The sequence below is a fragment of the Triticum aestivum genome, chromosome 4B (assembly GCF_018294505.1).
Source record: "Triticum aestivum cultivar Chinese Spring chromosome 4B, IWGSC CS RefSeq v2.1, whole genome shotgun sequence".
Taxonomy (NCBI): Eukaryota; Viridiplantae; Streptophyta; class Magnoliopsida; order Poales; family Poaceae; genus Triticum; species Triticum aestivum.
In genome coordinates, this window is record NC_057804.1 from 58394577 (window position 1) to 58466665 (window position 72089).

Genomic DNA, 72089 nt, shown 5'->3' on the forward strand with positions numbered 1-72089 from the left:
TTTCTTTCTGAATCCTTACTTCTCCGTGAGGGTCTTCGTTCATAACGATCATCTCTACTCCTCCTCTCTCTTGGTGGTGATTCTTCTCTTTTGCTCCTTCTTCTTGGAGAATCTTCTCTTCTTTTGTAGGGTGTCGTACACTCATTGGAGTAGTGTCCAGGCTTCCCACAATTGTAGCAATTGCGCTCTCGACTAGAAGATCTCTTGTCATTGTAAGACCTTGACTTGGAGCTTCTTTCTTTGCTTCTACTTTTGTAGAATTTGCTGAAGTTCTTCACCATTAAGCTCAATTCTTCATTGAAGGTTGGTTTCTCACTTGATGATGTGGGGGCTTCACTTGAGGCTTTGTAAGCACCACTTGACTTGTTGTGAAGTTCCTCCTTATCCTTGAGTGACATCTCATGAGCAACAATTCTTCCAATGACTTCTGTTGGCTTGAGATTTTTGTAGTTTGGCATCATTTGGATCAATGTGCACACGGTATCATACTTTCCATCCAATGCTCTTAGGATCTTCTTGATGATGAATTTTTCGGTCATCTCTTCACTCCCTAAGCCGGCAATCTCATTTGTGATAAGTGCAAGCCTAGAGTACATTTCAGCAACACCTTCACCATCCTTCATTTTGAACTTGTCAAGCTGACTTTGGAGCACATCCAACTTGGATTCCTTGACGGACTCGGTACCTTCATGCATATCAATCAAAGTATCACAAATTTCCTTTGCATTCTCAAGACCGCTAATTTTATTGAATTCTTCGGGGCACAATCCGTTGAAGATGATATCACAGGCTTGAGCATTGTATTGCAGCATCTTCAATCCATCCGCATTCGCTTCACGGCTCGGTTCTCTCCCATCAAAGAATTCACCTTGCAAGCCAATACAAATAATTGCCCAAACGGCGGGGTTATGTCAGAGAATATGCATTTTCATCTTATGCCTCCAACTAGCAAAATTAGTACCATCAAAGTAAGGACCTCTACGGTGATAATTTCCCTCGCTAGACGCCATACTCTCCTAGGTTGTGAAACCAAGGCTATGACCACCAAAAGCTATGGAAATCAAAGCAAATGGAGACCAAGGCTCTGATACCACTTGTAGGACCTTGAAGTAAGTCTAGAGGGGGTGATTAGACTACTTGACCAATTAAAAACTTAACATTTTCCCAATTTTAAAGTTTGGCAGATTTTAGCTATCTTAGGATAAGTCAAGAAATCATCACACAATTCAAGCAAGCATGCAAAGAGTATATAGGCAGCAGAAATTAAAGCATGCAACTTGCAAGAAAGTAAAGGGAAGGGTTTGGAGGATTCAAACGCAATTGGAGACACGGATGTTTTTGGCGTGGTTCCGATAGGTGGTGCTATCGTACATCCACGTTGATGGAGACTTCAACCCACGAAGGGTAACGGCTGCGCGAGTCCACGGAGGGCTCCACCCACGAAGGGTCCACGAAGTAGCAACCTTGTCTATCCCACCATGGTCGTCGCCCACGAAGGACTTGCCTCACTAGCGGTAGATCTTCACGAAGTAGGCGATCTCCTTGCCCTTACAAACTCCTTGGTTCAACTCCACAATCTTGTTGGAGGCTCCCAAGTGACACCTAGCCAATCTAGGAGACACCACTCTCCAAGAAGTAACAAATGGTGCGTTGATGATGAACTCCTTGCTCTTGTGCTTCAAATGATAGTCTCCCCAACACTCAACTCTCTCTCATAGGATTTGGATCTAGTGGAAAGATGATTTGAGTGGAAAGCAACTTGGGAAGGCTAGAGATCAAGATTCATATGGTAGGAATGGAATATCTTGGCCTCAACACATGAGTAGGTGGTTCTCTCTCAAAAATGATAAGTTGGAAGTGTAGGTTTAGTCTGATGGCTCTCTCCACGAATGAAGAGGAGGTGGAGGGGTATATATAACCTCCACACAAAATCTAACCGTTACACACAATTTACCAAACTCAGTGGGACCGAATCGTTAAACTCGGTTAGACCGATTTAGTAAACCTAGTGACCGTTACTGATTTTCGATGGGACTGACATGCATCTCGGTGAGGCCGATTCGGTTAGGGTTAGGGCATAACGTAATATCGGTGAGACCGATTACACAAACTCGGTGAGACCGATTTGGTAATAAGCTTTCCAGAGAGTTGGTCAGGTAAACTCGGTGGGACCGATTTGCTCTTTTCGGTGAGACCGAAATGTTACAAAAAGGAAACGGAGAGTTTACGTTATAATCTCGGTGGGACCGATCGCTCACTTCGGTTAGACCGAAACGTTACGAAGGGAAACAGAGAGATTGCAACCCCATCTCGGTGAGACCGAGATCCCTATCGGTAAGACTGATTTGCTTAGGGTTTGTGGCAGTGGCTATGACTTTTGGAATCGGTGGCGCTGGATAGAAAGAATCGGTGTGACCAATTTTGGCTTTAGGTTTATGTCATTTGTGGATGTGGGAAAGTAGTTGAGGGTTTTGGAGCATATCACTAAGCACATGAAGCAAGAGGCTCATTAAGCAACACCTCATCCCTTCTTGATAGTATTGGCTTTTCCTATAGACTCAATGTGATCTTGGATCACTAAAATGTAAAATGAAGAGTCTTGAGCTTTTGAGCTTGAGCCAATCCTTTGTCCTTAGTATTTTGAGGGATCCACTTTCATCATCCATGCCATGCCATTCATTGAGCTTTCCTGAAATAATAGTCTTGGAATAGCATTAGCTCAATGAGCTATAAGTTGTTATGAATTACCAAAACCACCTAGGGATAGTTGCACTTTCAGCCCCCCTTCTTCTTATTCTTCCTTGGCCTCCTCCCTAGATGGGAGAAGGGTTTCCCCTCTGGTCCTTGGCTCCCATGGCATGGGAGGGGCGAGAGCCCCTCCAAGATTGGATCTGTCTCTCTGTCTCTCTCTGTTTCTGCATTCCTGGATTCTGCCCTGGCACCGTTTCTTTTATATCCGGAGATTCGTAACTCCGATTGGATTGAAACCTTCACCTAGATAATTTTCCAAAAATTAGCTTTCTTGCGGCCAAAGTAGAGCATCAACCGCCTTACGAGGGGCCCATGAGGGTGGGGGGCGCGTCCACCTGGAGTGGTGGTGTGGGCCACCCTCGTGGACACCTCGGGCACCGTCTCGCGTTGATTCTTCCTCCCAAAAATCACAAATATTCCAAAATAATTCTCCGTCCATTTTTATCCCGTTTAGACTCCGTTTGATATTGGGTTTCTGCGAAACATAAAACATGCAACAAACAGGAACTGGCACTGGGCACTGGATCAATATGTTAGTCCCAAAAATAGTATAAAAGTTGCCAAAAGTATATGACAGTTGAATAATATTGGCATGGAACAATCAAAAAATTATAGATACGACGGAGACGTATCAGCATCCCCAAGCTTAATTCCTGCTCGTCCTCGAGTAGGTAAATGATAAAAAAGATAATTTTTGATGTGGAATGCTACCTAGCATAATCTTGATAATATATCTAATCATGGCATGAATATTAAGACACGAGTGTTTCAAAGCAATAGTCTATCATTTGACATAAAAACAATAATACTTCAAGCATACCAACCAAGCAATTATGTCTTATCAAATAACATAGCCAAAGAAAGCTTATCATACAGTTTGGCCATGCTTCATTTTTGTCACACAAAGTGCTCCCATCATGCACAGCCCCGATAACGAGCCGAGCAATTGGTTCATACTTTTTAACGCGCTTCAGCTTTTTCAACTCTTATGCAATACATGAGCGCAAGCCATGGACATAGCATTATGGTTGTATATGGTGGTGGTTGTGAAGACAAAAAAGGGAGAATATAGTCTCACATCAACTAGGCGTGTCAACAGGCTATGGAGATGCCCATTAATAGATATCAATGTGAGTGAGTAGGGATTGCCATGCAACGGATGCACTAGAGCTATAAATATATGAAAGCTGAACAAAATAAACTAAGTGGGTGTGCATCCAACTTGTTTGCTCACGAAGACCTAGGGAATTTTGAGGAAGCCCAGCATTGGAATATACAAGCCAAGTTCTATAATGAAAAATTCCTACTAGTATATGAAAGTGACAACATAGGAGACTCTCTATATGAAGAACATGGTGCTACTTTGAAGCACAAGTGTGGAAAAAGGATATTAACATTGCCCCTTCTCTCTTTTTCTATCATTTTTTTATTTTATCTCTCTTTTTTTATTTTTATTTTATTATATTTTTTTGATGGGCTTCTTTGGCCTCTTTTTTATTTGGGCTCCTTTGGCCTCTTTTTTTTTCATAAAGTTCGGAGTCTCATCCCGACTTGTGGGGGATTCATAGCCTCCATCATCCTTTTCTCACTGGGGCAATGCTCTAATAATGATGATCATCACACTTTTATTTACTTACAACTCAATATTACAACAAAGATATGACTCTATATGAATGCCTCTGGCGGTGTGCCGGGATATGCAATGAATCAAGAGTGACATGTATGAAAAATTATGAAGGTGGCCTTGCCACAAATACGATCTCAACAACATGATCATGCTAAGAGCAATATGACAATGATGGAGCGTGTCATAATAAACGGAATGGTGGAAAGTTGCATGGCAATATATCTCGGAATGGCTATGGAAATGCCACAATAGGTTGGTATGGTGGATGTTTTGAGGAAGGTAAATATTGGGTGCATGATACCGGCGAAGGTTGTGCGGCATAATAAAGGCTAGCAAAGTGGAAGGGTTAGTGTGTGTATATCCATGGACTCACATTAGTCATAAAGAACTCACATACTTATTGAAAAAGTCTACTTGCCCTCGAATCAAAGTACTACTACGCATGCCCCTAGAGGGATAGATTGGTAGGAAAAGACCATCGCTCGTCCCCGACTGCCACTCATAAGGAAGACAATCAAAGAAACACCCCCATGCTTCAAATTTGCCACACAATGGTTAACATACGTGCATGCTACGGGACTTGCAAACCTCAACACAAGTATTTCTCAATTTCACAATTACTCAACTAGCACGACTCTAATATCACCACCTTTATATCACAAAACTATTGCAAGGAATCAAACATATCATATTCAGTGATCTACAAGTTTTATGTAGGATTTTATGACTAACCATGTGAATGACCAATTCTTGTCATCTCTCTAAATAGATATAAGTGAAGCAAGAGAGTTTAATTCTTTCTATAAAAGATATGCCCACGCTCTAACAAATATAAGTGAAGCAGAAGAGTATTCTACAAATGGCGGTTTTCTATGTGAAGAGAAACAGGCAATCCAAACTTCAAATGATATAAGTGAAGCACATGAAGCATTCTATAAAGCCATACTCAAAAGATTTAAGTGAAGTGCAATGAGCATTCTATAAATAAACCAAGGACTATCTCATACAAGCATGGTGCATAAAAGAAAAATTAAAATTAAATGCAAAAGACGCTCCAAGACTTGCACATATCGCATGAACGAAATGAATCCGAAAACATACCGATACTTGTTGAAGAAAGAGGGGATGCCTTACGGGGCATCTCCAAGCTTAGACGCTTGAGTCTCATTGAAAATTTACTTAGGGTGCCTTGGGCATCCCCAAGCTTGAGCTCTTGCCTCTCTTCCTTTTCCTCATATCGTGACTTCCTCGATAAACACTTCATCCACACAAAACTTCAACAGAAAACTCGGTAAGATCCGTTAGTATAATAAAGCAAATCACTACTTTAAGTACTGTTGAAAACCAATTCATATTTTGTTTTTGCATTGTGTCTACTGTAATACAAATTTTCCATGGCTTAATCCACTGATATAAATTGATAGATTCATCAAAACAAGCAAACTACGCATTAAAAACAGAATCTATCAAAAACAGAACAGACTGTAGCAATCTGAACATTCCTATACTTCTGGTACCCCAAAAATTCTACCACAATTAGGAAAAATAAACCATTTGTACAGAGAAACAGTTCAAAAATAATGAGAACTGTTTGACATTCCAGTAAAAAATGTAAAATCGCTCACTACAGCCAAAGTTTCTGTCCTGCACCGTACAAACCAACAAGCATTGTAAACATCCTAAAGGCAAACCTTGGCACATTATTTTTATAATACAATGGAATTGTGCAAGGGGATAATTATTTTTGTTGAAAAGTTTTTGTAATCAAGATTCACAAAGTTTCCGTGAGCATGAACAAAGTTCAAGGAGCTCTCCCACTTCAACAATGATTGTCTCTCTCACTTTCACTTTCCATTTTGAAAGGCTTTGGGTTCCCCTATTTATTTTTTTGCTTTTAAACTATATAAAAGCACTCAACAGAAATAAATGACTCTTAAATGACTCTCTAAAACTTCAGGGCTGTCTCCCTGGCAGCGCTTTCTTTAAAGCCATTAAGCTGGGCATATAGTGCTCAAGTAATGGATCCACCCGGATCCCAAGGTATATCAAAGCCAATTTTAATTAACAATGATTTGTAATTTAGTAGTGATCAAAAAGTAACATATATCATGCAACAACAAAGTCTAACTCTCTTCCTATGCATCGGCATGTCATAAAAGAACAATTCCTGCACACCAAGTAAAGGCCAATGCATAGTATAAGCAGTTTCTTGCAATTTTATCATATTTGAAACATAGAGAGGTGGAGATATAGTTCATCTCTCATAATAATTGCAAGTAGGAGCAGCAAACACATGCATATTATATCTATCAAAATTATCATGTGCAATGGTAAAAGGCAACCCAACAATATAATCCTTAATAAGCACAAACTTCTTCGATATAGTGTAATTGGGAGAATTCAAAAAGATAATAGGACTATCATGCGTGGGTGCAATAGCAACAATTTCTTGTTTAACATAAGGAACTATAGCAAGTTCATCTCCATAAGCATATTTCATATTGGCATCTTCGCCACAAGCATAGCAAGCATCATCAAAAAGGGATATTTCAAGAGAATCAACGGGATCATAGCAATCATCCTTCGGTAAGCACGAAGGGAAATTAAACAATGTATGAGTTGAAGTGTTACTCTCATTAGAAGGTGGGAACGGGTAGCTAATCCACTCTTCCTCCTCTTGTTCTTCGCTCTCCTCATCATCTTTTTCATCCAATGAGCTCATAGTTTCATCAATTTCTTCTTCCATAGAGTCCTGCAAAATATTAGTCTCTTCTTGGACAGCGGAGACTTTCTCAATAAATGCATCAATATTGGCATTATATTCATAATTCTCATAGCAATATGTAAGTATAGGAAAGTTTTCAGGTCAAACAGCATCATCAAGATTTTCACATGTTTTAAACAAAGATTATATTTCATAAGCACCCATAAAAGCAACAAATTCTTCTATTTGTTCCACATCATAGTACTCATATATACCATTAGCATAAGAAGCTAAGGTTTTATTATCATTGAATCCGCATGAAAAGGGAATGTGTGGAGCCTTCATCCTAGAGCAACAAGTATAATCATATCTCAAGCATAGTTGCCTAGCATACCAATACAACATATAAATTTGATCCCGTAATAGTTTCCCTTTTTGTGTCAAGCGATAATCCCTAAAGTATTCACGTTGATCCAACGTTACTCCCATTATAAAGTTGAATGGGGTTTTCTCAGGATTATAGAAGTAGTACATAATATCATTCACATAATGAGCATCGAGGGTTTTAGGAGGTTCCCCATCTCCATGAGTAGCAAGTACACCTAATTTTTTGGTATTTCGTGTTCCATATCGATAACTAAAGATAAAGAACAACTTAGAACAACAAATAAAAATTACTTACTGATAAAGCAAACAAGCACACACGACAATATTCACCCCACGCTATGACTCCCCCGCAACGGCGCCAGAAAAAGGTCTTGATAACCCGCAAGTATACGGGATCAATTGTAGCCTCTTTCGATAAGTAAGAGTGTCGAACCCAACGGGGAGCTAAAGGTAGAACAAATATTCTCTCAAGTCCTATCTGCCACTGATACGACTTTACGCATGCTTAGTGTTCACTTTACCTAGAACAAGTATGAAACTAGAAGTACTTTGTAGGTGTTGTTGGATAGATTTGCAAGATAATAAAGAGCACATAAATAAAAAGTATGGGTTGTTTAGATAAAGAAGCAATAAAGTAAATATAGCGAGTGTGGAAAAGTGGTGGTAGGAGTTGTGGAATTGTCCCTAAGCAATTGACTATGTTAGTAGATCGGTAATCACTATTGCAATTCTATTTGAGGGAGAGGCATAAGCTAACATACTTTCTCTTCTTAGATCATATGCACTTATAATTGGAACTCTAGCAAGCATCCGCAACTACTAAAGATCATTAAGGCAAAACCCAACCATAGCATTAAAGCATCAAGTCCCCTTTATCCCATACACAAACGACCTACTTACTCGGGTCTATGCTTCTATCACTCACGCCACCCACCATAAGCAAATCATGAACATATTGCAAACCCTACAGCGGGGATCCCTCACGCTTGCGCGACACGGAGAGCACTATAGGATAGCACCAATAATAAAACATGCAATTCAAACCAATCAGAGTAATTCATCAATCACCGATAGGACAACGAAAATCTACTCAATCATCATAGGATGGCAACACATCATTGGATAATAATATGAAGCATAAAGCACCATGTTTAAGTAGAGGGTACAGCGGGTTGCGGGAGAGTGGACTGCTGAATATAGATGGGGGAAGGTGATGGAGATGTTGGTGCATATGGCGGAGGTGTTGGTGTAGATCGCGGTGATGATGATGGCCCCCGGCAGCGCTCCGGCGCCACCGGAAGCAAGGGGGAGACAGCCCCCCTTCTTCTTCCTCTTCCTTGGCCTCCTCCCTAGATGGGAGAAGGGTTTCCCCTCTGGTCCTTGGCTCCCATGGCATGGGAGGGACGAGAGCCCCTCCGAGATTGGATCTGTCTCTCTGTCTCTCTCTGTTTCTGCGTTCCTGGATTCTACCCTGGCACCGTTTCTTTTATATCCGGAGATCTGTAACTCTGATTGGATTGAAACCTTCGCCCAGATATTTTTCCAAAAATTAGCTTCTTTGCAGCCAAAGTAGAGCATCAACCGCCTTACGAGGGGCCCACGAGGGTGGGGGCGCGCCCACCTGGAGTGGTGGCGTGGGCCACCCTCATGGGCACCTCGGGCATTGTCTCGCATTGATTCTTCCTCCCAAAAATCACAAATATTCCAAAATAATTCTCCGTCCGTTTTGTCCCATTTGGACTCCGTTTGATATTGGGTTTCTGTGAAACATAAAACATGCAACAAACAGGAACTGGCACTGGGCACTGGATCAATATGTTAGTCCCAAAAATAGTATAAAAAGTTGCCAAAAGTATATGAAAGTTGAATAATATTGGCATGAAACAATCAAAAATTATAGATACGACAGAGACGTATCAGAGAGTTATCAACCCCTATCTTGCGAAGGTGCTGCAACACCCTCAAATCATTGAGATGCGTGAGGGGGTGCTGCACATCCGTGATGTGGAGGGACCAAGGCGTACTGGACGCATGGAGACAAAGCTCAAAGCTATGGAACAGAAAGTTTTCAAGTGCCAATGGATGGTGGAGCATGGACTCAACGCCAACCAGATGATGATCGCGGAGTTCACCAACAACCACAAGTTGGATGCCAAGAACATTGGGGAGACCATCTTCAAGCTTCATGAGAAAATCGAGCACCTTCAAGCGCAGATCTATGACCTGCAAAACCAAAACTGTGAGTATGAGTTTGGCTACAGATTTGAGGATCCTAGAGACTCGATCATCCTTCTATGATGGTGAGCCTATGCCTTGGAAGATGGACAAAAAGCCTACACCATCAACAACTCCTTCTTCACCACCTCCGAGGACATAATCACATGGGTATGGGCACTCCCCTTGGCAACTGCCAAGCTTGGGGGAGGTGCCCCGGTATTGTATCACCATCGCACTCCTATCTTTACCATTTTACTTAGTTCGATCCTTTTGGTAATATCTAGATCTAGTAGAATAAAGCTTTGGTATGAATTAGTTTTGAGTTTTGCTTTGTTATCCCTCTATGTAATCGAGTCTGTTAGCTATATAATAAAGATTAGTGTTGAGTCAAGGGCTTTGCTATCTTGTCATGATCTTAAGTGCATAAAAGAATTAATAAGAATAAAAGAGTTCATATCGATCTTATGAATAGTAATGGCTTCACATATAAAAAGTATGAGGCTTAAAAGTTGTTGAGAGTTGGCAAACGTAGTTTTGGTCATCGTTGCAATTAATAGGGAGTAATAAAGAAAGAGAGGTTTTCACATATAAATATACTATCTTGGACATCTTTTATGATTGTGAGCACTCATTAAAGTATGACATGCTAAAGAGTTGATGTTGGACAAGGAAGACATCTCAGTTAAAGTATATTGTCATGGATCGTCCAACATGTTGACCCGCCTTTCCCCCTCATGCTAACAAAATTCCTTGCACCAAGTAGAGATACTACTTGTGCTTCCAAATATCCTTAAACCCAGTTTTGCCATGAGAGTCCACCATACCTACCTATGGATTGAATAAGATCCTTCAAGTAAGTTCTCATGTTTCAAGCAATAAAAATTGCTCCCTAAATATGTATAACTTATTAGTGCAGAGAAAATAAGCTTTATACGATCCTGTGATATGGAAGTAATAAAAGCGACGGACTGCATAATAAAGTTTCATATCACAAGTGGCAATATAAAGTGACGTTCTTTTGCATTAAGATTTTGTGCATCCAACCCTAAAAGCACATGACAACCTGTGCTTCCCTCTGCGAAGGGCCTATCCTTTACTTTATGTCTTTTACTTTTTGCAAGAGTCAAGGTGATCTTCACCTTTCCCTTTTTCATTTTATCCTTTGGCAAGCACCTCGTGTTGGAAAGATCCCGATACATATATCCAATTGGATGTAAGTTAGCATGAACTATTATTGTTGACATCACCCAAAGGTGAATACGTTGGGAGGCGAAATTATAAGCCCCTATCTTTCTCAGTGTCCGATTAAAACTCCATAACCATAAGTATTGCATGAGTGTTAGCAATTGTAGAAGACTATATGATAGTTTAGTATGTGGACTTGCTGAAAAGATCTATTCTTGACTCTTTTTGATGTTATGATAAATTGCAATTGCTTCAATGACCGAGGTTATAGTTTGTTAGTTCTCAATGAAGTTTCCGAACCATACTCGACATTGTGAATAGATTGTTACTTGAGCATAAGAAATCATATGACAAAATCTATATATGTTGCTATTATAAGAATGATCATGATGCCCTCATGTCCGTATTTTATTTTTATCGACACCTCTATCTCTCAACATGTGGACATAATTTTCGATATCGGCTTCCGCTTGAGGACAAGCGAGGTCTAAGCTTGGGGGAGTTGATACGTCCATTTTGCATCATGCTTTTATATCGATATTTATTGCATTATGGTCTGTTACTACAGATTATGTCACAATACTTATCGATATTCTCTCTTATTTCACAAGGTTTATCATGAAGAGGGAGAATGCCGGCAGCTGGGATTCTGGCTGGAAAAGGAGCAAATATTTGAGACCTATTCTGCACAGCTCCAAAAGTCCTGAAACTCAATGAAAGTCATTTTTGGAATTGATGATGATTATTGAGTGGAAGAAGTACACGAGGGGGCCCACACCCTGGCCACGAGGGTGGGGGCGCGCCCACCCCTACTGGACGCGCCCCCTTCCTCGTGGGCCCCCTAGCGGCCCTCCGGTACCCATCTTCTGCTATATGAAGTCTCCTACCCTGGAAAAAATAGTAAGCAAGCTTACGGGACGAAACTCCGCCGCCACGAAGCGGAACCTTGGCGGAACCAATCTAGGGCTCTGGCGGAGCTGTTCTGCCGGGGAAACTTCCCGCCGAGAGGGGGAAATCATCACCATTGTCATCACCAATGATCCTCTCATCGGTAGGGGGTCAATCTCCATCAACATCTTCACCAGCACCATCTCCTCTCAAACCCTAGTTCATCTCTTGTATCCAATCTTGTATCCAAAACCACAAATTGGTACATGTGGGTTGCTAGTAGTGTTGATTACTCCTTGTAGTTGATGCTAATTGGTTTACTTGGTGGAAGATCATATGTTCAGATCCTTAATGCATATTAATACTCCTCTGATTATGAACATGAATATGCTTTGTGAGTAGTTACGTTTGTTCCTGAGGACATGGGTGAAGTCTTGCTATTAGTATTCATGTGAATTTGGTATTCGTTCGATATTTTGATGAGATGTATGTTGTCTCTCCTCTAGTGGTGTTATGTGAACGTCGACTACATGACACTTCACCATTATTTGGGCCTAGGGGAAGGCATTGGGAAGTAATAAGTAGATGATGGGTTGCTAGAGTGACAGAAGCTTAAACCCTAGTTTATGCGTTGCTTCGTAAGGGGCTGATTTGGATCCACTAGTTTCATGCTATGGTTAGGTTTACCTTAATACTTCTTTTATAGTTGCGGTGCTTGCAATAGGGGTTAATCATAAGTGGGATGCTTGTCCAATAAAGGGCAGTACCCAAGCACCGGTCCACCCACATATCAAATTATCAAAGTAACGAACGCGAATCATGTTGGGGATCGTTGCAGAAATTAAAAAAATTCTATGCATCACCAAGATCAATATATGGAGTAACTAGCAACGAGAGAGAGATGAGTGCATCTTCATACCCTTGAAGATCGCGAGATGGAAGTGTTACAAGAACACGGATGAAGGAGTCGTACTCGAAGCGATTCAGATCGCGGTGGATTCCGATCTCAGCGCCGAACAACGGCACCTCCGCATTCAACACATGTGCAGCCCGGTGACGTCTACCGCGCCTTGATCCAGCAAGGAGGAGGGAGCGGTTGAGGAAGAGGGCTCCAACAGCAGTACGACGGTGTGGTGGTGATGGAGTGGCAATACTCCGGCAGGGTTTCGCCAAGCTCTTACGGAGGAGGAGAGGTGTTGGGGAGGGGAGGGGCTGCGCCTTAGATGTGGTGTAGCAGCCCTCCCCTCGCCCCTCTATTTATAGGAGAAGGGGGAAGGGGGCCGGGCCCCTCTAGATGAGATCTAGAGGGGGGGACGGCGGCCAAGGGGAGGGGGCTTGCCCCCCAAGCAAGGGAGGCGCCCCCTTTAGGGTTTCCTCCCCAACCCTAGGCGCATGGGACCAAGGGGGGGTTGCGCCCAGCCCTCCAAGGGTTGGTTCCCTTCCCTCTACATTCCATGAGGCCCTCCGGGAGAGGTGGCCCCTCCCGGTGGACCCTCGGAACCCCTCCGGCGACCCCAGTACAATACCGGTATGCCCCCGAACATTTTCGGTGACCGTATGACAACTTCCCATATATAAATCTTCACCTCCGGACTATTACGGAACTCCTCGTGATGTCCGGGATCTCATCCGGGACTCCGAACAACATTCGGTAATCACATTCAAGTGTTCCTAATAACCCTAGCATCATCGAACCTTAAGTGTGTAGACCCTACGGGTTCGGCAATCACGCAGACATGACCGAGATAGCTCTTCGGCCAATAACCAACAGCGGGATCTGGATACCCATGTTGCCTCCCACATGTTCCACGATGATCTCATCAGATGAACCATGATGTCGAGGATTCAAGTAATCCCGTATGCAATTGCCTTTGTCAATCGGTATGTTACTTGCCCAAGATTCGATCGTCGGTATCCCAATACCTCGTTCAATCTCGTTACCGGCAAGTCACTTCACTCGTATCGTAAAGCATGATCCCGTGACCAGACACTTGGTCACTTTGAGCTCATTATGATGATGCATTACCGAGTGGGCCCAGAGATACCTCTCCGTCATACGGAGTGACAAATCCCAGTCTCGATTCGTGCCAACCCAACAGACACTTTCGGAGATACCTGTAGTGCACCTTTATAGTCACCCAGTTACGTTGTGACGTTTGGAGCAGCCAAAGCACTCCTACGGTATCCGGGAGTTACACGATCTCATGGTCTAAGCAACTGATACTTAACGTTAGAAAAGCTTTAGCAAACGAACTACATGATCTTGTGCTATGCTTAGGATTGGGTCTTGTCCATCACATCATTCTCCTAGTGATGTGATCTTGTTATCAATGACATCCAATGTCCATAGTCAGGAAACCATGACCATTTGTTGACCAACGAGCTAGTCAACTAGAGGCTCACTAGGGACATGTTGTGGTCTATGTATTCACACATGTATCACGGTTTCCGGTTAATACAATTATAGCATGAACAATAGACAATTATCATGAACAAGGAAATATAATAATAATCATTTTATTATTGCCTCTAGGGCATATTTCCAACAGTCTCCCACTTGGACTAGAGTCAATAATCTAGTTATACTGTGATGAATCGAACACCCATAGAGTTCTGGTGTTGATCATGTTTTGCTTGCGGAAGAGGTTTAGTCAACGGATCTGCGACATTCAGATCCGTATGCACTTTGCAAATATCTATGTCTCCATCTTGAACATTTTCACGAATGGAGTTGAAGCGACGCTTGATGTGCCTGGTCTTCTTGTGAAACCTAGGCTCCTTGGCAAGGGCAATAGCTCCAGTGTTGTCACAGAAGAGAGTGATCGGCCCCGACGCATTGGGAATAACTCCTAGGTCGGTGATGAACTCCTTCATCCAGATTGCTTCATGCGCTGCCTCCGAGGCTGCCATGTACTCCGCTTCACATGTAGATCCCGCCACGACGCTTTGATTGCTGCAGCACCAGCTTACCGCCCCACCATTCAAAATATACACGTATCCCGTTTGTGGCTTGGAGTCATCCAGATCTGTGTCGAAGCTAGCATCGACATAACCCTTTACGGCGAGCTCTTCGTCACCTCCATAAATGAGAAACATATCCTTAGTTCTTTTCAGGTACTTCAGGATATTCTTGACAGTTGTCCAGTGTTCCATGCCGGGATTACTTTGGTATCTTGCTACCAAACTTTTGGCAAGGTTTACATCAGGCCTAGTACACAGCATGGCATACATAATAGACCCTATGGTCGAGGCATAGGGGATGACACTCATCTTTTCTTTATCTTCTATCGTGGTCGGGGATTAAGCCGAGCTCAATTTCACACCTTGCAACACAGGCAAGAACCCCTTCTTGGACTGATCCATATTGAACTTCTTCGATATCTTATCAAGGTATGTGCTTTGTGAAAGACCTATGAGGCATCTCGATCTATCTCTATAGATCTTGATGCCTAATATATAAGCAGCTTCTCCAAGTCCTTCATTGAAAAACACTTATTCAAGTAGGCCTTTATGCTGTCCAAAAGTTCTATATCATTTCCCATCAAAAGTATGTCATCCACATATAATATGAGAAATGCTACAGATCTCCCACTCACTTTCTTGTGAACACAGGCTTCTCCATAAGTCTGCATAAACCCAAACGCTTTGATCATCTCATCAAAGCGAATGTTCCAACTCCGAGATGCTTGCACTAGCCCATAGATGGACCATTGGAGCCTGCATACCTTGTTAGCATTCTTAGGATCGACAAAACCTTCTGGCTGCATCATATACAACTCTTCCTTAAGATAGCCGTTAAGGAATGTCGTTTGACGTCCATCTGCCATATATCATAATCATAGTATGGGGCAATTGCTAACATGATTCGGACGGACTTCAGCTTCGCTATGGGAGAGAAAGTCTCATCATAGTCAACCCCTTGAACTTGTCGATAACCCTTAGCGACAAGTCGAGCTTTATAGATGGTAACATTACCATCCGTGTCCGTATTCTTCTTAAAGATCCATTTGTTTTCTATCGCTCGCGGATCATCGGGCAAGTCTGTCAAAGTCCATACTTTGTTTCCATACATGGATCCTATCTCGGATTGCATGGCTTCAAGCCATTTGTTGGAATTTGGGCCCGCCATCGCTTCTTCATAGTTTGAAGGTTCACCGATGTCTAACAACATGATTTCCAGGACAGGATTGCCATACCATTCTGGTGTGGAACGTGTCCTTGTGTACCTACGAAGTTCAGTAGTAACTTGATCTGAAGTACCTTGATCATCATCATTAACTTCCTCTCTAGTCGGTGCAGGCACCACAGGAACATCTTCCTGAGCTGCGCTACTTACCGGTTCAAGAGGTAGTACTTCATTCAGTTCCATTTTCCTCCCACTTACTTCTTTCGAGAGAAACTCTTTCTCCAGAAAGGACCCATTCTTGGCAACGAAAATCTTGCCTTCGGATCTTAGGGTATCCTATGAAGACGCATTTTTCCAACTTGGGTTCGAGCTTTTCAGGATGAAGTTTCTTGACATAAGCATCGCCTCCCCAAACTTTTAGAAACAACAACTTAGGTTTCTTTCCAAACCATAATTCATATAGTGTCATCTCAACAGATTTAGACGGTGCCCTATTTAAAGTGAATGTGGTTGTCTCTAAAGCGTATCCCCAAAATGATAGCGGTAAATCGGTAAGAGACATCATAGACCGCACCATATCCAATAGAGTGCGGTTACGACGTTCGGACACACCGTTACGCTGAGGTGTTCCAGGCGGTGTGAGTTGTGAAACAATTCCACATTTCCTTAAGTGCGTACCAAACTCGTGACTTCAATATTCTCCCCCACGATCTGATCGTAAGAACTTTATTTTTCTGTCACGCTGATTCTCTACCTCATTCTGAAATTCCTTGAAGTTTTCAAAGGACTCAGACTTGTGTTTCAGTAAGTAGGCATACCCATATCTACTTAAGTCATCTGTGAGGGTGAGAACATAATGATAGCCACTGCGAGCCTCAACACTCATTGGACCGCACACATCAGTATGAATAATTTCTAATAAGTTGGTTGCTCGCTCCATTGTTCCGGAGAACGGAGTCTTGGTCATTTTGCTCATGAGGCATGGTTCGCACGTGTCAAATGATTCGAAATCAAGAGACTCCAAAAGTCCATCTGCATGGAGCTTCTTCATGTGTTTGACACCAATGTAACCAAGGCGGCAGTGCCACAGATATGTGGGACTATCATTATTAATCTTACATCTTTTGGTATTCACACTATGAATATGTGTAACATCACGTTCGAGATTCATTAAGAATAAACCATTGACCAGCGGGGCATGACCATAAAACATATCTCTCATATAAATAGAACAACCATTATTCTCGGATTTAAATGAGTAGCCATCTCGTATTAAACGAGATCCAGATACAATGTTCATGCTCAAAGCTGGTACTAAATAACAAGTACTGAGGTTTAAAACTAATCTCGTAGGTAAATGTAGAGGTAGCGTGCCGGCGGCGATCACATCGACCTTGGAACCATTCCCGACATGCATCGCCACCTCGTCCTTCGCCAGTCTCCGCTTATTCCGCAGCTCCTGTTTTGAGTTATAAATATGAGCAACCGCACCGGTATCAAATACCTAGGAGCTACTACGAGTACTGGCAAGGTACACATCTATCTGCTATGTACTTGGGGCAGTTCCGCTTCCAGTGACCGTTCCCCTTGCAATAAAAGCACTCAGTCTCAGGTTTGGGTCCGTGCTTTGGCTTCTTCCCGGCAACTGGCTTATCAGGCGCGGCAACTCCCTTGCCGTCCTTCTTGAAGTTTTTCTTACCCTTGCCTTTCTTGAGACTAGTGGTTTTATTGACCATCAACACTTGATGTTCCTTTTTGATCTCCACCTCCGCTGATTTCAGCATTGAAAATACCTCAGGAATGATATTCACCATCCCCTACATATTATAGTTCATCACAAAGCTCTTGTAGCTAGGTGGGAGTGACTGAAGGATTCTGTCAATGACCGCCTCATCCGGAAGGTTAATGTCCAGCTGGGACAAGCGGTTCTGCAACCCAGACATTTTGAGTATGTGCTCGCTGACAGAGCTATTTACCTCCATCTTACAACTGTAGAACTTGTTGGAGACTTCATATCTCTTAACCCGGGCATGAGCTTGGGAAACCATTTTCAGCTCTTGGAACATCTCATATGCTCCGTGTTGCTCAAAACGCTTTTGGAGCCCTGGTTCTAAGCTGTAAAGCATGCCGCACTGAACAAGGGAGTAATCATCAACACGCGATTGCTAAGCGTTCATAACGTCTTAGTTCGCAGGAACGGGTGCTTCACCTAGTGGTGCTTCTAGGACAAATGCTTTCTTGGCAGCTATGAGGATGATCCTCAAGTTCCGGACCCAGTCCGTATAGTTGCTACCATCGTCTTTCAGCTTGGTTTTCTCTAGGAACGCGTTGAAGTTGAGGTTGACATGAGCGTGGGCCATTTGATCTACAAGACATTTTGCAAAAGTTTTAGACTAAGTTCATGATAATTAAGTTTATCTAATCAAATTAGTTAATGAACCCCCACTTAGATAGACATCCTTCTAGTCATCTAAGTGATACATGATCCGAGTCAACTAGGCCATGTCCGATCATCACGTGAGACGGACTAGTCATCATCGGTGAACATCTTCATGTTGATCGTATCTTCTATACGACTCATGTTCGACCTTTCGGGCTCTTGTGTTCCGAGGCCATGTCTTTACATGCTAGGCTCGTCAAGTCAACCTAAGTGTTTTTGCATGTGTAAATCTGTCTTACACCCGTTGTATATGAACGTTAGAATCTATCACACCTGCTCATCACGTGGTGCTTCGAAACAACGAACTTTCGCAATGGCGCACAATTAGAGGGAACACTTTCTTGAAATTATTATGAGGGATCATCTTATTTACTACCGTCGTTCTAAGCAAATAAGATGCAAAAACATGATAAACATCACATGCAATCAAATAGTGACATGATATGGCCAATATCATTTTGCTCCTTTTAATCTCCATCTTCAGGGCGCCATGATTATCATCGTCACCAGCATGACACCATGATCTCCATCATCATGATCTTCATCATCGTGTCTCCATGAAGTTGTCTCGCCAACTATTACTTCTACTACTATAGCTAACGGTTTAGCAATGAAGTAAAGTAATTACATGGCGTTATTCAGTGACACGCGGGTCATACAATAAATAAAGACAACTCCTATGGCTCCTGCCGGTTGTCATACTCATCGACATGCAAGTCGTGATTCCTATTACAAGAACATGATCAATCTCATACATCACATATATTTCATTCATCACATCCTTTTTGGCCATATCACATCACAAGGCATATGCTGCAAAAACAAGTTAGACGACCTGCTCTAATTGTTGTTGCATGTTTTTACGTGGCTGCTGTAGGGTTCTAGCAAGAACGTTTCTTACCTACGCCAAAACTACAACATGATATGCCAATTTCTATTTACCCTTCATAAGGACCCTTTTCATCGAATCCGATTCAACTAAAGTGGGAGAGACAGACACCCGCTAGCCACCTTATGCAACTAGTGCATGTCAGTCGGTGGAACCTGTCTCACGTAAGCGTACGTGTAAGGTCGGTCCGGGCCGCTTCATCCCACGATGCTGCCGAAACAAGATAAGACTAGTAGTGGCAATTAAATTGACAAAATCTACGTCCACAACAAAATTGTGTTATACTCGTGCATAGAAACTACGCATAGACCTAGCTCATGATGCCACTGTTGGGGATCGTTGCAGAAATTAAAAAAATTCTACGCATCACCAAGATCAATCTATGGAGTAACTAGCAACGAGAGAGAGAGAGATAGAGAGAGAGGAGTGCATCTTCATACCCTTGATGATCGCGAGACGGAAGCGTTACAAGAACGCGGATGAAGGAGTTGTGCTCGAAGCGATTCAGATCGTGGTGGATTCCGATCTCAGCACCGAACAACGGCACCTCCATGTTCAACACACGTGTAGCCCGGTGATGTCTCCCGCGCCTTGATCCAGCAAGGAGGAGGGAGAGGTTGAGGAAGAGGGCTCCAAGAGCAGCACGACGGTGTGGTGGTGATGGAGTGGCAGTACTCCGGCAGGGCTTCGCCAAGCTCTTACGGAGGAGGAGAGGTGTTGGGGAGGGGAGGGGATGCACTAGATGTGGTGTTGCAGCCCTCCCCTCGCCCCTCTATTTATAGGAGAAGGGGCAAGGGGGCCGGACCGGGGGGGCGGCGGCCAAGGGGAGGGGGCTTGCCCCCCAAGCAAGGGGGACGCCCCCTTTCGGGTTCCCCCCCCCCCCAACCCTAGGCGCATGGGCCCAAGGGCGGTTGCGCCCAGCCCTCCAAGGGCTGGTTACCTTCCGTCTACAGCCCATGAGGCCCTCCGGGAGAGGTGGCCCCTCCCGGTGGACCCCCGGAACCCCTCCGGCGGCCCCAGTACAATACCGGTATGCCCCCGAACATTTCTGGTGACCGTATGACAACTTCCCATATATAAATCTTCACCTCCAGACTATTCCAGAACTCCTCGTGACGTTCGGATCTCATTTGGGACTCCGAACAAATTCGGTAATCACATACAAGTCTTCCTAATAACCCTAGCGTCATCGAACCTTAAGTGTGTAGACCCTACGGGTTCGGGAATCACGCAGACATGACCGAGACAGCTCTCCTGCCAATAACCAACAGCGGGATCTGGATACCCATGTTGGCTCCCACATGTTCCACGATGATCTCATTGGATGAACCACGATGTCGAGGATTCAAGTAATCCCGTATGCAATTCCCTTTGTCAATCGGTACATTACTTGCCCGAGATTCGATTGTCGGTATCCCAATACCTCGTTCAACCTCGTTAACAGCAAGTCACTTTACTCGTTACATAATGCATGATCCCGTGACTAACCACTTAGTCAGATTGAGCTCATTATGATGGTGCATTACCGAGTGGGCCCAGAGATACCTCTCCGTTATACGGAGTGACAAATTCCAGTCTCGATTCGTGCCAACCCAACAGACACTTTCGGGGATACCTGTAGTGCATCTTTATAGTCACCCAGTTACGTTGTGACGTTTGGAGCACCCAAAGCACTCCTACGGTATCCGGGAGTTACACAATCTCATTGTCTAAGGAACTGATACTTGACATTAGAAAAGATTTAGCAAACGAACTACACGATCTTGTGCTATGCTTAGGATTGGGTCTTGTCCATCACATCATTCTCCTAATGATGTGATCTCGTTATCAATGATATCCAATGTCCATAGTCAGGAAACCATGACCATCTGTTGATCAACGAGCTAGTCAACTAAAGGCTCACTAGGGACATGTTGTGGTCTATGTATTCACACATGTATCATGGTTTCCGGTTAATAAAGTTATAGCATGAACAATAGACAATTATCATGAACAAGGAAATATAATAATAATCATTTTATTATTGCCTCTAGGGCATATTTCCAACAAATCATATGAGCGTGATGAAACTAGCTTGACGATAATTCCCATGTGTCCTCGGGAGCGCTTTTCTCAATATAGGAACTTGTCCAGGCTTGTCCTTTCCTACAAAAAGGATTGGGCCACCTTGCTGCACCTTATTATTTACTTTCATTGCTTGTTACCCGTTACAAATTATCTTATCACAAAACTATTTGTAACCTACAATTTTAGTGCTTGCGGATAATACCTTACTGAAAACCGCTTATCATTTCCTTGTCCTCCTCGTTGGGTTCGACACTCTTACTTATCGAAAGGACTACGATAGATCCCCTATACTTGTGGGTCATCACTGTCTCTCCCACTTTAGTCAGATCGGATTCGATGAAAAGGGTCCTTATGAAGGGTAAATAGCAATTGGCATATCACGTTGTGGTTTTTGGCGTAGGTAAGAAACGTTCTTGATAGAAACCTATAGCAGCCACGTAAAAACTTGCAACAACAATTAGAGGATGTCTAACTTGTTCTTGCAGCATATGCCGTGTGATGTGATATGGCCAAAAGGATGTGATGAATGATATATATGTGATGTATGAGATTGATCATGTTCTTGTAATAGGAATCACGACTTGCATGTCGATGAGTATGACAACAGGCAGGAGCCATAGGAGTTGTCTTAATTTATTGTACGACCTGCTTGTCATTGAATAACGCCATGTAATTACTTTACTTTATTGCTAAACCGTTAGCCATAGAAGTGGAGGTAATAGTTGGCGAGACAACTTCATGAAGACACGATGATGGAGATCATGATAATGGAGATGATGGTGTCATGCCGGTGACGATGATGATCATGGCGCCCCGAAGATGGAGATCAAAAAGAGCAAAATGGTATTGGCCATATCATGTCACTATTTGATTGTTGTGATGTTTATCATGTTTTACATCTTATTTGCTTAGAACGAAGGTAGCATAAATAAGATGATCCCTCATAAAATTTCAAGAAAATGTTCCCTCTAACTGTGCATCATTGTGAAATTTCGTTGTTTCGAAGCACCACGTGATGATCGGGTGTGATAGATCCTAACGTTTGCATACAATGGGTGTAAGCCAGATTTACACATGCAAAACACTTAGGTTGACTTGACAAGCCTAGCATGTACAGACATGGCCTCGGAACACAACAGACTGAAAGGTCTAACATGAGTCGTATAGTAGATATGATCAACATGAAGATGTTCACCGATGATGACTAGTCCGTCTCACGTAATGATCGGACACGGCCTAGTTGACTCGGATCATGTATCACTTAGACGACTAGAGGGATGTCTATCTGAGTGGGAGTTCATTAATTTGATTAGATGAACTTAATTATCATGAACTTAGTCTAAAATCTTTGCAATATGTCTTGTAGATCAAATGGCCCATGCTAATGTTGCCCTCAACTTTAACGCGTTCCTAGATAAAACCAAGCTAAAAGACGATGGTAGCAACTATACGGACTAGGTCCAGAACTTGAGGATCATCCTCATAGCTGGCAAGAAAGCATATGTCCTAGATGCACCGCTAGGTGTAGCACCCGTTTTCCCAGCAACTCAAGACGTTATGAACGCCTGGCAGTCGTGTAGTGATGATTACTCCCTGGTTCAGTGCGGCATGGTTTATAGCTTAGAACTGGGGCTCCAAAAGCATTTTGAGCAGCACGGAGCATATGAGATGTTCCAAGAGCTAAAAATGGTTTTCCAAGCTCATGCCCGGGTTGAGAGATATGAAGTCTCTGACAAGTTCTACAGTTGTAAGATGGAGGAGAATGGTTCTGTCAGCGAGCACATACTCAAAATGTCTGGGTTGTACAACCACTTGTCTCAGCTAGGAGTCAATCTCCCGGATGACGCGGTCATTGACAGAATCCTCCAGTCGCTTCCACCTAGCTACAAGAGCTTTGTGATGAATTTCAATATGCAGGGGATGGTGAAAACAATTCCTGAGGTATATTCAATGCTAAAATCAGCGGAGGTGGAGATCAAAAAGGAACATCAAGTGTTGATGGTCAATAAAAGCACTAGTTTCAAGAAAGGCAAGGGTAAGAAGAACTTCAAGAAGGACGGCAAGGGAGTTGTCGCGCCCGGTAAGCCAGTTGCCGGGAAGAAGCCAAAGCATGAACCCAAACCTGAGACTGAGTGCTTTTATTACAAGGAAACGGTCACTGGAAGTGGAACTGCCCCAAATACTTAGCGGACAAGAAGGCCGGCAACACCAAAGGTATATGTGATATACATGTTATTGATGTGTACCTTACCAGTACTCGTAGTAGCTCCTGGGTATTTGATACCGGTGCGGTTACTCGTATTTGTAACTCAAAACAGGAGTTGCAGAATAAGCGGAGACTGGCGAAGGACGAGGTAACGATGTGCGTCGGGAATGGTTCCAAGGTCGATGTGATCGCCGTCGGCACGCTACCTCTACATTTACCTACGGGATTAGTTTTAAACCTCAATAATTGTTATTTAGTGCCAGCTTTGAGCATGAACATTGTATCTGGATCTCGTTTAATGCGAGATGGCTACTCATTTAAATTTGAGAATAATGGTTGTTCCATTTATATGAGATATATGTTTTATGGTCATGCTCCTTAGGTCAATGGTTTATTCTTAATGAATCTCGAATGTGATGTTACACATATTCATAGTGTGAATACCAAAAGATGTAAGGTTTATAATGATAGTCCCACATATTTGTGGCACTGCCGCCTTGGTCACATTAGTATCAAATGCATGAAGAAGCTCCATGCAGATGGACTTTCAGAGTCTCTTGATTACGAATCATTTGACACGTGCGAACCATGCCTCATGGCCAAAATGACCAAGACTCCATTCTCTGGAACAATGGAGCGAGCAACCAACTTATTGGAAATCGTACATACTGATGTGTGCGGTCCAATGAGCGTTGAGGCTCGCGGTGTCTATCGTTATGTTCTCACCCTCACTGATGACTTAAGTAGATATGGGTATGTCTACTTGATGAAACACAAGTCTGAGACCTTTAAAAAGTTCGAGGAATTTCAGAGTGAGGTAGAGAATCAACGTGACATAAAAATAAAGTTCTTACAATCAGATCCTGGGGGAGAATATTTGAGTCACGAGTTTGGTACACACTTAAGGAAATGTGGAATTATTTCACAACTCACGCCGCCTGGAACACCTCAGCGTAACGGTGTGTCCGAACGTCGTAATCGCACCCTATTGGATATGGTGTGATCTGTGATGTCTCTTACCGATTTACCGCTATCATTTTAGGGATACGCTTTAGAGACAGCTACATTCACTTTAAATAGGGAACCGTCTAAATCCGTTGAGACGACACCGTATGAATTATGATTTGGGAAGAAACCTAAGCTATCGTTTCTAAAAGTTTGGGGATGCGATGCTTATGTCAAGAAACTTCAACCTGAAAAGCTCGAACCCAAGTCGGAAAAATGCGTCTTCATAGGATACCCTAAGGAAACCATTGGGTATACCTTCTACCTCAGATCGGAAGGCAAGATCTTTGTTGCCAAGAACGGGTCCTTTCTGGAGAAAGAGTTTCTCTCAAAAGAATTAAGTGGGAGAAAAGTAGAACTTGATGAAGTACTGCCTCTTGAACCGGCAAGTAGCGCAACTCAGGAAGATGTTTCTGTGGTGCCTGCACCGACTAGAGAGGAAGTTAAAGATGATGATCAAGGTACTTCGGATCAAGTTGCTACTGAACTTCGTAGGTCCACAAGGACACGTTCCACACCAGAATGGTATGGCAACCCTGTCCTGGATATCATGTTGTTAGACAACAGTGAATCTTCGAACTATGAAGAAGCGATGGCGGGCCCAGATTCCAACAAATGGCTTGAATCCATACAAACCGAGATAGGATCCATGTATGAAAACAAAGTATGGACTTTGACAGACTTGCTCGATGATCGGCGAGCAATAGAAAATAAATGGATCTTTAAGAAGAAGACGGACGCGGATGGTAATGTTACCATCTATAAGGCTCGGCTTGTCACTAAGGGTTATCGACAAGTTCAAGAGGTTGACTACGATGAGACCTTCTCACCCGTAGCGAAGCTGAAGTCCGTCCAAATCATGTTAGCAATTGCCGCATTCTATGATTATGAGATACGGCAAATGGACGTCAAAACGACATTCCTTAACGGCTTCCTTAAGGAAGAATTGTATATGATGCAGCCGGAAGGTTTTGTAGATCCTAAGAATGCTAACAAGGTATGCAAGCTCCAACGCTCCATCTATGGGTTGGTGCAAGCATCTCGGAGTTGCAACATTCGCTTTGATGAAATGATCAAAGCGTTTGGGTTTATGCAGACTTATGGAGAAGCCTGCGTTTACAAGAAAGTGAGTGGGAGCTCTGTAGCATTTCTCATATTATATGTGGATGACATACTATTGATGGGAAATGATATAGAACTTTTGGAAAGCATAAAGGCCTACTTGAATAAGTGTTTTTCAATGAAGGACCTTGGAGAAGCTGCTTACATATTAGGCAACAAGATCTATAGAGATAGATCGAGACGCCTCATAGGTCTTTCACAAAGCACATACCTTGATAAGATATTGAAGAAGTTCAATATGGATCAGTCCAATAAGGGGTTCTTGCCTATTTTGCAAGGTGTGAGATTGAGCACGGCTCAAAGCCCGACCACGGCAGAAGATAGAGAAAAGATGAGTGTCGTCCCCTATGCCTCAGCCATAGGGTCTATTATGTATGCCATGTTGTGTACCAGACCTGATGTAAACCTTGCCGTAAGTTTGGTTGGGAGGTACCAAAGTAATCCCGGCATGGAACACTGGACAGCGGTCAAGAATATCCTGAAGTACCTGAAAAGGACTAAGGATATGTTTCTTGTTTATGGAGGTGACGAAGATCTCGTCGTAAAGGGTTACGTCGATGCTAGCTTCGACACAGATCTGGATGACTCCAAGTCACAAACCGAATACGTGTATATTTTGAATGATGGGCCAGTAAGCTGGTGCAGTTGCAATCAAAGCGTCGTGGCGGGATCTACTTGTGAAGCGGAGTACATGGCAGCCTTGGAGGCAGCTCATGAAGCGATCTGGATGAAGGAGTTCATTACCGACCTAGGAGTTATTCCCAATGCGTCGGGCCCGATGACTCTCTTCTGTGACAACACTGGAGCTATTGCCCTTGCCAAGGAGCCCAGGTCTCACAAGAAGACCAGGCACATCAAGCGTCGCTTCAACTCCACTCGTGAAAATGTTCAAGATGGAGACGTAGATATTTGTAAAGTGCATACGGATCTGAATGTCGCAGATCCACTGACTAAACCTCTTCCACGAGCAAAACATGATCAACACCAGAACTCTATGTGTGTTCGATTCATCATAATGTAACTAGATTATTGACTCTAGTGCAAGTGGGAGACTGTTGGAAATATGTCCTAGAGGCAATAATAAAATGGTTATTATTATATTTCCTTATTCATGATAATTGTCTATTGTTCATGCTATAATTGTATTGACCGGAAACCATAATACATGTGTGAATACATAGACCACAACATGTCCCTAGTGAGCCTCTAGTTGACTAGCTCGTTGATCAACAAATGGTCATGGTTTCCTGACTATGGACATTGGATGTCATTGATAACGGGATCACATCATTAGGAGAATGATGTGATGGACAAGAACCAATCCTAAGCATAGCACAAGATCGTGTAGTTCGTTTGCTAAAGCTTTTCTAATGTTAAGTATCATTTCCTTAGACCATGAGATTGTGCAACTCCCGGATACCGTAGGAATGCTTTGGGTGTACCAAACGTCACAACGTAACTGGGTGACTATAAAGGTGCACTATAGGTATCTCCGAAAGTGTCTGTTGGGTTGGCACGAATCGAGACTGGATTTGTCATTCCGTATGACGGAGAGGTATCTCTAGGCCCACTCGGTAATGCATCATCATAATGAGCTCAACGTGACTAAGTAGTTGTACACGGGATCATGCATTACGGAACGAGTAAAGTGACTTGCCGACAATGAGATTGAACAAGGTATTGGGATACGGATGATCGAATCTCAGACAAGTAACGTACCTATTGACAAAGGGAATTGTATACGGGATTGCTTGAATCCTCGACATCGTGGTTCATCCGATGAGATCATCGTGGAACATGTGGGAGCCAACATGGGTATCCAGATCCCGATGTTGGTTATTGGCCGGAGAGCTGTCTCGGTCATGTCTGCATGATTCCCAAACCCGTAGGGTCTACACACTTAAGGTTTGATGACGCTAGGGTTATAGGGAAGGTTCGTACGTGGTTACCAAATGCTGTTCGAAGTCCCATATGAGATCCCGGACGTCATGAGGAGTTCTGGAATAGTCCGGAGGTGAAGATTTATATATGGGAAGTCATCATACGGTCACCAAAAGTATTCGGGGGTTTACCGGTATTGTACCGGGACCACCGAAGGGGTTCCGAGGGTCCACCGGGAGGTCCACCTGCCTAGGAGGTCCCTTATGGGCTGTATGTGGAAGGGAACCAGCCCCAAGTGGGTTGGGCGCCATCCCCCCTAGGTCCCATGCGCCTAGGGTTGGGGGGGGGACCCTAAAGGGGGTGCCCCCCTTGGTTTGGGGGGCAAGCCCCCTCCCCTTGGCCGCCCCCCCCCCCCCTCTAGATCTAGAGGGGTCGGCCCCCTTCCCCCTTCACCCTATAAATAGAGGGGAGGAGGGAGGGCAGCCACACCACATCCAAGGCGCAGCCCTCCCCATCTCCAACACCTCTCCTCCTTCGTTTGAGCTTGGTGAAGCCCTGCCGGAGAACTGTTGCTCCACCACCACCACCACACCGTCGTGCTGCTGTTGGAGCTGTCTTCCTCGACCTCTCCCTCCTCCTTGCTGGATCAAGGCGCGGGAGACGTCACCGGGCTACACGTGTGTTGAACGTGGAGGTGTCGTTGTTCGGCGCTTAGATCGGAATCCACCGCGATCTGAATCGCTACGAGTACGACTCCTTCATCCGCGTTCTTGCAACGCTTCTGTTTCACGACCTTCAAGGGTATGAAGATGCACTCCCCTCTCTCTCATTGCTAGTTTCTCCATAGATTGATCTTGGTGATGCGTGGTCATTTTTTTAATTTCTGCAACGATCCCCAACAGGGTTGAGAACACAATCATACGATCTCGAGGTAGATTATCTTGTACTCTGTACTCCATCACATCAATACAATCAAAGCAGGACTTATGGTTTTACCTCTTCGAGAGGGCCCGAACCTGGGTAAACAGTGTCTCCCTCGTCCCCTATTACCATTGTTCCTAGACCTACAGCTTGGGACACCCTACTCGAGATCTGCCGGTTTTAGCACCGACAACTGGGTTAGGTGTTGCTTACTGATTTATGGTGACATATTTCCCCATAATTAGAGTTTAATAAAGTTCCCTTTACAACTAATATTCATTATGAAGCTCTGATTCTAAAGTGTATCAACTTCAATACAAGTTAACATATTGTTATTTAAGCTAGGTTAATGTATTCAAAACTTTGTGGCCCAGAAAACCAAATCATGATTACAAAAAATAGTCCATGAATTGTATTGGCTAATAGTGTTTAATTCAAATAGTAGCTTCAATAACCGCATCTACTTAGTTGTTTAACACTTTCAAGGTCATGTAGTTCCATTGTTATATATTTTGATTTATTAAACTTTGGGGAAGAGACTACACTGCAACTCAACTTTAGCCCTAGGCACTGTGTGGACAATTTGTTTAAATGCAAAAAATGGAAGTTGTATCAGATATGGTTACACTGCTTATTACAGTCGCGTGTAATATCATGGGCACACTGTTTTGAATGTAGTGCAATAAAGTTTGCCCGTCGACTTAATCCTAAACAAACCTTATGTATTAAAACAATAATTGGGGAACATTGCTCTAAGAACAATTTTCTAATATGCGTACAAAAATCAACAATAATGTTAGAACTTGGTGTGATATAATAATTACAAAAATATTTGGTTGTAACAATGTGGGCATAACTACAAAAATATATTCTTGCCACGAATAATGAAGAAAACTTTTGTTTGACTTAAGTAATACTCCCATTTATATATGTTTTTGGATTTCTTCCATAAGAATGTTAGGCTATGTATACGGTTGTTTCACATATAATTAATAATACCTACAAAGTTCATGTGCAAAAGTACCTAAACTTTTCTTGGTTGCTAGATACCTAACCCGAGTATGTGTGCATGGATTGATGACTAGTAGTTTTAGAACGTGTTTGGCATTGCCATGGATTATGATAATCATTGTTTACCTAACCAATGCTAGTGTTTGTTTCACCTGTTTTTGACCACTTCAACGTATTACAAATATGGACAATTCAACACCCAAAGACTTAGTTGGCACTAGAAGTTGTCGTTTTTCTCAGCCGCTAAAATATGGGTCTATATGTATCCATTGTTGATATAATACTACCATGCAAGTTTATTTACTCGATATTTCGCTATATGAACCTATAGATATCGTGAGATAAAAGATCACACTAGTGGAACACACAAGTGGATCGTGTCCACTAAGATAAAGACCCATATCATGACACAAATTGACACATCAAGAATCTTAGAGAAAAGGTATATTTCCAATACATGCTTCATAAGAAAAGGCGGTGGCGTGTTGGTTCCATAGGTAATAATGAGGCCACCCCTATTTTTGTGGTCGGAAATAGTTGTGTTAAAAACTATGGCTTTCTGATTTAAAACAATGATGGCTTTATTTAGTATGGAGATTCTAAAAATTACGGTGTGGTGCATTTCCATTACTATCTAGTAGTGATCATGTACTCCATCCGTTTTTCTTACTCCATATACAAGATTTCTTTGAAGTCAAACTATGCAAAGTTTGACCAAATTTATATTAAAAAAATCAACATCTACGATAATAAAGTTATATGGGATGCATATTAATTCTATGATGCATCTAGTGACATTGATTTCGTATTGTGAATGCTACATATTTTTTCTATAAAGCTGGTCAAACCTTTTGAAGTTTGAGTTTAGACAGATTTTATATGCAAACTAAAAGGAAACAGAGGAAATACTTGTGATGCACATTTTGTAGAAATATGTACCACTACATGCAACCGAGAGGAAAATATACATCACACTAATTATGTATTCACACACACAAAATAACATAAGGTTCTAGAGGAAGTATAAAATATGAAATACCTGGAGTTATAACTTATAGACAAAAAGTCCATTTTACTATCCTGAATAAAATGGATCGTTCACATAACCGTTGACTATTTCTTTTGTTCTCTTAAACCCCTGATCTATGCAAGACTGTTCACAAATCGTCTTATCGGGCGTTTTTGCTGACGTGGATGAGGTCAAAGCTGTATTTGACCAATGAGCCCTTTGAGGAAAAGCAACCAAAAGTTAGATAATATATTTTTTATCTTGCATATTCTTGTGGTGTTAATTTTGAACACAAATTAGTCCTGGTTGGTCAATTCTCAGTTTCTCATACTGAAGTGTACCATTGTTCTTCCACACAAACACATAGAATTGCTGAAAGCAGGTTACAAGTCTTGCGCATAATGTCATAGCAACCAACTAACCAACCAGAAACGTGTTGTTTCAGCGGTGGCCGCTACTTATGTCTATTGATTAGTATCCTCCGGTGCAAACCAACTTCAGTACCATAGTACCTTGATTACAGGTAGCTCTTATTTGCTCCACCCGCCGGAGCATGCATATGCAGCGGTCGATCGGCCGGCCGGCCGGCGACGCCAACGGGATCGCCAGTCCCAACTGTACCGTACGATAGGACGTACTAGACCGAAAGGGACCCTAGTCGCGCATGGTAGACGTACGATCAGAATCGGAAGGCGCACGTACACGCACGTCGCCGTGTGCGCCGTACGCAGCACCATCCGTACGAGTTAATGTGCGTGCGACGCGATCGGTTAGGGTCCTCGACTGTTCGTGCTACCTTAGACTTGGAGCATGGCTTTTAAGGCGTACTCAACTTAACTTAGGTGGTACTGGCACCTCAATCTCCCGGGAGCACGTGCTAAAGTTCAACCGGCCTCTCCCTCAGCAGATAGGTGTACGTACTTGTCAGGAGGAGTATATATCACTAGTTTCAAATCCATTAATGGATGGGCTGGTCGACGCTTTAGAGAAAGCCCACCTACAATTTGAGAAGGTTGGTTGGATTAAACTGAATTAAAAAATTTAGTGGAGTGTTAGGGCATCTCCAGCCGCGCCTCCAGGAAGGCCTCCCCAGGCGTTTTTTTCGCGCCGGCGCTGAAAAAACGGCCCAGTCGCGTCCCCAGGAGCCCGATTTTCGCCGGCTTGGTCCGAAAACAGCGTCGGCGGACCCAGCCCGAACCCGGCGCGCTGGGGGGCGCCCGAGGGCGCCGGGCGAACTGTTTTGGCGCGAAAAAGCCGCGGGCCCGCCGCGTCAGCGACACGGCTCTCTTCTCGGCCCTTCGTCGTCCTCATCGCCTCGTTTCCCGCGGCGAATCAATGCCAAAGTTGCCGCACTGCCGCGCCGGTCAGCCTGCACCATTGATGCCTCACGGGCGGCGCAGTGAAGACCGGACAACGCTCGTCCCTCGCCCTCCCTCGCCCGCCACGCGTACACACGGTGACACGCGCGCCTTGGCCTATATATGAAGCGCCCCGGCGCACTCGGCGACTCACACTCTCCCGCCGCCGCCGTTCCTCCCTTTCCTCTCCTCTCTTTCGCCGTCCCCAGTTCACACCCATGGCCGAGCGCTTCCCAGGCGACGGCGCGGCGGCGAACGGCTTCGGCCGCCGCCATCTTCACGAAGACGAGGCTCGCCTCCTTTACGAGGCCGAGTACCCGGTCCCGCCGGACATGCGGGTGCCCGGGACGTGGAGGATCAGCGCGGGCGACGTGCCGGTGCCCCCGGTACCGACCGGCGCGGCGCGGCGTGCGGAGATCGCGCGCATCCGCTCGAACCTGCCGCGTGCGGCAGGGAGGCGCCACGGTACGCCCCCGACAGCCCGCTCTGGGAACCTTACTTCCGCCGCCGTCAGGCCGAGCAGCTCGAGGCCACCAACGGCGTCGTGCCCTCCGGCAGGCTCAACGCCGCCGACCGGCGTCTATGGTGGGGCGTGCCCGGGCGCACGTTGGAGGCCGTCCTCGAGTACATCGAGGACGGCAACACGCCGCGCCTGGAGTACCCCGCTCCCCCTTCCTTCTCACGCCGCCGGGGGAGCTCCTGGACCCCGAGGCGCATGGAGACCGGGGGGTCCTCCTCCTCGTCCGGCGGCTCGCCCTGCCTCCGCCCCGTCAAGCCGGAGCCCCAGGACACGCCGGTCAGCGCGTGCACCCACAGCTCCGGCGGCGCCAACGCCTCTCCACCAACCGGCCGCTTCGTCCTCGCCGAGCCCAAGCCGGAGCCCGTCCTCCCCGCGGAGTACGAGGAGATAGCCCGGCGCGGCTTCTCCGACGAGGACGCCATGCGATGGGCGCGGGACGACTACCTCCGCGACGAGATGGTCCGGCAGCGCCGTGCCCTGGAGGAGATCGCCACCCGCAAGCGTGGGCGCGAGGACGAGCACGGCGTCGTGGTCCTCGACAGCGACGACAACGACGACGCCGCCCCCGGACCGTCCAACCCGCCGCGCCAACCGGGGGAGGGATGCAGCAGGGACGGCGGAGGCGGCGGCGACGACGACGACGACGACGATGATGACGACGACGACGACGACGATGATGACGACGACGGCGGTGACTACACGCGGTTCTACCGCCTCCTCGGCATGTAGAACCGCGTGGGCGGGCGGCGAGGGAGACGGTGGGGGTAGCCCGCGGTAGTTTTTTTTTTGTAAAATATGTTTAAGTTTGAATGAACTCACCGATGTTTGCGTTAAATTTGAGTCGTTTTTGCGTCGTGTTTGATTTTTTTGACTAACCGTGGGCGCCGCGACTGGGGGTATCACGCCCCCAGTGCGCGGTTTAGCGCCGGTGCGCCCTCTGGGGGCGATTTTTTGCCCCTCCTGAGAGGCCAACGGCTGGAGATGCCCTTAGTCTACAGCGCATGTGCGATTTTGGATCGAGCTCTCAATTTCTGGCCGGGGCCCGTTTTGTGAAGCTGGACGCCGTCTAAAGCCGGGAATATCAGGTGAGCGAGTGGTGGCCAAGCTGACCAACGCCAACGCCAAGCTTGATTAAGGGGCAGGTTAATTGGTTGCTTGAAAGAACAGGCAGAGCTGAGGCGATGGAGGCCCGTCCGGCCTATACGCGCACGTGGGTCCTCACGTGACCGGCGCGGCCTAGATGATGCCCAAAGGACAGTGGTGGGCAACGCTCTTGGATGCTGTTGGCGCTGTGGTCCTCTTCCTCCTCCTCTCTTCTCTCCATTTCTTCCTCGCCATTTTTCTCGGCAAAATTGTTGGGTGAGAGAGAAAAGTACACGTCACAATCTGCTGTTGTTCCGATAAAAAAAAGCATATGAACTCCTGCCATCTTATAATTCCCAAGTACATTTTATATAGTATAGTTCCTAGCTAGGCGTCAGCTTGTGAATGAATGAATGGCTTTGTGTTGGTGAGATCGACCCCTGTTCATTTTTTTAATCATCGCATGATGTGAGTTTTTATATTGGTATAAACAGAAGGAAACCTCTGATAGACGTGACGGCACCCTCAAGTTCAAGTCAACCAGGTAGATGGTAAACATCAGCTGAAGCTAGCTAGGCTCCAGATGTGTACCAATCGATCCGTGTAGAGTAGCGAGCGAGTGGTACTTGGTTCAGAATGTCTGCCCATGCCGGGAGGGCATCTCATTCGACGGAGCGGCTCCTCCCCTCCCACTGCCCCCATCAAGCTACATACACTGTTGCCTTTTACTAGTAACTTTCAGCTAGGAATAGATCGATCTCTCTCCTCCTTAAATGAATCCTCAAACTGCCATTCATAGATGCCCAGCTGATTGGACCTACCCTGACTGGCTGCCCATTTCACAGACAGAATCTATCCTATCCGTCTGTTTTCCTTCCCTCCATCTGCAGGCAGGGTCAACCACAAAAACCATCATACCTCCAGCGATCCAGCTACAGTTTAACCTTCAGAGGCGTCCGCTTCAGGGGCTTTGATCGGATTCGTGACATTTCAACCTTACTGTGTTCTTCTGCCTGCCTCTTTGGACAAGACATATATCGCACCTCAGTAGTTAGTAGTTGTTGTAGTCACCATCCCTCATTGGTGAGCAGTTCATGTTGGTACTAAAAAGGTGAACCGATTTTTAATTAGAGTGTCAAGGCAACATATTGTCACCGCTGATCCCAGTTTCAGGCCAATCATTAGTGTAATTGTCTGGCATCATGCATGCTTACTTATATACACAATCTCATGAATAAATTCCTATCTGCTGCAAGAAACATTGCGAGTGTACAAGACTGTATTGCACCATGCACGCTGCTTTCCAGAAGTCAAGCATCCGCGTTTATATTGCAGGATCGTCGTCGACCCATCCGGAGAGAGGAATCAGGAAAAAGCAACGTGAGAAGAGAAAGAAAAGAAAGAAAGGAAAGAAAGTAACAGGAGTGAGGTCCCCGTGTCAAGGCCGAGGAGAAAGAGGAATAAGCAAAAAGCGCTCTCCATTTGAAGATTACGAGCGATTCTCTCTCTAATCGGAGGCCTAAGCTGGTCGTTGGGTTGGGTCGAGCTAGCCTAGCCTAGCCATGGCCATGGTGGAGCATGCATGCAAGCCAATGGTTTGCGCTTGCGCGCGCGAGAGAGAGCGCGAGCGGGACATCTTTTCCGCGGGGGCCCACGGGGGAGGGAGATGGCTGCACTGCATGATCATCACTGTGCGAGACTAGGATCGAGTTGGTGCCGGGTCCAAATCACAGCGGCCCAATAATTGATCGGGACGCCACTGGAAGCGAAGCGAGGAAGAAGAAACGGGCGCCTCGCCTCGCCTCGCTCACCCGCTCCCAGCGGCCGACAAGGCCCGCCCGTGGCCGCTATCCCGCGGCTGGACCACCACGCGGCGGCCGCACGATCCCCATCCGACGGCCGCGGCGGCCCGATAAAGACACGCCAGCAAAGGCACGCGCGCGCGCGCGAGCAAGCCTCCAACCAGGCCCAGCCTCCACGGCCCGCGCCGGCCACCTCATCCTCTCTTCTCTTTTAAGCCCCCTAATTAAAATGACTAACCTGCCCCCCGGTTCATCAGCTTGCTCTTGGTCCTGCCATGGAGAAAAGTCAGAGACGGCCGGGACAAATATGGCCTCCTACTCCGTTATGTGTCTTGCTCTTCGTCTCTCTTTCCCAACTGCCTCTTAATTGCTTCCTCAAAAAAAAAAAACTGCCTCTTAATTGCCCCACTGTTAACGCAACAAAAATCAAAGCTCTTTCCCACCAAAAAAAAAATCAAGCTCAAGTTTAGCAAGTCCGTCGGGTCAACACGGACACGAGCAATAAAAAATAGTACTCCTACCGGTTTAGCTAATTAATTAATCAACCAGTACGGGCTGTTAGGGAGATGGATTAATTAGGCCGGCATGCGATGCACATGAAACATTGTGAACTGAAACAGCAGATCGAGGGTGTACGTTCGTCCACGTCGATCCGCTGGAGAAAAAGAAAAAATAAAAGAACAAAAAATAGAGAGGGACGGGAGGGTTGCACCCACCAAAAATTCAGCTGTGGCTAGGCTACACTCCTTTTCCTGTCTTTTTAAATTTATCTCCAATCTCCAAAAAATAAAGGAGGAGCCGAATGTGACGGACGTGCTGCGGGCGCCCGTTTAAGGCGCATGAAAAAAGTCTCGGAATTTGCCAGGCATGGGTCAATTTGCTTCCTGGCCCCGGGCCTTTCAAGTGCTGGTCAATTTCGAAATGAAAAAGAAAAGGCTGGAAAGACACGGAGAGGGACTCCTCCAGCCTCCTCGCTTTCTTTCTTTTCCCATCCAATCCCCCACACCCTCTCTACTTTAGGCCAATTTATTTCTTCTGCCGGATAATGCAAAACACATCCTCCATGAACATCCGTCCGTCATCTAGATACCGATGTTATATCGTAACATGACGATACATGAAGCCATAATTTTACTTGCATTTTCTAGGTCACATGTCTGCACAAGTATATTATCAACTACTTCCTCGGCGTCGATGCTGCTGCTCCCGTCGTGGTGAGCCTTTCTCCGGTCCTCTTGGCCTCGTGGTGGTGTTCGTAGTGAGGTGGCGTGGTGGCGGCGCTACTGCGTTGGCGCATGGCGATGGTCGACGGTTTGGCGGGTCGGTTCCGTCCGGTTGGGCGGTTGGGGGTTGGAATGCGGGAGAAATCCCTGCCGGCTTCGGCCCCGACGCGGTGACACATGCGGGTGCCACCATTCCTTCCTGATGGGTGTCGGTGGTATTCACCCCCCACCTCCCTCCGCGTGCCCGGGAAACCTGAGGACTCGTCCTGGCAGCAGCGTCGTCGGCGTCGCATTCCTTCTTGGAGGTGCTGCTTGATACGCGGCGGATCGGAGCCTCGGTCTGTGGTAATTTGTCTTCGGTGGGCGCCGCGGTGGCGGGTCATCTGCGCTTTGCGGAGCTGCCGTGGTTGGCATTTGTTTCTTCTTCTCTTTTTCTTGGTGTGTTGTGCTGCTCGCCACAGCGTTATCTGTACTCGATGTTGGTTGCTTTGGAATACAAAACGGAAGGAAACCCTTTTTTGGTAATATAAGAACATTTTCGACACTGCTTTCTTCATACATAATTAGTTGATGCTGAAACGGATGCAGGAGTGGTAAGACGGTGGTAGTAGAGAGTGGGAAAAGGGTGGAGGGGAGAAAGCAAGGGGAGGGAGACAAATAAAAACAAGGGTACGACATCAGCAGCACCAGCAAATAATAACTTAACCACAAGCACAACAACGACGCTGATTATTAAACGCGCAAGGAAAGAAAGAATAAAAAGGGGAGGGGGGGATACCAAAGGAGAGAGAGCAACAACAGCGACGTTTTCCTAAGAGCCAGCGCTCCCCTTAACTTCGGGCTCTGTCCAATTCCGATACATATCATCCGCAGCAGCAGCGGAGCAGCGGCGGCGGCAGGAGGGATCAGCAGCAGAGCAGCAGCAGCTCTTTTTTTTTATATATGCGAGGTGCACCGGCCGGGCTGTATATTAGCCTCCCCGCCCTCCCCCTTTGCGTCGCTCTTCCCTTTCAGAAGGCGATTGCACAGGGCGACCAAGAACTGCTGCTGCGCCCGACCGGACAAGGGAAAAAAATATAGAGATAGTCACTCACACCAGAGAGAGAGAGAGAGAGAGAGAGAGAGAGAGAGGGAGATAAAGAGATTTCGAGAGGGAGGGAGACAAGCGGAGACAGAGATGGAGAGGAGGTCTCTCGGAGGCAAGCCTTTCACTCCCTCGACAAGATAACGATGTGCTCCTCCTCATCTTAGGTGAGTGAAACGCAAAAGCTGAGCCGTATTTGCTAGCTATAGCTTGATAGCTTGCTAGCCAGCGCGTCGATTCGATCGTGCTGTTCATCCGTAATTCGATTGCGTGCTGTGGAGCTTGGGAAAGAGATTGAGATCTTTTTTGTTTTTGTTTGATTGAAGTTCTTTTCTGTGGTTTTGGATTCTTAATCTCTTTTTCTTTGTTGGGTTCTTTTTTCCTTTTTCTGATGCCGCGCGCGGTTGTTGCCGATGAACTTGCCTCAGGTCGCTGCGGGAGAAGGGGATTTTTCTTGGCGCCGGCGACGACGATGATGACAGTGGCGCCGCCGGTATGGGAATAGCGGCGCCACCGTGTCAGGCGACCACGCAGCACGTGAGCAGCACACCCAAGAGCAGTGCGGCGATCTACGGCGGCCGGCCGGCCACGGCGAGTTCTATGTCCCACTCCCAGGGATTCCACCAGGGCAGCAGCGGCGTCTACGGCTTCTCCTCGGATGGCTTCGACCGCCCGGGATCCAGCCAGGACCACGACCAGCAGCAAGAGCAGCAGCACCACGTGGCGCAGCAGAGCCGACGCGACAAGATGAGGGTCCAGGGCTTCGACCCGGCCGCCGCCGCTGCCCACGGGCTGCTCCCCATCGATGGCGACGAGCACGTCGAGCCCGGCGCCATGTACGACCACGCCGCGGCCGCCGGCGCCTCCAACATGCTCGCCGAGATGTTCAACTTCTCCGCCCAGACGCCGTCGGGGCCATCCGCCACCGAGCTGCTGGCCAGCCAGATGAACGCCAACTACCGCTTCGGGTTCCGGCAGCAGGCGCCGGGAGCGGTAGTAGCCGGCTTGCCTGGCGACGGCGGTTGGTTCGGCAGCGGCGGGCCTGGCCGCGCTGGCGTGGTCCTCGGCGGGGCAAACTTATTAGGTGAGACGTCCTCGCCGAAGCAACAAGGCGGCATGGCGGGCCTCGCCACCGACCCGGCCGCCGCGATGCAGCTCTTCTTGATGAACCCTCAGCAGCAGCAACAGTCAAGGTCGTCGCCGACGTCGCCTCCGCCTTCGGACGCGCAGTCGGCTATTCAGCACCACGAGGCGTTCCAGGCGTACGGCAACGCCGCGAGTTCGTTCGGCGGCGGCGGGGCCGGCGTGGTGGAAGGCCAGGGCCTCTCACTCTCTCTATCGCCGTCGTTACAGCAGCTGGAGATGGCGAAGCAGGCCGAGGAGCTAAGGGTGAGAGACGGCGTGCTCTACTTCAACCGACAGCAGCAGCAGCAGCAGCAGGCCCCGTCGGTGCAACAGCTCCCGATGGCATTGCACGGCCAGGTCGGCGCGATGGGGCAGCAGCTCCACGTCGGATACGGCCCCGCCGGGGTCGCCGGCGTGCTGCGCAACTCCAAGTACACGCGCGCGGCCCAGGAGCTCCTCGACGAGTTCTGCAGCGTGGGCCGCGGGCAGACGATCAAGGGAGGCGGGCGCGGCGCCGGCGGCTCCTCATCGAACCCTAACGCGAGCAAGGGCGGACCCTCCAGCTCCGGCGCCGGCCAGTCGCCATCGTCGGCGTCCAGGGAGCCCCCGCAGCTGTCCCCCGCCGACCGGTTCGAGCAGCAGCGCAAGAAGGCCAAGCTCATCTCCATGCTCGACGAGGCACGTACCCACAAACACACGCAAACTTCTCCCTCCCCCTCTCTCTTTCTCATGCATGCATGGTGGTGGTGGTGTCCAAACAGTAGCTCCAGCCGGCGCGGCGGCATGGCGCCGGCAAAGTTTAGGTAGGTGCAAGTGCAACAGACAGTAGGTAGCTGGCCGGTAGGGCTGGGTAGCCAGTACGGCCGCCCAGCTGCTTCAGAACCAACGAACGAACGAACTGGCTCCTGTCTTTTTTTTACCACCAGCTCAGTCACTCACTCACTCGGACCAGGACGACGTGGCATGCACAGCGAGGCGGCCGCCAATGGCAGCGAGCGCAGGCTGCGGCAGCCAGGGGTAGCTTTTCGGTGGATTGTCACGACGCGAACTCCAAGGGGGATATGAGTCTCCAATCATAGTAACATCCATCCATCCCACGATCCGATTTCTTTCTTTTTGTGCGGTTGTTGGTGCCGCAATGCCGTGATAGCAGCTGTTGCCGCGGCATTCATCGCCTCCATTTCTTTATGCTTGCTTGCATGGACTCTCTCTTTCCATATCTTCCCCCCACGAAGGGAAAGAGAGTACGGCCACCCGTTGGTATTATTATATTTCCATCCTTCCCCACACACGCATTTGGACTATGATTTGTGTCACGTCACCACGTCAAATTTTCTCATATAATATCGTACACTACTACTCTAGTCTCTTTAGTAGCTAGTGTGTGTGAAAGTTCATGATTCTAATCGAGTAGTAAATATATCTATGATCGATGTGGGTAGCTAGTTATATATATAGAATAAGGATTACACAAAATGGCTGGAGATGGATGGATAGGTGCATGCGTTAGCTCAGGTAGATTTGTGTGGGAGCTGTTAGAATTTGGCACAGTGAGCAAGTACGAGAGGTAGCGCTCACATGTGTCCCCGGATACTATATATTACTACTCCTGCTACATAATTGGAAAGAGAGATCGGCGATCAACAGCACGAGCACAGCACAGGAACAAATCGGCACATGCAAGTTAGATGCCTCTGCGCATGGCTTTGCTGTTGCCAAACGGCCGTGGGCCTCGGCTCCGCTTGTTCTTTCCACCCATTTCCCGCTCATAATTGTGCCAGCGACACACGCCACGCCATGCCCATGTCTTAATTGCCCGCACCCAAAGTTTGTTTCTTTCTTTCGTGTCTGGTAACTTTGAATTTTCTTCTTCACAATCCACCCACGATCATGCATGCATCTTACTAATCTCTTAGTCGATCTGCCTACTATTATTCTTTCTTCTTTTCTTTTACTTTCATCCCTACCATCGGGTAAAACGACCAATGCATGCCTACTTCTTTCTAATTTAATCTACAGAAGTTCAAGATGGATTAATGTGTGGTTATAGTTAGCTCAAAGATTGTACGTGTTTTGTACCACAGGTGGATCGGAGGTACAACCACTACTGCGACCAGATGCAGATGGTGGTGAACTTCTTCGACTCGGTGATGGGGTTCGGGGCGGCGACGCCCTACACGGCGCTGGCGCAGAAGGCCATGTCGCGGCACTTCCGGTGCCTCAAGGACGCCATCGCCGCGCAGCTGCGGCACACCTGCGAGCTGCTGGGCGAGAAGGACGCCGGCACGAGCTCCGGGCTGACCAAGGGGGAGACACCGCGGCTCCGCGCCATCGACCAGAGCCTCCGGCAGCAGCGCGCCTTCCACCACATGGGCATGATGGAGCAGGAGGCGTGGCGGCCCCAGCGCGGCCTCCCCGAGCGCTCCGTCAGCATCCTCCGCTCCTGGCTCTTCGAGCACTTCCTACACCCGTACGTACCATCATCCCAATTCTCGCCGGAGTACCATTATTAACTCTCCGTACGTACTACTCCTACGTCGGTACATGCCCATGCAGCTGAGCCGAGGCCAGTCGACTGTTCTTCTCTGGCTAGGATATAGCTAGCCTGGCATGGAATTTGCAATATGCTCTAGGTATGCATGGGGTCGACGAATGCATGCCGTCCGTCGACATGGTACGGGTACTACGTACAAGGACTGCACTCATCACGGGCAGCTTCTGCTTTGTTCTCCCTCTCCCTCTCTCTCGTTCGCTGCTAGCTGATGCGCTGCTGCACTGCTTTCGCGAAAGCAGTAATTTTTTTCGAGATCCACGCTAAAACCGGCAGGGACAGGCGCCATGCCGGGCACTGTGCATATTCCTTCCCTTTTGCCTCTCCCGGATTACTTTCCCATGATTGCAGAAATTTAACTTTCCCCCCAGCCCAGTTTTACTGCCCCTGCCCGTTTTTAGTGCCTGCAGCAGGGCTGGATACTGGCTGTCAGGAATTCTGCTCATCTTTTTTCAAAAGCTCTTCACGCGCGCGCAAAGGCTTCAGCTATAGCGCCCCCTGCCCTGACATCACCTGCTGCTTCATTCCTTGGAGCCTTTTCTGGCTTCTGCATGTAGCATCAGCTAGCATGGGCAAGCTTGCCAGCCCTTAATAAGTTGCTTTACAAGTTTGCTCTGCGATTGTGCACGATCGTGCACGACGCCATTGCCATGCTCTGCGACTCCGCGAGAGATCAAAAGATGATCCATCGATCAGAGCATATTCATCTAGGAACCCGTTCCTTTTTGGCTCCTGCCGTTTATGCGTGCATGCATGCATGCATCCGTAGGTAGGTAGAACAAGGCATATGTTGCTCATATGGGCAGTGCACGTATAATTCGTATATGATTGCTGAACAGTGCACTGCTGCCCGCAGTGGTGGTGCTGTTCCTGCTGCTCGGTGCCACTGCTGCTGCTGCTTGTGCAGTGAGGCAGCAGGCCGGCAGGAAGGAGTGCATGCAGCCTTAATGATCAGTCCGTTTTGTATTTTGCATGGAGTATTTGCTGTTGCTGATGTCGTGGCTTCGTCGTAACGTGCGTAGGTACCCAAGCGACGCCGATAAGCACCTGTTGGCCAGGCAGACGGGGCTGTCCAGGAACCAGGTTTGTAATTGTACCACTTTCTACCACACTGTGCATGCATGCATGCATATACACCATATACATGGAATCTTCACAGACTTTTCTTGCATGCGCATGGGATGTTACACTGTTGACCATACCCTGATTGTGCTCTTTGTTCGTTTTTTGATTGGTTTCACATTTTTGTCTCTCTTCCGGCATCTAAAAGCTCTCGAAACAGATTTTCACCCTGTTTTTTATATATATAAACAAACACCAAGAGGGTGTTTGTTTCCAGGGACTTATTGGTTTAGGGACTTAAAAAAGTCCCTATAAGTCCCATCTAAACCAAACAGGAGGGACTTATAGGGACTTAAAGTAGGCATTTGGGACTTATGAAATAAGACTCTCAAAGAGAGTCTTATAGGGACTTATAGTTGTAATATGGTCTTATAGGGACTTATAAGTCCTAGGAACCAAACATGTAGGGACTTTTTAGGGACTTGAGACTTATAAGTTGGGACTAAAAAAAGTCCTAAGACTTATGAACCAAATAGGGCCCAAGTTCATACAATAAGTTCAAGTGCTAGGAAAATAAAGATAAGTCTGTTGAGGCAGCAGCACCAACATGCCAACATGCCTGAAACAAAAGAAGAAGAAAGGCCACCAAGTGCGCGGTAGATCAATGGCTAGTATCTAAAAAAGTTGATAGCTTCACACTCGCATAGACTTATGGCATCTGGTTAATGTTTTTAGTTGCTTAGCAATCATGGTAACCCAATCATAATGTGATTTTGGGAACAATAAGAAGAGTCATATACTATATTACCCATAAATTGTACAAACTTCTCAAATAGATACTCTGAGAAGATTTTACTGCCTAAATACTCAATCTAAGTATAGTATGCACAATTTAAATATGGAGAATACACATGTACTTTCTTAGCCAAATAAATCTAGACAATGTTGTGTATGGAAAAATCATTATAATGTTCTACATTATTTAAGCAATGGTTGAATGCCAATTTGTTTCTGAAAGATAAAACATACACTTCCATTCTAACAAAAACATATGTGCATAGTTAGTCTCGCCAAAGGCTGGCCACACTCGATTGAGCACGTGCAAACCAATATCAAGTCGCTCCCGTAGGCTTACTCCGATTGGCGCATGCCTCATTACTTTGTCTGCCCTGTTGGTGCGATCTGAAAACGGCCGAGCGCCTCGTGACCTAAGGGCCTAGTGCATGGCTTGTTCTCGTCCCATTGGTGACATGAGCTAGGCTTCGCTCCTTTAGCCTTGGATCATAGCCTGATAATAACTCACTTCGCAGCCAACTTGCGAGCATCGTGCACTAGCTCATGACTGCAAAGTGTGTTGACCATGGCCCTGCTCGATTTATGTACGCTTTGGAAGAGCACAATCTTACATATATTTCAAGTGTAATTCTAGAAGAAAAAACGATGATGAGTGATCAAATTGGGTGTCGGCGGGTGTCTGACAGCCAATTGTGTGTGAAAAGGCTTAGGAGGGTTGGGGGGTGTTATGGCATGCAACTTTGCTTTTCTTAGGATTTTTTTTCTTGTGCTTAATTTTGAATGTTACCATGACTTGAACCTTTTCCCCCTATTACTAAAATTCATAGTGCAAAAGTTTTTTAAAATTATTATATTGCGGTTTAATTTTTTTGATAACTAGATAACACACCACGCACTGATGTAGAAATTTACAGAAATAAAATTATCAACATTACAATTAGAATATAATAGTATTGCACCACATTCTCATTGTATAAATGGTAGAAAACCTAGAGGTAAATGGAGGGTGGATATGCATGTTATATTGCCATGTGACATTCAAGTTCAATTATTTATTACTCAAAAAAAATATGTGGAGGGCTTGCATGTGCTTAATGATGTGGAGGGCTTGCATGTGGTGAAAATTGAAAAATGGAAGGTGGAAGGGTTGCATGCAGTTGATGATGTGGATGATTTGGATGTGCATTTAAATGGGATTGCTTGCTTAGATATAATATAGGATTATGGATATTTATAATAGTATAATTAACATATATTATGTGTGACAATAAATTAGAGAAATTAAAATTCAGTAATACATTGAGAGATAAATCTCTAATGCCACTTCTTTTAAAATCTAAATTGCACAACAAGATGTTTCTATTTTTCCACGCACTCAAAATGGTCCCAGCAAATGCTGGTAAAGTATAATAATTTCTGGAACATTTAAATGAAAATACCCATGCATGTTAAATCAAAAGTAAAAAAAAAGTCGGTTTAAACTGATTTTTTTAGTGAACTTAGTCCATTTTGACATCATTACTACTAGTGAATGTAAATTTCAAGATAAATTGATCAGATTAATTTATATTTAATACATCTCATATGTATGGACCACCGGTATGCAATACTATCTATTTCAATGCATACCATGTTTAATTTTGCGGGTTTATTGCAGTATTTTCGACGGCGTATGCTTGTCCACATATATATTAGGCATGTATATGTTCGAAGGGTACTCCCAATATTCTTGCTGTTCGATCGTATATATGCTTACTTTTATCTTTCAGTTTTTTGGAGAATCTGCGTAGCTTTCAGTTCATCTATCTCTCTCTTTTGTATCTTCCTGGACGTGGTCCCTTCACAGGTGCCCCCTCATGCATGTCCTAATTAACCCATGGCCCTCTTGGTACAAAAAATTTCGTTTGGTGTTTGCCCAATGCGACAACGCAAACCCTGTCCCTCCTCAGCTCCCTTTGTCGCGCGTTACCCCTTCCGGGACTCGTGAACAAACTATGTGCATGTAAACCTGTGGTCTATGCTACTCTTAAAAAAAGAGTCAGTGCATGCTAATCGATCTTGCTCTACATAGGTTTACCCTCCCAAAGATTCACATAGGAAAACCCTTCATCCAGATAAAACCTGAATGTGGTTAGTCAACTGACGGTGACTGTCAAACTTGTCATGCTGAATAAGAGTATAGCTAATCTAGGATCTAATTAACTCCTCCCCTAGTTAGCACCGTACTTTTATTTACATACACTTTTATTATGTCCGGCTCCGGCCAGTAGGTACATCGTTTATTCCAAGCAACCCATCTAGCTTGTTCACGTATAGCTAGAACCTTATCGAAAAAAACGTATAGCTAGAAACTGACTGGTGAACCTACTTTGATTTAGACGGAGAATCTCTGATTCTAAATTTATCATCCGGTCTAACTTTCTCAGTCAATTAATTGTTGTTTTTTCTAAGGCTTTGATTACATCAACATTGTTGAAATCGTGTATGCGTCTGCAAACACTTAATCAATATGCAACTAAACTTACAGTACTTTCTATGCGACCAACTGCCCAACTGCATGTGGCTTCATCTTGAAGCAACACGCTCAATCTGGTCTCTTTCAGTTTATCTAATTTTTTGTGGACCATTAGCTAGCTGCCTTTGTTCTCCAAATTCGCTATACAAATAATTGAAGTAGCTAGGAGCCTTGGGGTACTTAACAAGTTAACGACCTCTTTTTAAGATAGAAAACCCTTTTTTTCACTTAGGTTGCAACTATGAGATAGCAACACAAAGTTAACAAAAATGATAAATAAACTGCAGGACCGAGGAATATACAATTTCTAGTACCACAAAAATAGCAAAAGAAAAATTATTTTTAATACTCACCAGAACTAATAGATTCCAAAATGGATCCCTAAGTTTCAATAATATATATGCATGTTTTAAAATGCACTAAGTTATCTATTCTCCATAGACCTGGTCCCACTGCTACCAAGTTATGGTCGAATTTTAAACCGTCCATCTTGTTTTCAACGGATATTTTTTGGACTTAATATGATTCCAACTAGTGCAAATTTGTATCAATAGAACTAGTTGCTTTAACCCACCCAAAAAATGTTTGATGTAACATATACATGCGACCTATACAATTACGTTAGCCATTTTGTCATGATAATGTGTGACTCTCCAGTGAGAAAATTAGCTCATCTTACTCAAAGCATACTATTATGTATCTGGCATTATGCGCGTTCAACCCAATAACTAAGGACATAACGCAATATTTCTTATGACTCATCGCATATCCAAAAGCCATGTAGAATTCACACCTAAATTGGCATGATCTTGCCCTTTCAAAAGCATTTTAGCGATCCAATGAAAAACTAAGATATATGTGAGTGGGGAGACTGATAAGTAAAGTGAAAGTAAGATCACTGAAATGAAAAATTGTCGTCAGAATTAGTTTTTCGTTATTTGGATGGGTCATGCAAGTCCATGATCTAGTGCTAAAATTTGTTGTTGTTTTGTTTGTATTATTTAGAACTGCCCATTGAATCTTCAAAAAGCCGGTACGAGTTTATGTGATTATTCTAAAATGTCTCTCGTTTTTTCTAACAATATGCACTGACTGTTGCGTATGTAGTATTTTAAAAAATATGGGAGGCTATGCATAGAAGGATTTTTTTTAATGGTTATCCAGGAATTATAGATGTATAGTTGGAGCAAGAAATCTAGTTTTAAGCATGTTTTTCTATCTAATTTCCAGTGGCATACATGTCAAGAAATAATGTTAGGAGAGCCTGGCAGTATGATAGAGTTGCTTGCCATTTTTTTGCGAATAGTTCCGTTTACCATTTAATCATGGGCAGAGACAGTACATGCATAAACATCTAGTACTATAATAAAAATCATGTTGCAGAGGAACTACGAAATCATTGGATAGAAACGAAACAGGACAAATAAGGGCTGGGTAAAAACTGAAAATGACAATGTGGACTGCTAAACAAAGGCAGCTATAGCTAGCTACCCTACACGTCGCTGCACACATGCATGCATGCATGCACGCATGGCGCCACTGCTCTATGGACCCTCCCTATGCCTGCAATAATTCCTCTGGTAAATTTCTTTTGGATTAACTCCAGGTCTCGAATTGGTTCATCAACGCCCGCGTCCGGCTGTGGAAGCCCATGATCGAGGAGATGTACCAGCAGGAGACGAAGGAGCTCGAGGGCTCCTCCGCCGGCGGCGGCGGAGGCGGGCCCGAGTCCGGCAACGACCCCTCTGGCGCCGACGACTTGCACTCCCCGACGACCACCGGAGCGCATCAGCACCCGCAGCAGCAAGTAGTAATGCAGCACGGCGACGGCAGGTACGGCCAACAAGAACACGGGATGTCCGGCGTCCACCCCCATAAGCTCGACCCCGGCGCGGGGCCCTCGGTGGCGGACGCCGCCTTCGTCGGCCTTGATCCGGCGGAGCTCCTTGGCGGCGACGCGCACGTGGGTGCCGCGGACGACCTGTACGGGAGGTTCGAGCCCGGGGTGAGGATGAGGTACGGGCCCGCCACGACCGGCTCGGTCTCCGGCAACGTGTCGCTTACGCTGGGCCTGCAGCACGCCGGCGCCGGCAACCAGGGGCCGGACGGCAGCGGCCGGTTCTCCTTGAGAGACTACAATGGTTGTTGATGCCTACCCACACATATATCTTGATTATTCATTCATGGCTCATGCATGCATTGCATTATTTGGAGCACTGAGGAGATTCAAAGAGAGAAGAAAGAAAGAAAGCACCGGAGAAGAGAGAGATCTAGAGAGATAAACTTGCATGGTGTCTCTGGAGGTGGTGGAATGCATGGGATGGGAATATATTAATACGAGACAAATCATCATCTTCATTTTCTTCTTCCTCTTCCTCAGATGATTCTTAATTTAGCTAGATTAATTCCTTTCGGTAGGCATTATTGTTGGGGGGGCTAAGGAAAATCTGTATACAGGAAAAGAAAGATAGGAAGTGTATGTTATAGATTTGTTTTAGTCACCTCTTTTTTTGGTTCTCCGGTTCTGTTCCATGTTCTGTTTCTTGTCCGTTTTAGTCCTGGTGTACCAATTTTTTCTCCTTTCCATCTGTAACTAAACATAAGAGAAACATACATACATACATACATGGATGAATGCATATATTGGTAAATATCTGGACATACACACATGGCTATATGCATGTGGGCTAGAAGAAGAAGAGATGCATAGTACGTACATGCATACACTTGGCCCGGTACAAGAGTGTGGTCACTCACTCACGGCTGGCTGGCATATGTACCTGCAACTTGTGCGTGGCTCTTTTGATTTTGCCCCACCTTTTGGGGAATCCAATTGATGCCATGTCGGGGAAAGTTTTCTGTTAAAAATAGCATGTATCAAGAGCAACTGCTGCTAGTTTTTACAGGATTGGTACAATCAATTGCAGTACAGTAGTATTTCTAAGTAGACATGGGTTGGTTGCACCTGTCGGTCGGGCGTATCAATCATCATCGTCTTTTTTTTGGCGAATTACTCATTTTATAAACTAATATTAGTGAGTTAAAACGTCTTATATTAGTTTACAGAGGGAGTATTGATCAATCATCAGTTCGTAAGTATCCAGTTGAAGTGATTAATTAGCAACAGGAACTAAGTTGTTCACTGATGGACTCAATTATCGTGGCTAGCTGATCGATGGAGCAAGCAACCGCTGAAGGGAGACGCTGCTGCCTGCATGCATGGGGCTGGCAACCAAAACGAAAGCGGTACAGTCGGTAGGTACGCTAGGACCGCCAGGACGGACGCAATCTTTCCCCACCGTCGAGCACGGAGAAAAGAGCAGAAATTTCGAAAGGAACGGAGCAGCGTACGCTCAGGTGGCCGGAGTCTTTTCCCCACCGTTGCACGTCCAGATTAAAACGCGCGAGCGAGCGTACACGCTGTGTGAGCCGACCGAAGATCGCCGGCCGGCCCGGGCCGCCGTCGGCTCCGGCCATGCACGGTGCCGGCCGATCGACGGACGCGCGTACGGCGGGAGCGTACGTACTACTGCGTGGACGCGACGCCGGCATGATTGGGTTCGGGTGCATTAATGCGAGAAATTGTGGTTGATTGATGGCCGCTCGCTCGCTCGCTCGCTGGGCACGGACGGGCGACAGGGACGTAGATTTGGTTGCCAGAGGAAGCAGGCGGATCAATCAATCAATGAATGCGTCGGTCGGTCCACCCGTCCGTCCGAGAACCGTCGCCCCATCTCCTCCGGTCCGGCCGCGAGGACAGCGGGTCAATGATGGATGGTTTTTTTTAAAAAAAAATCCAGTGATGGATGGTTGGGGTGTGGTTAATCGAGCCGCTCGTGTGATGGATGGAGGGGGGAGATCGGCACTGGTTGCCGATGGACGGACGGACGGTTGGTGTCTAATTGCAGCAGGAGGAAAACTCTTCTGCTCGTACATAGTACTCCCTCCGTTTTTAAATATAAGTCTTTCTAGAAGATTTTAATATGGACTATATACGAATATATATAGGTATAGTTTAGAGTGTAGATTCATCTATTTTGCTCTGAGAGTAGTCCATATTGAAATCTCTAGAGAGACTTATATTATTTTATTTTATTTTGAAAGAAGGCAAAAGACTTGTCTCATTCATTAATTAAGAGGGGAAAAGGAGTTTAATGTTTGTGTTACAACACCCATCATGTTACAACACCACTACAAGAGGCCTACTCTCGCGACATGATAGATCCCAATTTCTTTGCACCCGCCGTGACCCAAGTTTGAGCCTCAATCTTGATGTTAGCTAGTAGAACCGTTGGTGGGGCACTCTTGAGTTCGAAGATGCGAGCATTCCTTTCATTCCAGATTGTCCAAAAGGTGAGCACAGAGAGGGTAGCCATGGCCTTCCTATTCGGTATGGTAGAGTCGGAGAGCCCGATCCACCACTCTTTGGCTGACCGTGCCAAGTGCCAAGTGGAAGTGTTGATGCTTTCGAGCTGGAGCCAATCTTTTATCATTTCTCAGAGTCTAGTAGTGTACCGGCATCCGAAGACGAGGTGGTCGATGGATTCTTACACGCGCTTGCAAATAGGACAAAGCCCACAATTGGGCCACCCCCGGTTTGCCAACCGGTCAGCAGTCCATACCCTATTTTGCATGGCCAACCACGCGAAAAATTTGACCTTGGGCGGGGCCCAGGCCTTCCACACTGCAAGCTCCATGGGTGAGCGGATCATGCCAAAAAACTGGGACAAGTAGGCGGACTTGGCACTGTAAATCCCGCTCTCTGTGTGTTTCCACACAATGTCGTCTTCGGCGTGCACCTCAAGAGGGAAGTCGCGGATGGTGGACCAAAGCTCAATAAATTGTCGAACATGTTCGAAGGTGAAGTTGGGAGTGACCTTGATCTTGTGACGCCAAGCATCATCCTGGAGGGCTTCCCCAACATTCCATGTCTTCCGAGAGGAAGCGGCACAGATAAGCGGTGCGATGTCTCTTGGATTGCGGTCCCGCACCCAAGGGGAGTCCCAGAAGGGCGTGCGCGCACCGTTGCCAACGATTATGCTCGTTGAAGCATAGACAAGATTTTTGTCCATCTCGTCGCATGGGTTGCCGGTCCCAACCCATAGCTTGGTGGGTTCCTTCCATTCGAACCAAAGCCAACGCAAGCGAAGTGCCCTTGCAATTTTTTGAGTGTTTAGCACCCCCCAAGACCTCCATATTCGGCCGGTCGACATACAGATTTCCAATTAACTTTGCACTTCGCGCCGGTAGTCCTATCTGTCCCCGCCCAAAGAAAAGCTCTCTGAAGCTTGTTGACATTGTGGAGGATGCTTGGTGGACAAGATAGTACAGACTTGACAAGGGCAGCCCGACCAATGGTTGTGATATTTTTCCCATCCCATGGAACAAGTTTGGAAGCGGCCTTGTCCACGAGGAATTGGAAATCCTGAACTTTTAGTTGCCAGACCGAGAGAGGTAGTCCTAAATATTTTATTGGGAATGAAGCCCGGACAGCGGGAAAGTTCTGGAGGATGGTAAGGTGCCTGCACCGAATCAGGACCACCGAGCTCTTCCGAGGGACTTATATTTACGAACGGAGGAAGTAGTACTATACGTGTTCTTTCCCCTGCTGTTTACGAAGCGAGCTCAACGTAGTAAGGTGATCGAGGTGTCGGGCAGAGGGCGCGCGTGCAAGGTGATGATGTCAACTTCTCGTTGCAGCATGCGCACAGTGATGATGTCACTGTTGAGGGAAAGCCTGGAACTTAACCTACACTAAGAACTTAACCTACACTGATAGTACTACCCTAGCTGAGTACTAAGGGGCAAGTTTGCCTCAAAAAAAAAAAAACGAAGGGGCAAATGTAAGTGCCCTGGCAACCTAGCTAAACATTAGCTTTTCTGACCGCAAGATCATCTAGTCAAACATCGTGCTTGTGGAGCCAGAGCCACCCGATTCACTGTGCGCAACTCGCCGCTTCAAGGACAAGTCCTCTGCTCCGTGCCGACGACGGCCTTTAAGTTCATCAGATTTTGCTGTTCCAACAGTATCCCTGCCACGACGGTCAGCCTCATCTCACCGCTCACGTGCGGGTCTTGTCCATATCAATACATATCATCCTGGGATCATGCACACCTTTGCTGCCCAACAAATGCCGTGATCATTGCAGGCCTATAGCTGAAACCAACAGCTCCGATGGACACTTCACTCATGGCCTCGACTGGACTGCAGTCCTTGCTTCTCACCTTTTCAAAAAAAAAAAAAACCTTAGGGAGGGGTACGTCTGCTCTGCTGCCCCTACTTCTCCACCAATCAAAGGTCATCGTGTCGATCTCAAGAGCCGAGGGTCCTCCATAATTTGTTCAATCAGTTATGACAAGATACATGAACCACAGTTCAAACTGATCTGGAGGACGCCCACAAACCACAGCTCGGCAGCTGTGCAAACTGCAATTTGGATGGATAATTGTAGTAACATTTCAAGGCAGTACCTGGTCTATAGCGTCAATTATGGATGGATGATTGTAGTAATATTGGAAGATACCATGTAGGAACTCTCTCCTCTATGGACTGGATAGAACATCCACACGTCATCAGAAGGCTTAAAAGAGAGCTCTATATATTTAGGTTGCCGTGAAGAAAAACTGCCAATTGGTTGCTCCCTTCTTATTCTGCATCTACACAGGCGCCAAAATACTCGAAACAAAATGGAAACATATTCGTCATGCATGTATTTATGAGCTACAGATCTCTATCACTCAGCAAGGGTAGAACAAGTTGACTAACTTCGACAAAAGTTATATCTATGCGATCCAGCGGTCCATTTCAGTGCTCCTTTGGCTGAACATACTTCTCTCAGAATGAAAACATATTTTTGTTGTCCATTTCAGTGATCCTTTGGCTTGTCCTTGGGAACCTCTGTATCCAGCTTCTTGGGAGGTGGAACTGCTTCTTTTGCAGACCTGCAGCATTGTTTAATTTAACGATCAATTGCAGTAAACAATAAATAGAACTATTATTCCTAAACAACCCAAGTACAACAAATGCTATGCATATTAACCAATGACCATTAGTTCAGTAAGATCATCTCGATAATTAGGTGAAGATGGCATTGTCCGGAACACATCATGTGGTAGGAGGAACGAGGATTTTTTATTATTATTATTTTTTTGCTGCATGCTGCTGCAAAGCAAACTATTTGTCCCGAAAAATGATTTAAGGCCAACTAAGAGTAGCATACAGATACATCACACATGAACTGCATGATCTCTCTTGTTTCAAGCCGCCTCCTGCTACCGTCGCCCGATCTGGAATACTAAATCATAGGATTTCTCCTGGAGACATAAACCTGAGCAGGCCGAAGCAGAATGGCCACTGTCGGGGCACAGGCACCTCGGGTTGAGTAGAGCAAGGTCTTGCAGAGCAGCAGCTCCATGAGGCCTGACTGAACGGTGAGAGCAGAGGTGCAACTCCACAGCCACGCCTCCATGGAGGTTAGCGGTGCATCCATGCCGCGACAGTCGGCTCGGACAAGGGATTTGAGCTTGAATTTCTCCAGGAGTGCACCAGCACCGCAGCAGAGAAGCCAAGGCCGGGACGCGGTCGTCCTCACTGACGCCCCCAGGCACGGGCCGGAGGCGTGCGGCAACAGGCTGAGGCATCCTTGCAGCCTGCAAGGACGCGCCCGACACCTCCGCACGTCGGCCCCAGGTCGCGGGAAACCTGCAGCGTCGGCGGGCCAAGGGAGGCTGCACACGAGGGCGGACTGGATTTGAGGCTGTCGACATAGGACAAGAAGCCGGGTGGAGAGGGTCGGGGGAGAGGAGACTGATGGAAGAGAGCCAAGGAAACGAGAGAGGCACCGGCTGAGACGCCCCCGCCCCCGCCGTCCACCGTAAATCAGCCTCCTCCAGCGGTGGAGGGATTTGGTGGTGGGCAAGGTTTTTGAGTCGCGACTTGGCGAGTCGCCGCGAGCCCTGAAGCTCAGCGTATAGTCGACGAAAGTCGTTGTATAGTCGCGAGTCGCCCTGATTTTTGGAAAACGACTTGGCGATTATTCGGCGACTATACAGCGACTAATCAGCGACTCAAAAACCATGGTGGTGGAGAAGAAGTTTTTGGGTGGCAGCGGCAGTGCCTCCGGAGTCGCTCGAGAGCATCCGTGGCACTACTTTCTTGTTGAAGGCGTCACCGTGGAGATACTACTCCAAGCAGGCTTCGGCTGCTGGATCTCTTGGTTACTTGTGCTGGACAACGATTCGAGCGAAAGCTCAGCCATGACGGAACTCGTGTGTATCCATTCCCTTCTTGAAGGCATCGCTGGTGTATCCATGTCCTCATGTTCAATGCGGGTCATCGTGCTCGGCTGCCAATGCCTCTTGGGGTCCGGTGGTGCTGCCTATGCGCATCACCGTGCAGCAATCTCTCTTCTCTTGGTGCTGCTTTCTGGTCAGGCTGGTTCATGGCAGTTTGTATGGCTGCTTTGTGATCTGGGTTTGTGGATGCCGGCTGCTTTGTGATCTGGGTTTCTGGTCGGTCTGGCTGGTACGTCGAGGCAGCGGCCTCAGATTTTCGGCACATCGTTTGTGATCTGCGGGCGGTTGTCTCATGTAGCGAGTGCTATAAGGCGTTCATCCCGTGCGACGTTGCGGCTCGCCTGCAAGCGGGGGGCGTCGGAGCAGCGCTTCGGATTTGGGGGTGTGTTCGGTGCGGCTGTAGCCTTGTGTTGTGTGGTCGACGAGGCTTCGTCGCTTGTGCGGTTTTTGGCCTAGTTTTACTTATAATCTGGGCTGCCATGTCTGGTTTTTGAACCGATCTACCTTATAAACTGGGTCAAAATTTTCTTTAAGAGATCAATTCAGGTGGGGAGCCCCCCCCCCCAAACAATTCAAAAAAGAACATGAACAGCATGATAATGTAATATTTAGATGTGTTTTTACAAGCTGATGCAATTATATGAAAAGTAAGTAGAGTTGATGTACAAGTAGCTTAAAACAGAGTAAGAACTAGCCTCAGTGATGGAATGCAATCATGGGTTTTATAGCTAGTAAACAATTGAACTATTTTTTCGGTTTTTTCCCATCCCATATGTAGGTACATATAACCCTCCTTTATAAAATATAAAATGGCATAGTAGGGCCTTTCCTACTGTTTTTCGCTAAAAGGATAGCTTAAAATAATTCAATAATTATGGTTAACAAAGAAGTGAGACCAGTCAAACACTTACACAGTGTAATTACATAAATATGTTGCCATATGCAGAGTGTAAATGTAGATTTGCCGGTAAAGGCCAAACTAAGACCTAAGAAAATACTATATCAGGACCACAAATTAGAATAGGTTTAAGATAGCCAAAGTGTATGGTACAGTCATACATACTTTTCCTACACATTTTTTTTCTCGGTCATGCAGGAGAGCTGCATATCTTTTCCTACACTGATTAATTGCTCATTTTAAGTATGATAAGTGGAGTTAATTTAAATCCCTAATTGTTAATACTGAAGTGGATAAAAATTTCAAATACTAACCATAGAGCACAAGAAATATTTTAGGTGATAATTCAGAAATTTCTCGAAACACAGTTTCTTTATAAATGTAACAGATTGAGTGTTTCTTTCTGTAGGCACCAACATGTATTTAGCATGTGGTGTTGCAAGAGTAATATGACATTTGATCAAAGACCAGGGACAGCACAAATCCCTCCAAGCCTTATCTAGCTTAGTCTAACCAGACAGAACCACATAAACGAAAGCCTAGCTCAACCCAGCTCAAACTCAGCAGAGTACCAGTTGTTTTAGCAATGCAATGTGAGTAACATGTTAATGAGACAGTGGGTAACATGTTAATCAGACAGCTATTACCAATTAGATGATGTGGCACAATATGTGGGGACACTTCTGAATCTAGAATTCTTTCCACAGACTTATGACGAAATACATCATTGTTGTCATTTCCTAAAGCATTAATTTGATTATTTCCCTTGAGCCATTAACGTATAACCTTTGGATATATCAGGCCAATCAGCAAAATCACTTGAAAGGGCAAAAAGCTTGCAAGAGCACCAACTAACCCAAGTGGATCGGAGAAGTCTCAGACTATGCTTGTCTTGATCCTCTTTGCTTTGCTATAAAGCTCACATTTGGAAATTTAACCCTGAACTTCTAAAAACATGCTTCTGTTTTTCAGAATAGAAGTAAATTTCTTTGGCAGGATCAAGACAAATCAACCTCATCTGTCTTGGTCCCTAGCTCCTCACAATGCCCCTAGCCACCCAGAATTCAAATCCACCAATCAATCAGCTTTATCACAGCATGGTTGCCTCAAGAATATTAACTGACTAGAATCCCCCCTCAAAACAGTTGCTGCAAATTAGTTAAGAACGTCTACTCGAACAGCTACACCAAGATTAGACAGTAGGAAAACAGGATCACCCAAACATCTACTTTTTCTCCCTGATTCTAAAACGACTAACATGCTTGAACCTAGACGGCGAACCCTAGTCCAATAAACAGGCGTGCTAAAATCAGCATCCACATCTAAGTCCTAAGTAGAACAAGAACAGAAGCAGGGAGGCAAGCAAGAGAACGGGCGGTTTGGTGGCGATACTTGGATGCGGCGGAGGCGTTGTCCTCCTCGAGCCACTGTCGGATTTGGCGGGCGTTGCGGCGGAAGACAGCACCGGACTTGCGGACGTCGGTGGTGAAGAGAAGCAGCGCCCCGCCCACCACCGCCGCCGTCACGATGAAGTTGGTGAGCGCCATCTCCGTCTCTCGCTCTCGCCGGTCCGGTCTGTCGTGGCGGCGGCCGGACTGGAATTCCCCTTTGCCTGCACTTCGTGCCTTCCTGGATCGTGTGGGAGGCTGAATAATTCAGATTCTGGAATTGTTCGCAAGATCCAGCTGAGCTGGGCCCACCTATCTATACTTCTTCTATACTACTATTAAAAGAGCAAACGGGTGTTTGTCTAAAGCCACACAACAAACTGTACACAGGATAAGCAGAACCATCCGATCAAATTGACTTAAACACATCCTATCGCCTATATTACATCAATAATCTGTCAGCCAGATCAACGTCTTAGATTAAATGTTCTGCCTAGCAGACGCCGCGTCTGCCGATCGTGCGAGCGCTCCGCGGCCGCCGATCCCGCGGCCCAGCGGCAACTCCCTGATTTTCGTTTTTTTAGGAATCCCTGATTTTCGGTTTGGTCCACGCGAAAGTGGCTCCCGAGTCCTGGCACTGGCTTTAGGCCCCAACAAGAACGGCGAAAGAAGGGATCCGCAGCAACAACGTTGCGCCGCCGCTCCGCCCGTGCGCTCCCCACCCCCGATCCGCCCCGAGCCCACCAGGCCTCCGAACGCCGCCGTCGAGCTCCTCTGCCGGTCAGCCGTGCCCAGAGCCCTCCTCCCTTCTCTCTCCCTCTCCTCACTAATCTTTCTCCCTCTCTCCGTTCCCACACTGCAGGACACCATGGCCATGGACTAAAGCTCCGCCGGACCTTCCCTCGCGAGTGCCGGCCCTCCTCCCGACTAAATCGGCGACGGCGACGAACGGTGATGAACACATGCCTACCCCCTTCTTAATTCTCCCGGGCAGTCTGTGATGCAGATGCCGCCGCTGCCATTCTTCCGCACAGCCGAGGACGCGAAAGTCGTTGTTGTCTGCAACTCAGCTGCCTCCATCCTGTTGCCCTGCGAAGTTGAGGAGGGTTTGTTGTCCGGACATCGCATCCTCCTGCTTGTCCTCTACCACAGGGTCGTTGCCATCTTCAGTCACCACGGCCACCTCTGCCATGTCCTCTACCACGGGTTCAATAGGGGCATACCACCGCATGTCCTCTTCACATGATAGGTACAGACTTGGCTAAGCAATTTTATGTCAAACTGCACATAAATATGATTAAGTCCTTGTTGTATTTTTACTGGTAGGGAGAGCAGGGGAAAAGTCTTGTGGATACATATATGAATGCCCGCCAGAAGAAGAGAAGGGTGTTTGGCTGCAAATCAGTTTTATGTCAAACTGCACATAAATATGATCAAGTACTTGTTGTCTTTTTACTGGCAGGGAGAGCAGGAGAAGGTGTTGTGGATACATATATGAATGCCCGCCAGAAGAAGAGAAAGATGTTTGGCTGCAAGTAATTGTGTTCGTAGGCTGTCCATATCACCGGCACTAAGGGGAAATGTTCGACTGCCACGTTCCTGTCTAATATCATGAGGGAGCAAGCATAAACTGTGGGCTGCTATTCCAGGTATTCCACCATATCACCAAGCTCCGTGTATCATTTAATCCATTTGGTAGTAACTATTAGACGACATGATCATGGAAATGGAAATTGTATGGTGCTGATGTTTATGCAGTCCACACCTTTTAACAATCCGAGAGCGCATCACCTGTTTCAGCTGCATCTTTGAGGGATCTTTTTGATCTGGCAAAAGGAAGCTATTGATGAATCAATCGAATATTTTCAAAGATATTTTTAGGTTGCAAGGTTGGTATTTTGCTTTAATAAAATGCTGATGATGCGTACTCAGATATTTTTTTGTATGTCCCCGAATGGGAGCCTATACAATACCAATAAACGATAAGCATAACAAGAAAAATAGCAAAGGTACTATCGAATGGGAGCCTAATTTCTTGTTTCAGTATTGTCTGCAGCTTTGTTTCAGGAAGATACAATTCTGTAATTTTTTTATGTCGCATTTGAAGGTGTCGGCAAGTAAGCGGCTCTACATCTTGCCAATTCCATTTCTAATAGGCATGAACCCCCTGTGTTTTGGACAACTAAGGTTACATGCATGTGTTCATATCATAATCATGTACCAATTCTGAGTCAGACGCGTGCATTTGGATTGGATATTGAACCGAGCCCGCCATTTTATTACTCTGAAAGAACTATACAGTGATATTTGGCTATTGCTTTCAGTATTAGAGAAGCATAGAAACTGAACTGCAGGGCTTTCTATATTTTTATGTGAAATTCCTCTATGACATTGTGCCATACTATTTACTTTGAGCAACCTTTCTATGCTATTTTCTTGGACAGTTTATACTGTAATCTCTAGCACCTCAATATATGGTAAACAAGTGCAAGCTTGGGTATTTTTTTCCTCATCTCGTATTCATTTTATTTGCTATGTTACTTTAGCAATCAAATAGAATCAGGCACAAGCTCCAGTTAGTCCTGTGTAAAAACTGATGTGCAGGTGTGGACCATGGATTCCTTATTTTGTGCGTTTCAGACTTGGGATCGTAGGGAGAAGTGTGAACTATGGAGTCATACCAGAACTCGATTGACCATGGCACATCTTCATAAACGAGTCATGGCATCGGCAACAATATTCAAGATTTCATGTTCCCTTCATTTCCAAGCATCACTCTTAAAGCAATATATGCAGGTTCATCATTCATGCGAGGGATATGAATGACGAAACAAAAGTAAAAGGTGTTTATGCCAACAGATCATCATAATTTGGGAGGAGTGTCATGTCGGCTTTATAAAGCCAGTAGCATCCTACTATTCGCAGTTTCTGTACTTCAATGAAATAATACAATTTTCAAATTATATATTTTATGGCCATATATACTTTTTTTAAAGTTACGAGGTTCCATGAGATTAGATGACGACTCTGGTGTGTCATTTTGACAAAAGGCCCACTACGGTCAGTTCTTATAGTTCAATTAGATAATGCAATTTTCAGATGATATGTGATATGTTTTAATTTATTTATTTCATGTGTTCTTTGTCACCGGCATTTGTGCATGAATTGGTTACATGTCTACAAAGCTAACCAAATAAGAACGTGATGAATTCAATGTATGCAAAACTAACCAAATATGAATGAGGTGAATTTCCTGACCACATTTTGTGCCGGACCTTACTATGAAACAAACTATCTATGCCAAAACCACCACTCCTACATTTTCTATTTTCACTGGTTTACTGACTTCATTCTTCACAAGGCGTGGAAGATCTCTATGAATAAGCCACAACTAGCAGTAACTATGTTTGTTTGTTTTTTTTGCCAGAGAACTATGTTTGGTTCTAGGCTGCCCTGCTCCATGTTAGTCCACAATTCTTTTGGAGTTTCAGGCTGATAACAAATGTAATTCTTCACCATATTTGTTAGCATTACTATATCATGCTGGAATCCCTTCTCTCCATTTCCTGGAAGTACTTAACTTCCTTTTTGCAGAATCCACATCGTACGTAATACATGCAAAAAATATGTTTATACATGAGATTTTTTTCTCACGGTTATATGTGCGTGCACGTGCACGCTTACTAGTAGCAACTAAAGGCCTTGTGATGGGATCCGGCTTGCCTGCTCCCTTCCTATGCTCCCATCCGTGCTCCCACTTCATCCTGCGGTTGTTTTTTTTCCTTTTCTTTTTCTAATCTAATAATCTCCCCCCCCCCTGATTTTAAGGGGGTGGGGCCAGGCCTTATTTTGTTCCAATCAAAACAAGTCACGTACGTGGGAGCACGCATGGGCACACGGCAGGGGAGCAGGCAAGTCTCGTCCCTTGTGATGGGCCATTATCCGCCAGCCTATTTCGGAGAGCTCTGTGATCAATAAAGTGGAGCGAGTTTTGTCTAAAAGAAAAACCTACGTGTGGCCGCTTTTGACAGATGACAACGTGACTTAAATTTAAAAATCTCACTATAGTGGGATATTCACTGCAACATCATGTTTACTGTACTGTAGAGATTTTCTATTGTTTAAATACATTTTAGAAAACAAGAATTTTTTTGGGGAAAATATGAAAAAAGGATTCCGAACAAACCATACTGAAAATACTGATTCATGTTGATGGTGAAAAGGCAATACAAATACTTTAGAACTAGTCACATGGACAGATAAGATTATTTTTCCTTTTTCAATATTTTCCTGTAAACTCTGAATATATTTTTTTGAAAGTCCAAACATTTTTGACAGAACACACACATGTTTTACAAACATGTTAGCAACTTTTTGGGTCTGTAACCAAAATTTATAATGTTCATCAATTTTTTAAACTACAATAATTTTTGATAACAACATTTAGAAAATGTGAACAAATTTTTGAATTGCGAAAAAACATTGAAGACAGGAAATGTTTTTGAAATTGTGAAGAAATCTTGAAAAAACAGGAACATTTTTAAAAATTACTATCAACTTTTGACAATCACAAACAAGTTTTAAGAAAATGCGAATAATTTTTCAATTTGTGAAAACTTTTGAAAAAAGGAACATTCATTTGTGAACGAATTTTGAGAACCGCAACATTTTTTATTTTTTTCTTAAACATGATTTTTTTTTAGAATCTTGAATAAGTTTTAAAGATGTGGACAAATTTTTAATCTTCTAATATTTTTAAATGGAAACTTTTTTGAATTTGTGAGCAAAATTTGAAAAAGCCGGTCATTTTTTGGAAACATGGACATTTTATGAAAAAGGTACATTTTTGCGTATGTGAACAAATTATGAAATAGCATTATTTTAAATTTGCAAACATTTTTTAGTTTGGTAACGAAATTTTAAAACTAGAATATTTTTTGAAATGAGAACACTTTTTGAAATATGCGAACATTTTCTTGAATCAATATTATTGTCGAAATTGTGAAAAAATTTAATAGTAGGGATTTTTTTGAACTTTTGAACATTTTTTGAAAATTCAAACAAATTTCCATATCTGAAAAAATAGAAACTAAAAATTCAGAAGAAAAAAGAATTAGAAAAGAAATAAGAAATGAAATAAGTAAACAAAAAGGAAACAAAAAGGAAAAAAGAAACAGAAAAATAAAAATGAAAATGAAAATAGAAACGTAAAAAAACTTAAAATAAAATAGCAGTGAAAACCGGTTCAAGAACCTTCTACAAGGTTCCCGAAACCGGTCGGGAACCTTATAGAAGGTTCCCAAAACTGCATATTGTAGCGCTGCGTACGTTTGAAAATTGGGTCGGCCCATCTCGGTCGCTCGCCTCGATTCATGACTTTGAACTTCTCATGTTGATTAATAAGATGCGGCATGTTTATGGAGTGAGCTCGACTCATTCTCTCATCACGTGACTTGGGCATCAAGGTATGCCTCATGATAGTGTTGGAGGTAGAAAGTCTTATCAACAAGTAGTAAACCGAGCCAAGGTTGTGTGATTCCCTGTCCTCCTTAGGAATCTCCTTGTACATGTTAGCCATTGAGTTGTGATCTATCTTGGGCTTATAATATACATCAACATCATCTTCATCAGCTGAGTTTTTCTTCCTCCTGGCCCTGATGGCAGCTTTTGGCAACTCTGGAGAGCTCCTCTCTCCCTCATAGTAACTGCCCCTAGGACTTGATCCTGCACTCAACTCCACATTCTGCTCCTCTGACATGTTCTGGCTGTCACTTACATCTGACATAGCTGACACTACACCTATGAAGTAGATGGGGTAGAGTGGAATGGATGAGCATCACAAAAACACAACATTTTGCCAAATTTTTGAGTAAAAATGTTAGATTTAGGTTTTCAAAGAAATGAATTCGGAGTCACTGACCAGAAAATGTCGGTAGCACCGAAGCTTTTACAAAAACTTGGTCACTGATACATCCATTTTGCATCATGTTTCCTACTTTTATTTATAGTGTTTTTGTGCAATATAACACTTTGTGGAGTAATTCTAATGCCTTTTCTCTCATAATATGCAAGGTTTACAGAAAGAGGAAGATTACCAGCAGCTGAAATTCTGGACCTGAAAAAGCTCTGTCAGAGATACCTATTCTGCACATCTCCAAATGAGCTAAAATTTTACGAAGAATTATTTTGAAATATATAAAAAATACTGGAGAAAAGAAATACCAGAGAGGGCCACCTAGGTGCCCACTAGGCACCAGGGCGCACCTGCCCCCCGTGGTGCGCCCTGGTGGGTAGTGTGCCCTAGTCTGCTTCCGGTGCCCATCTTCTAGTACATAAGGTCATTTGCCCTATAAAAAATAACGAGAGGACTTTCCGGACGGAGCACCGCTGTCTCGAGGCGGATCTTGAGCAGGAGCACTTCTGCTCTCCGGCGGAGCGATTCCGCCGAGGATACTTTTATCCGAAGAGGGGAAAATCGAAGCTATGTTATCATCAACAACCCTCTCATCGTGGGAAGGCCAATCTCCATCAACATCTACAATAGCATCATCTCATCTCAAAACTCTAGCTCATCTCTTGTGTTCAATCTTTGTATCAAGGCCTGAGATTAAAACAATATGCAGTATGATTTGTTAGGAATGTCAAATATTTGTTCATAGTTTGGAAAACCATTCATGGTTTAGGAAATTGTTTGCTTTTTCAAAATTTATTTTTCTTTTAAGAAGCCATAATTTAAAAAATAATTCATGTTTAAAATTTTGTTCTTGTTTTTAAAAACTGTTCATAATTGTAAATTTTGTTCAGGTAATACTGATTCATGTTGGTGGTGAAAAGGCAATACAAATACTTTAGAACTAGTCACATCGACAGATAAGATTATTTTTCCTTTTTCAATATTTTCTTGTAAACTCTGAATATAATTTTTTGAAAGTCCAAACATTTTTGACAGAACACACACGTGTTTTACAAACATGTTAGCAACTTTTTGAGTCTGTAACCAAATTTTATAATGTTCATCAATTTTTTAAATGACAATAAATTTTGATAACAACATTTAGAATGTGAACAGATTTTTGAATTGTGAAAAAAATTGAAAACAAGAAATGTTTTTGTAATTGTGAAGAAATCTTGAAAAAACAAGAACGTTTTTTAAAATTACGATCAACTTTTGACAATCACAATCAAGTTTTAAGAAAATGCGAATAATTTTTCAATTTGTGAAAACTTTTCAAAAAAAGGAACATTCATTTGTGAACGAATTTTGAGAACCGGAACATTTTTTATTTTTTTCTTAAACATGAACTTTTTTTAGAATCTTGAATAAGTTTTAAAGATGTGGACAAATTTTTAATCTTCTAATATTTTTAAATGGAAACTTTTTTGAATTTGTGAGCAAAATTTGAAAAAGCCGATCATTTTTTGGAAATATGGACATTTTATGAAAAAGGGACATTTTTGCGTATGTGAACAAACTATGAAATAGCATTATTTGAAATTTGCAAACATTTTTTAGTTTGGTAACGAAATTTTAAAACTAGAATATTTTTTGAAATGAGAACACTTTTTGAAATATGCGAACATTTTCTTGAATCAATATTATTTTCGAAATTGTGAAAAAAATTAATAGTAGCGATTTTTTGAACTTTTTGAACATTTTTTGAATTTTCAAACAAATTTCCATATCTAAAAAAATAGAAACTAAAAATTTAGAAGAAAAAAGAATTAGAAAAGAAATAAAAAATGAAATAAGTAAACACAAAAGGAAACAAAAAGGAAAAAGAAACAGAAAAATAAAAATGAAAATGAAAATAGAAACATAAAAAAACTTAAAATAAAATAGCAGTGAAAACCGGTTCAAGAACCTTCTAGAAGGTTCCCGAAACCGGTCAGGAACCTTATAGAAGGTTCCCAAAACTGCATATTGTAGCGCTGCGTACGTTTGAAAAATGGGCCGACCCATCTCGATCGCTCGCCTCGATTCATGACTTTGAACTTCTCATGTTGATTAATAAGATGCAGCATGTTTATGGAGTGAGCTCGACTCATTCTCTCATCACGTGACTTGGCCATCAAGGTATGCCTCATGTTAGTGTTGGAGGTAGCAAGTCTTGTCAACAAGTAGTAAACCGAGCCAAGGTTGTGTGATTCCCTGTCCTCCTTAGGAATCTCCTTGTACATGTTAGCCATTGAGTTGTGATCCATCTTGGGCTTATAATATACATCAACATCATCTTCATCAGCTGAGTTTTTCTTCCTCCTGGCCCTGGTGGCAGCTTTTGGCAACTCTGGGGAGCTCCTCTCTCCCTCATAGTAACTGCCCCTAGGACTTGATCCTGCACTCAACTCCACATTCTGCTCCTCTGACATGTTCTGGCTGTCACTTACATCTGACATAGCTGACACTACACCCGTGAAGTAGATGGGCTAGAGTGGAATGGATGAGCATCACAAAAACACAACATTTTGCCAAAATTTTGAGTAAAAATGTCAGTTTTAGGTTTTCAAAGAAATGATTTCGGAGTCACCGACCAGAAAATGTCGGTAGCACCGAAGCTGTTACAAAGACTTGGTCACTGATACGTCCATTTTGCATCATGTTTCCTACTTTTATTTATAGTGTTTTAATGCAATATAACACTTTGTGGAGTAATTATAATGCCTTTTCTCTCATAGTATGCAAGGTTTACAGAAAGAGGGAGATTACCAGCAGCTGGAATTCTGGACCTGAAAAAGCTATGTCAGAGATACCTATTCTGCACATCTCCAAATGAGCTGAAATTTTACGAAGAATTATTTTGGAATATATAAAAATACTGGAGAAAAGAAATACCAGAGGGGGCCACCTAGGTGCCCACTAGGCACCAGGGCGCACCTGCCCCCCCCCCTCCCGGTGCGCCCTGGTGGGTAGTGTGCCCCTGGCCTGCTTCTGGTGCCCATCTTCTAGTACATAAGGTCATTCGCCCTATAAAAAATAACGAGAGGACTTTTCAGACGGAGCGCCGCTGTCTCGAGGCGGACCTTGAGCAGGAGCACTTCTGCTCTCCGGCGGAGCGATTCCACCAGGGATACTTTTCTCCGGAGAGGGGGAAATCGAAGCTATGTCATCATCAACAACCCTCTCATCATGGGAGGGCCAATCTCCATCAACATCTACAATATCATCATCTCATCTCAAAACCCTAGCTCATCGCTTGTGTTCAATCTTTGTATCAAGGCATGAGATTGATATCTGTGGGTGACTATAGTGTTGATTACATCTTGTAGTTGATGCTAGCCGGTTATTTGGTGGAAGATTATATGTTCATATCTATTATGATATTCGATACCCCTCTGATCTGGAGCATGAATATGTTGTGTGAGTAGTTACTTTTATTGTTGAGGACATGGGAGAAGTCTTTTCATAAGTAATCATGTGGATTTGATATTCGTTTGATATTTTGATGATATGTATGTTGTGATTCCCTTAGTGGTGTTATGTGAATGTCGACCACATGACACTTCACCATATTTGGGCCTAAGGGAATGCATTGTGGAGTAGTTATTAGATGATGGGTTGCTTGAGTGACAGAAGCTTAAACCCTAGTTTATGCACTATTCTGTAAGGGGATGATTTGGATCCATATGTTTAATGCTATGGTTAGATTTTATCTTAATTCTTCTTTCGTAGTTGCAGATGCTTGCCAGAGGGGTTAATCATAAGTGGGGGGCTTATTCAAGTAAGAACAACACCCAAGCACTGGTCCACCCACATGTCAAATTATCAAAGTAGCGAACGCAAATCAAACCAATGTGACGAAAGCGACTAGATGAAATTCATGTGTGTCCTCAAGAACGCTTTGCTTACTATGAGATTGTTTTGTCCTATCCTTTTCTACAAAAAGGATTGGGCTACCTTGCTGCACCTATTGTTACTATTTCTACTTAGTACTTGTTACAAATTATCTTGCTATCAAACTACCTGTTACCAACAATTCCAGTGCTTGCAGAAATTACCTTGCTGAAAACCGCTTGTCATTTCCTTCTGCTCCTCGTTGGGTTCGACATTCTTACTTATCAAAAGGACTACGATTGATCACCTATACTTGCGGGTCATCAAGACTCTTTTCAGGCGTCGTTGCCGGGGAGTGAAGCGCTCTTGGTAAGTGGAAATTGGCAAGGGAAAATTTATATAACATGCACAAATATACTTTTACTTGTTACTATGGAAAAAAAATTCTTTGAGGGGTTTGTTCGGGGAATCTTCACCTCGATCGAAAGCACAAAGAGTTGCTCCTCAACCTACTGCACCTACTGAGAATATTTATTATGAAATTCCTTTGGGGTATGATAGAGAAACTGCTAGCTAATCCTTATGCAGGAGATGGAACATTACATCCTGATATGCACCTTTATCTTTGAAGGGAAAGGCATTGACATGATATAGGCTATGTGATGATATTGGAGCTTGGGATTGGAACCGGTTGAAATTGGAATTTCATTAAAAATATATCATCTGCATCTAGTTGATTGTGATCAGAATTATATATATAATTTTTGGCCTCGAGAAGGAGAAAGTATCGCTCAAGCTTGGGGGAGGCTTAAGTATATGATGTATACATGCCCCAATCACAAGCTCTAAAAAAAATTATCTTACAATTTTTTTATGCTTGGCTTTCTCATGATAATCAAACTATGCTCGATTCTTCTTCTACTCGCTCTTTTATGAAGAAAGCTATTGAATTCAGATGGAATCTTTTGGAAAGAATTAAACGCAACTCTGAAGATTGGGAACTCAACAAAGGTAATGAGTCAGGTATAACACTTAAGTTCGAGTGTGTTAAATCTTCTATGGATGCCAATGCTTTTCACAAGTTTAGCACTACATATGGACTTGACTCTGAGATAGTAGCTTATTTTTGTGGATCATTTCCTACTCATGTTGATCTCCCTAAGGAGAAATGGTTTAAATATCATCCCCCTGTTAAAGAAAAGATTGAGGAGCCAGTTATGGTTAAAGATGAAACTATCATTTATAATCTTGACCCAGTTGTGCCTACTACTTACATTGAAAAACCACCTTTCCCTGTTAGGATAAAGGAACATGCTAAGGTTTCAACCGTGGTAAAAAAAGTAATATAAGAGAACCTAGACCCTCTAAACCTAATGTTTCTATGGTTAAAGATCTCTTAGTCGATAATATTGATGGGCACATTATTTATTTATGTGGTGAAGCTGCTAGAATTGCTAAACCTGATGATAAAGATACAAATAAGCCCGTAGTTGGCATGCCTGTAGTCTCTACTAAAATAAGAAATCATTATTATCATGGCTTATGTGATATGGGTGCTAGTGTGAGCGCTATCCCATTTACCTTATATCAAGAAATTATGAATGATATTGCCCCCTGCTGAAATAGAAGACAATGATGTTACTATTAAGCTTGCTAATAGAGATACTATCACACCCCTTGGGATTGTTAGAGATGTTGAAGTCTTGTGTGGGAAAATGCTAAACCATACTGAAAATATTGGTTATGAGATTCCTTCGGGTATGATAGAGAAACTGCTAGATAATCCTTATGCAGGAGATGGAACACTACATCCTCATATGCACCTAATCTCTGTGGATGAAGTTTGTGGATATTTAAGCTTGCAGGTTTATCCTGAGATGAAGTTAAGAAGAAGGTTTTCCCTTTATCTTGGGGGGGGGGGGCATTGACATGGTATAGGCTATGTGATGATATTGGAGCTTGGGATTGGAATCGATTGAAATTGGAATTTCACCAAAAGCTTTATCCTATGCATCTAGTTCATCGTGATCAGAATTATATATATAATTTTTGGCCTCGCGAAGGAGAAAGTATCGCTCAAGCTTGAGCAAGACTTAAATCAAAGATATATTCATGCCCCAATCATGATCTCTCTAGAGAAATTCTTATACAGAATTTTTATGCTCGTCTTTCCTGTGATGATTGATCCATGCTCGATACTTCTTGTACTCGTTCCTTTATGAAGAAGACTATTGAATTCAGGTGGGATCTTTTGTAGAGAATTAAACCCAACTCTGAAGATTGGGAACTCGAAGAAGGTAAAGAGTCAGCTATAAAGCTTGATTTTGATTGTTTTAAATCTTTTATGGATACCGGTGCTTTTCACAAGTTTAGCACTAAATATGGACCTGACTCTGAGATAGTAGCCTCTTTTTATGAATCATTTTCTACTCATGCTGACCTCCCTAAGGAGAACTGGTTTAAATATCACCCCCCTATTAAAGAAAAGATTGAGGACCCAGTCATAGTTAAAGATGAAACTATCATATATAATGTTGACCTAGTTGTGCATACCACTTACATTGAAAAACAACCTTTCCCTGTTAGGATAAAGGAACATGCTAAAGTCTCAATCGTGGTTAACAAAAGTAATATTAGAGCACCTAAACCTTTTGAACAAATTAAAGTAGAACCTAGTATTGCTATGATTAAAGATCTCTTGGTCGATAATATTGATGGGCATGTTATTTATTTTTGTGCCCGTTGTTGGCATGCATGTGGTCTCAGTTAAAATAGGAGATCATTGCTATCATGGTTTATGTGATTTGGATGCTAGTGTGAGTGCTATTACTTTTACCTTATATCAAGAAATTATGAATGATATAGCACGAGCTGAAATAGAAGATATTGATGTCACTATTAAACTTGCAAACAGAGACGCCATCACACCACTTGAGATAGTTAGAGATGTTGAAGTCTTGTGTGCGAAAATGAAATACCCTACTGATTTTCTAGTTCTCGGTTCTCCACAAGATGATTTTCGTCCCATAATATTTGGTAGACCTTTCTTGAACACTGTTAATGCTAAGATAGATTGCCATAAAGAAACTGTCAGTGTCAATTTTGGTGATGTGTCTCATGAGTTTAATTTCTCTAAGTTTTGTAGACATCCTCGTGATAAGGAATTGCCTAGTAAAGATGAAATAATTGGTCTTGCTTTCGTTGCCGTACCTCCTACTGATCCGCTAGAACAATATTTGCTAGACCATACAAATGATATGCACTTTGCATGAAAGAAATGAAATAGATAAAATATTCTTTGAGCAACAACCTATTCTTAAACACAATTTGCATGTTGAAACTATAGGGGGCATCCTCCACCTAAAGGTGATCCCGCATTTGAATTAAAGCAATTGCCTGGTACACTACTGGAATCAGGATCTTTGTCGTCTGCTAGCTGACGGCAAAGAAGGTCTTTGCCCTCAGCTTAACGGAAGCTGATGGCAAAGAAAGAGCTAATGGAAAAGATCATGTTTACCGTTAGCCAGCTATTTGCCGTCCGCTAGCGGACGACAAAGAATGAGGGTGGCCCACTAACGAGTAACACCTAACGGACACTTTCTTTGTCGTGCACTAGCAGACGGCAAAGAAAGTGGCAAAACTAACGTCCGTTAGCTAGGATCTTTGCCGTCTGCTAGCAAACGGCAAAGAACTGTGCCCTAACTAAAATCCATCGACGCCCGCCTACGCCCCACATCTCTATCTGTCCCCTCCTCTCTCCGCCCACGCCTGATCCGCCGCCGCCCCGCGCCACCCCGTCGCCACGCCGCTCCAGCAGCCACGGTGACCCCCTTCCCCGCCCCGCGCCATTCCCATCGTCGTGCCACGCCGCCCCGTGCCCGAGCCGTCGCTGCCCCACGCCACCCACGTCGCCGCGACACCCCCTCCTCCATCCCGGCGGCCCCGACGCCCCTCTGCTCCACCACCGCGGCTGCCCCGCCGCTTCGGCGCCCCCTCCTCCACCCGGCAGCCCCGGCGCCCCTCTGCTCCACCACCGCGGCTGCCCTGCCGCTTCGGTGCCCCCTCCTCCACCCATCCGCCCAGGCGCCCCTCTCCTCCACCTCTACAGCCGTCCCACCCCTCCAGCGCCCCCTCCTCCACCCGGTGAGACCTCTTGTATTTTTTTCTGTTTTTGTTTCTGTATTTTAAGTTTAGTTTAGGTTTACTTTAGGTTTGGTTTAGTTTAGGTTTACTTTAGTTTAGGTTTAGAGCAGTGAGCCTTAGGGTGCATTTGTTTGCAAAGTATTTTTGCAGTTTCAGGAAATACCATGGTTTTTGAAAAAACTTTGGTATTACATACTTTGAGGTGTTTGGATGAAACAAAAACTGAAGTTTCATAAACTGTAGTATGCCAAAAACTGTGGGCTTTTTACAGTATCTGAAAAAGTGGTCCGGGCGACATATCGATTTGAGATGGCACCGGTGGATGGGAATACGACACTAATTATTTGTAGTGATTTTGCCCACTTTTATGACTCGTTGGTTGCCGATTACTTTCAAGCGAGTAGTGAACGTCTCAAGCAAAGATTGATCATGGAGTAGACTGGTTCGTTGGTACGCAATAGGCTAGCTAGCTAGCCGATTGATTATAAGCGATGCACATACACAGACAAAGAGTTTTGCCATGGCTGGGTTGCACTCGTACAGTAGGTGATGTGCACACAGAAGTGATAAGTGAATCTGCTACAGAGATGCAGACGTGCTGACCTTCTGCATGGCGGCTGTTAGAAGACGTTAATTAGTCCAGACATGTAGCTCCTTTTAGTTAGGTGAGTTATTTTCATTTGTCATCAAGCCTCACAATGTGGTCAAAATATAGTATAAGAACACCAGCCAAACACCTGGTAGTTTTACTAAAACTGAGAAAAATCATGGTTTAAAGAAACCACAATATTCCTTACCCACACATCGGAATACCGTGGTTTGTTAGCTAGGCAGTTGATAGCAGCTACAAACACACATGTTAGCTAGTTGGATTCACTCAATGGTTTAGTTGATCGGAATTGATTAGTTGGGTATGGACACTCATGTGTTGTGGCCGGCACTCGTGTGTTGATCGGAATTGATTAGTTGATCTGATTTGAGGTATGTTTGTTTGATTGGTGTGTGGCACCTAGAGCCACCTAAAATATGGTGCAACTATGATTGTTGCCACAAGTATTCCAATGTGATCACACCACCTAAAATAATAAGAAGAAGATAATTAAAGAGGAGGAAGAAGAAGTGTATTTTCCCCTATTTTTATATTACTATGCTCTTTTTTCAACATTTTCAGTTTTCTTTCACGTCTAAAGAAATCCCTAGTTTTGAAGGGTGCCAATTGCCATTGCCAACTAACCTACCAAATTAGTTAAGTGTTGTTGATGTTGTTGAGCACAAGTGCATTGCTTTTTTTTTTCTCAGTTTTCTTTCATGTCTAGAAACTTGGCTCTATGTTTATAGATATGCTTCTAGATACTAATTGGTCTCTTCTGCTGCTTATTAGAGATGGGGAGAGGCCGTCACCGCAGGCTCTGCTCTGCCACACCGGAGTACGAGTTGGATGCTTTCGAGTTCTTCAGTATCATACTTGAGACTTCCTCCAAGAGGCAGGTATATAAAAGGAGAGATCTCCCCTTCACCCATCTCATTATGATAACTCTGCTGTTTGCTACATCACTCCTTGTCCCAAATTGCGGAGGCTGCCTGACACTTTTATGAGGATGCTGGACGGCCATCGGCCAAAGAATGTGAAGCTGTGATAGGCCGGCAGCGGGCTTCGCAGGCTTTGGGACGTGGAGTTGGTGATCAGGTACGGTCACATGTACCTGTGTCGTGGCTGGGAGCAGTTCTAACGTGCCTATGACCTGCGGCACGGGTACTTCCTTCTCTTCAGGTACGACGGTGACGCCATGCTCACCATGAAGGTGTTCAACACGACCATGTGTCGCATGCGCTACCAGGACGACGATGATGCCAGTACGTTCCGCCTCTTCTTCCTCTACATTTTGCTTTGTCTCACATCGATTGTTAACGGTCATTGTTGCATTTGGTCATGCAATGGGAGCAGCAGCAACGACTCTGGCTACAGCCAAAGCAGCAACGACTCTGGCGGCAGCAAAAGCAACAGCGAGGATGATCCAGAATGGGGTGGGGAAGAAGAGGAG

General features: G+C 44.7%; 2 protein-coding genes and 1 long non-coding RNA gene across 4 annotated transcripts; 2 read left to right on the plus strand and 1 right to left on the minus strand.

Annotated features, from left to right (window-relative positions):
* The first annotated feature begins 37276 nt into the window (after positions 1–37276).
* LOC123090999 (BEL1-like homeodomain protein 4) lies at positions 37277–48205 on the plus strand. The gene is made up of 5 exons (XM_044512390.1): positions 37277–37673; positions 37935–39309; positions 40716–41101; positions 42205–42265; positions 47161–48205. Exons 2-5 carry the CDS (start codon positions 38002–38004, stop codon positions 47701–47703), a joined length of 2298 nt encoding a protein of 765 aa, XP_044368325.1. The 5' UTR covers positions 37277–37673; positions 37935–38001; the 3' UTR covers positions 47704–48205.
* A 3925-nt stretch (positions 48206–52130) lies between these two features.
* LOC123091000 (uncharacterized) lies at positions 52131–56453 on the minus strand. The gene is made up of 2 exons (XM_044512391.1): positions 56140–56453; positions 52131–52496 (listed from the first exon to the last, which is right to left on the minus strand). Exons 1-2 carry the CDS (start codon positions 56292–56294, stop codon positions 52421–52423), a joined length of 231 nt encoding a protein of 76 aa, XP_044368326.1. The 5' UTR covers positions 56295–56453; the 3' UTR covers positions 52131–52420.
* Positions 56454–56610: 157 nt separating this feature from the next.
* Positions 56611–59113, plus strand: LOC123091001 (uncharacterized). 2 transcript variants are annotated; one of them, XR_006442711.1, is made up of 3 exons: positions 56611–56915; positions 56998–57384; positions 57462–59113. It is a non-coding gene; the product is annotated as an uncharacterized lncRNA (long non-coding RNA). The 2 variants fall into 2 exon arrangements; XR_006442712.1 differs by having other exon boundaries at positions 56620–56915; positions 57598–59113.
* The last annotated feature ends 12976 nt before the right edge of the window (positions 59114–72089 follow it).

Bases quoted from the DNA above. Each gene is read 5' to 3' on its own strand.
- LOC123090999 (XM_044512390.1), top strand. From the start codon at position 38,002: ATGGGAATAGCGGCGCCACCGTGTCAGGCGACCACGCAGCACGTGAGC. The intron at 39,310-40,715 runs GCACGTACCCAC...TTTGTACCACAG, and splicing joins TCATCTCCATGCTCGACGAG to GTGGATCGGAGGTACAACCA. The intron at 41,102-42,204 runs GTACGTACCATC...TAACGTGCGTAG, and splicing joins TTCGAGCACTTCCTACACCC to GTACCCAAGCGACGCCGATA.
- LOC123091000 (XM_044512391.1), bottom strand. From the start codon at position 56,294: ATGGCGCTCACCAACTTCATCGTGACGGCGGCGGTGGTGGGCGGGGCG. The intron at 52,497-56,139 runs GTATCGCCACCA...ACAATGCTGCAG, and splicing joins AACGCCTCCGCCGCATCCAA to GTCTGCAAAAGAAGCAGTTC.